Below are 72,089 nucleotides of genomic sequence, written 5' to 3'. Positions count from 1 at the left end.
CCCTTCTATGTAGTCTCAGCTCCATTTGTTTGCCATGGACCCAGGCACTCTGTAAATGCAGTGTCCAGAGTGCGATAAAAAGACTGTTGGATCTCCCTGTATGACCCCAGCAGCTGACAACACAAACCTTAAAATTGCGTCCACAGAGCCTCCACTGACTTTCCAAGGACAGGAGAAAAGCAATTACTCACATACATGGTGCACCCATTCAGTGTTGAAAACGCCTCCATCTCCTCAGTTTCTCTTCCTGGCTGAGAAAACCGTTACGTCTCTGTACAGTCCCAACGCAACAGTTCCTCTGTCCAAAGCAGTTGACAATGGAACATCGCGTTTCTCTGTATCTTAGCAACTATAAGGGCAGCACCAGTATTGCCAAAGGAGTAGATCATCACGCTCAGAGAAGAGAGAGAGTGTGAACATGACTCACTTTAAGCAGGCATCCTAAATAGATGTGATATTCATGAATTTCGGAAAAGGGGAAACGTTGGAATAACTTCCCATTCTATTTTCCTTTCAGTTCATCATCAGCAACACCTTTGCTCGCTTTTCTTTTTTCTCTCTTTTTCTGTCCATTTTTCCCTCTATTCAATTCAAACCTTGCCCCATCTCTCCCTCCAACTCAACCATCCCTGATACCAGTATAAATAATATTATTTTCCAATTGCTTTCCGTTGTGAAGCAGGGTCACTGGACTCGTAAGATTATCCGTGTTTCTCCTCACAGAGGCTGCCATACTGTTGAGATTCTTCAACAATTTCAGACGCTGGAGAATTTTATGTCAGATCTCCAGCATCCACAGTTCCTTGGTTTATTTCACCGTTCATGTTGTTGTTTCCCGGGATGTTAGCATCACTGGCAAGGGCAGCATTTGTTGTCCACCACTAATTGCCCTTAAACTGTGAGGTACTTTGTCAAGATAATGTGGAGCTAATCTCCTTGCTGTGAGTCTGAAGACAAACTTAATCCAGACTGGGCAATAATGTTAACTTTCTTTACAAAAGGCTATCAGTGAAAAATAAAAATAAATCCTGATGGTTTCTGCTTTCCATGAGTGAAATTAGGTTTCATTCCAACTTTTGTCATTCGAATTTAAGCTCTGTTATCGGCTGTGGTAGAATTTTAAACACTGCCTTTGGAGTCATAGCCTGTGCCTCTGAATTACCCGTCCAGTTGCATTATCACTCTGATATCGAGTCCTTATCCCATAGTCATCTTCCCTATTCCCTCGTCCCTGTCAGAGAGAGATGGCGGGGGAGTCAGTTTAAGTACCAACAAACAAAAGGATTTTGGGGAAAAAGAGAAAAGGAGATTGAGAAAAGAAATCATGTGAGATCACAGTTTTCAGAATGCTGAAATAAAGATATTTCAAAAGCATCCTGCAACATGAGGCAGTATTCCCAGGAATGATGGATGAACGGGATGCTGGCGTCTCTTCAAATGATGGAAAATATTGGGTGAGCATTTGTTCTACAGCTTTGTAACTGGGAGTGGGATCAGCAGAGTCTTCGACTCACTGGGCTAAATCTAACAATAATTTGTCTCAGTGCCATTTTCATTAAGTGTGACAGGGGGATTGTCTGCACGCGGCCGACCTAGTTTCCTGGTGCTATCTTATCTGACTCACCTCATTAACTACCCCATGGTGTCCCTCTCATTCAACGCCAGCCCGATTCTCCCATCCATCATGGCTGAAGGTACTTCCCAAGGCCCGCATACCCTGATACTGTTGCCATCTTTAAAAGGCCAATGGAAACACAGTTAAGCTTTCTCAGTGTGGAGCTGCCCTGCAGTTTACCCCGAGCAGGGCAGATAAGGGATAATTGCACCATGCTTTCTCAATAGGTGTATGGAAGTCCTGGTGAATGGGCTAGTATAGAGGGACACCATTCTCATTCCAGAGGAGGCTGCACCGCCAGACCCACCGAGTATGGTCTGAGCTCCCCGCCCAGCTCAGTGCAGTATCTCCTGGCTGAGGAAATGTCCGGCAATACACTACTAGGATCAATAACCTTCCCTCCTCTGCCAGGATAAGGGTCACCATTTTGTCTCCTCACCCTCACACTTACCGAACTGCCTGAACAACGATTATGCTCCACCTCTTTCACTACTGCATGCAACATCTTTCCACCCCTCATCCTCTCTCTCTCTCTCTCTCTCTCTCTCTCTCTCTGTCTCTCTCTCTGTTGCCTTTGCAATACTACAACATGGTGACAGAATATTCTGGAAGGGGCCAAATCTGGAATGCTCCAGGTAATGTTCCAAATAATTCGCATTTTCAAGAAAATGTCAATGCCCCAGGAGGTAACAGAGGCGAATGAGTAAAGATGCACTCTTCCCAAATCACATATAGTTCAAATCCACCATAAGGCCATTCATTGCTTCAAACGTGCTTTAGCATTTAATAAGATCGTGGCTGATCAGATGGCTTTCTCAGCTCTATGTGACAAGAAATTTCCGTCATTCAACGCCCTGGGTTCCTGTCACTGAGCAGACAACACTTGAGGCACTTTCCCCCCGATTTACTTGAAATGCCTGTTTGAGGGCAATTCCCATGGGAATGGACCCTCCTTACAATATATTCCATCAGCTTTATGCTTCTACGTAATGATAAGCACATTTTACACAGACGAATCAATATATATATACTTATTTTATGTTTAACAACATCCAATCACATTTCGTAATTCTAGTTCCTTCACTTGTCTCACCTTATGGTATTCAGCCAAAGACAACTTCTAAATACTTGTCTCCTTATAAAGTACATTTTCGAGCAGAGAACGTTTTTATCCTCAGCCGTTATCTTGACCATTATCTGAATTGTACCTTTATCTTTGCTATAAAGTTTTTCTTGCCCTTTGTCTGTTACTGTTTCTGTCTGGAACAGTTACACAGTCTCCCATTCAGTTGGCTGGCCTGCAGGTTTGTGATGCGGAGGGAGGCCAACAGCGCAGGTTCAATTCCCCACACTGACAGAGATTACCATGAAGGGGACGCTCTCTCAACCTCACCCTGTCACCGGGATGTGCAGATTCTCAGTTTAATCCACTACGAGTGGTCTCTCTCTCCCTAATGACAGAGCAGCCCCATGATCCTTTGGAGCTCTATTCTCTCACTGTTAGCATTTTAAAAATTACCTATGTTATCATTTCGGTATGCATTATATTCCTGGATGTTCTGGAGCAGTGTGATTTTGTACCACCGTCAGCATTTCCCCCACACTGCACATTCCTGCACATTCCCTGATAATCTCTCACTCTGTTGTTATTTATAAGCTTCTGTCTGTGCCTCAAAAAATATTCAATATCTCTGCCTCCAATGCTCTGCGGAGAAGTGAGTTCCAAGACTCACAACACTGAGAAAACAAAAATTAACCTCATCTCTGTATAAGATTTTTTTGTCACCTTACCGGAGAAAGGATATAATTATAATTAAATATAAAGGAAACAGTTCAGAGATGTTTCGATTCACGTATTCCACGGATGAAGGGCTTATATTATGGAGGCTTTAACAGGTTACTCTTGGAATGAGAGGTGATCTTATTGAAAGATACAAGACTATGAGGAGAGTGGAGCAGGTCGATAACCACTGTGTGTTTGCATAGTCCAACCTTGTTGCCATTGTCAGACAACCTCGACACTGTGGAAGCAGGACATTCTGCCCATCGAGTCGACACCGACCACCGAACAGCATCCCATCCAGACCTGCCCTTCCCTACCCAATCCATGTAATCCTGCAGTCCCATGACTAACCCACCTAACCCACACATCCCTGGGCAATTTGGGAGAATTAGCATGGCCAATCCACTCTAAGCTGCACATCTTTGGACAGCGGGAGGAAATTGGAGCAATGGGAGGAAAGCCACACAGACACATGGAATTGAACCTGGCTCCTTGGTGATGTGAAGCAGCAGTGCGAACCACAGATCCACCATGCTCCTTCGTTAGCTCTATTTGTTACTTGTTCTGACTAAAAAATATTGCCGGAATTGTTCCTATCACTGAACCTGACCCAGTCTGAGACCTTTATCATTGGCTATATCACCAACCTGGTTACATTTAAAATTTGTTGTGAGCAGTGGAGGAGTGCGACTAGAAAAGGAAACAGCAACATCCTCCAATCTCAGTCAGAACCGGAACGAGGAGAAATTCACAAAGTGGGATTTCATTCAAGTGGAAATACTCTTTCCCAGAAGTTTGGAAGGGCAGAATCTTTATATTATATCAAGGCTGGTTCGCTTGAATTTCTACAGACGAGTGAATCAGGGATAATATTGCATGGAGAGAAAAGTGCAAGTTGGACCACAATGAGATGGGTGGCACGGTGGTTAGCACTGCTGCCTCATAGCGCCAGAAACCCGGGTTCAATTCGCGCCTCAGGCGACTGACTGTGTGGAGTTTGCACATTATCCTCGTGTCTGCGTGGATTTCCTCCGGGAGCTCCGGTTTCCTCCCACACTCCAAAAATGTGCAGATTAGGTGAATTGGCCATGCTAAATTGCCTGTAGAGTTAGGTGCAGGGGTAAACGTATGGGAATGGGTCTGGGTGGGTTGCACTTCGGCGGGTCGGTGTGGACTTGTTGGGCCGAATGGCCTGTTTCCACATTATAAGTATTCTAAAGCAATGAGCCATGACCTTATTTAATTGTGGAGTAGAGTCAAAGGGCCGAATGGCCCTCTCGTGTCCTTCAGCCCTATGTTCCATGTTCCCTTCAGACCTGCTACACAGGGGAGGATTTAGGCCACTCCGATGGTTAGGTGTAGTTTGGGAAATGTCCTTAGAAAATCCAGGCTCAGGCTGGAGTTAACCCCCCACCCCCAATTCCTCTATTCAGGCTTCCCTTCTCTGTAACTTCTGGCTCGAGATGTGGGTCATGTTACAAATCCAGATTCACTGTGAATACAGCCCTCATACCCCACCCAGGGTTAACTTAAACAAATCCGCTGCTCTTCCTGAATGCAACATTGTACAACACAACTTCCAGGAAAATAACCAGTGACTTTCCAAAAGCAGACATGAGAACTTATGAAATAGGAACAGGAGCAGGCTGTTCAGCCTCTCAAGCCAGCACTGACATTCAATTGGTACATGGCTGATCTACTCCACGGCTCAACTCCACTTTCCTGCTAACACCTTGTATCCCTTAACTTGCTGATGTGGCAAAAAACAATCCGCCTCGTATGTAAATACAGTCAGTGATCCATCCTGCACAACTCTCTGGGTTAGGGAATTCCAGACAGTCACTACCTTCTGAAAGAATACTTCTTTTTTTGCATCTCAGAATGAAATCAATACCTCCTATTCTGTTTCCATGTCCCAGATTTCGAGACTCTGCACAGGTGTGAAAGCACATCTACCTTTCCAAGACCCCTCTGTATCTTGTACAGTTCAGTAATATCACCCTCATTCATTTCAACCACAATGAATAATCGCCTTACCATTTTAGATGTGCTCAATAATTCAACCCTTCCATCCCAGGAACCCGCCTAATGTACCAACCTAGTTACTTGCTGCATCAGCATGCTGACGTTATGTTTCATACACAGGAACACTCCAAACCCTTTTTACTGCTCCGCTTTGAGAGTCCTCTTAATTAAATAACAACCTGTCTTTTGGTTACTGGTGTCATCCACAAACTCGTATGTATATTGCACTCAGCTCGCCCCGTCAGGCTATCAGTATAGATTGTGAATAACTCTGGCCATCGGACTGATATTTGTATACTCCAGTTATTTTTTACTCCAGTACATTTTATCATAAACATCCATTAATCCTGACTCTCCGATTTCTATGTGTTAGCCAACCGTCATCCCATGCTAATACATTATTCATCATACTATGAGCAGCTGTCTTGTATAAGGACCTTAATTTTGTGATACCTTGTTGAAAATCTCTGGAAAGCCTCGTGTCTACTTATTCCCTTCATCGCATCCCCTTGTTACATTCTCAGAGATCTCTAGAAAAAAAAAACCTGACATGATTTTGCAAGGCAAACTATAGTTTCACTTTCACAAGACCATGCTGACTCTGCGTGAAGCTTTTCTAAATGCCCTGCAATTCTTTCCTTAATAACAGACTCTCGCAGATTCTCAGCAATAATGGATAGGCTAAATGGTTCCTGCTTTCTGTCTCAGTCCTTTCTTGAAGGCAGGCGCCACATTGGAGGGTCTCCAATTTCGATGGAAAACTCCTGTAATCCAGTGACGTATGGAATATTTCACACAGTACCACTCGTCACTCTGTAACCACTTCTTTTAAAACTAGGTATGAATTATTGCTGACCTGTCTACCCTAACTCTTATCTGTTTGTTAAAATCCTTGTTCATTGTTTGGAGACAGTTCAAGAGCTTCCCTCCTATTGCAATTTTGTTTATATCATTGCAATACTTACAGTCTCTGTGAGGAATGATGTAAAATGCTGGTGTAAATTATCTGTTCCCTGCAGCCAGTTCCCCAGACACGCCCTCCAAGTGTCCTCAACATACTCTTCTGACTTAATTTCTAACGAAGGTCAAACACCCATCTTGAAAGGTTTTATATATATATATATATATATATATATAATATATATATATATATATATATACACTGAAAAGCTTGTGAAGCTTGTTTTTATATTTGTTGCTAATTTACTTACATTATATCTTTACTTCATTTTTCTTCGCTTTCTAGATTCATACATAGAACATAGAACAGTACAGCACAGAACAGGCCCTTCAGCCTGTTGCGCCGACCATTGATCACCATGTATGCACCCTCAAATTTCTGTGACCATATGCATGTCCAGCAGTCTCTTAAATGTCCCCAATGACCTTGCTTCCACAACTGCTGCTGGCAACGCATTCCATGCTCTCACAACTCTCTGTGTAAAGAACCCGCCTCTGATATCCCCTCTATACTTTCATCCAACCAGCTTAAAACTATGACCCCTCGTGTTAGCCATTTCTGCCCTGAGAAACAGTCTCTCGCTATCGATTCTATCTATGCCACCCATTATCTTGTATACCTCAATTAGGTCCCCTCTCCTCCTCCTTTTCTCCAATGAAAAAAGTCCGAGCTCAGTCAACCTCACTTCATAAGATAAGCCCTCCAGTCCAGGCAGCATCCTGGTAAACCTCTTCTGAACCCTCTCCAAAGCATCCACATCTTTCCTATAATAGGGCGACCAGAACTGGACACAGTATTCCAAGTGCGGTCTAACCAATGTTTTATAGAGCTGCAACAAGATCTCACGACTCTTAAACTCAATCCCCCGTTAATGAAAACCAAAACACCACATGCTTTCTTAACAACACTGTCCACTTGGGTGGCCATTTTATGGGATCTATGTACCTACACACCAAGATCCCTCTGTTCCTCCACACTGCCAAGAATCCTATCCTTAATCCTGTACTCAGCTTTCAAATCCGACCTTCCAAAATGCATCACTTCACACTTATCCAGGTTGAACTCCATCTGCCACCTCTCAAGCCCCTCTCTGCATCCTGTCAATGTCCAGCTGCAGCCTACAACAGCCCTTTATACTGTCAACGACACCTTCAACCTTTGTGTCGTCTGCAAACTTGCTGACCCATCCTTCAATCCCCTCATCCAAGTCATTAACAAAAATTACAAGCAGTCGAGTCCCAAGGACAGAGCTCTGTGGAACACCACTCACCACTGACCTCCAGGCAGAATATTTTCCTTCTACTACCACTCGCTGTCTTCTGTTGGCCAGCCAATTCTGTAGCCAGACAGCTAAGTTCCCCTGTATCCCATTCCTCCTGACCTTCTGAATTAGCCAACATGGGGAACCTTATCAAATGCCTTGCTGAAGTCCATATACACCACCTCCACAGCTCGACCCTCATCAACATTTCTAGTCAAATCCTCAAAGAACTCGATAAGGTTTGTGAGGCATGACCTGCCCCTCACAAAGCCATGTTGCCTGCATTTAATCAAGCCATGCCCTTCCAGATTGTCATAAATCCTATCCCTCTGAATGCTTTCTGACACCTTGCAGACGACAGACGTGAGACTTACTGGTCCATAATTGCCGGGATTTCCCTATTTCCTTTCTTGAAGAGAGGAATTACATTTGCCTCTCTCCAGTCCTCAGGTACGACTCCAGTGGAGAGCGAGGATGAAAAAATCTGAAGCAAGTGGCGAAGCAATTGCATTTCTCGTTTCCCAAAGAAGCCGAGGATAAATCCGGTTCGGGCCTGGCGACTAGTCAATCTTAATTTTTGACAAAATTTTCAGCACATCAGCTTCCTCTATCCCTATCCATTCCAGCATGCACATCGGCTTTTCAAATGTTTCATTCACCACAAAGTTCGTTTGGCGTCAAATAGCGCAAATAGACCCTTTGATCCAACGTGCCCATGCTCGCCAGGTTTTTCAAACGAAGTTAGCCCCATCTGCTTGCACTTGTCCTATATGCCTCTAAATGTTTCCCATTCGTATGTTTGTTAAAATATCTTTGAAATTTTACAATTGTACTTGTATCTGCCATTCTCCCTCTGGAAGCTCATTCCATATACACACCAACTTCTGCATGAAAGCCCTGCCCTTTTGTCCATTTTAAATCTTCCCCCTTTCACCTTAAAGCTATGTCCTCCATGTATGAACTTCCCTTTCCTATGAAAAAATACCTTGTCTATTCACACTACCCATACCTCTCATGACTTTATAAGCTTCTATAATGTCACCCCTCAACCTCCGACACTCCATCTGATACTAACTTCAAGAACAAACATTTAAAGATAAGCACTGCAAATTCGAAATAATATTAAAAATGACAGGTAAACAACACTCAGCCCAAACCTCATACTGTGATTTGTTTTTCTCCATGTTATAATACTAAGGCAGCAGGAAACTCTTACTAGTTCGAAAAAGAAGTCAAACACATAAATTCCTTTGTCTAAAGGGGGTGATGGTTTCTACAGTGAAAACGTATCTCTGGCCAGATCTATGTAACAAAGGGAATTCTTATACCACACGGTCAGCATGCAGTTACCTTTAGCAGAGTGAAATGAAGGCTGAATATATTATTTTGGATTTTGGATCTCAATGTGAATTCAGGGCAAAGGAGGAGAGCTGTTTTCAATAAGGTTTACTCCAAGAAGGAAACTTTCCAGAATGAGATGTGAGTGGGAGATGTAAAACAGCATGAATGGAGAGGCCTAGCCACATTGAGACCAGAGGCAAAGTGGCAGCACAAAACGCAGCTTGAAGATAGTTCAGGGAAGGTAGACTGGATCAAAGAGCTTCAGGTGAAATGGGTAGGGACCATAATGTGAGAGAATGTGCTCTGCAATTGGAAGGGGAGAACCTGAAATCAGGAAGGGGAGACGAGCAGGGAAGAGGATGGAGCAACAATGGCAGGAGTTGCTGTGAGTAATTCAGGAAGCACAGTTGAAATTCATGCTTAGCATCTGCCAGTAGTCCCTGAAATAACCATCCTAAATCTGGCACGATATCAATGCTCATCAATTTGTGATTGAATGGTATCCTTGAGAGTTTAGTCAACCATGGGTGGTTCATCTCCTTATCAAGTACTTTTTGAACAGAAACAAAATAATTGCTGAACATATGGAATATCTGCTTGAATGTCTGCTCATGTATACCCACTGACCTTCCTCTGGGTCTCTATCCACATCACACTTCAGATCAGATGTGAGACAGAGCTTCTCCATTTAATGTCTGGTTCGTTTCAATCACTCAGCGGGAACTTCTGCATGTTGCTGAATACACGATCAGCGGAGGCTGACTCCTTTCTCGCAGTTTCTCCGTCTCTGATGTTTCTGCTTGATGATGCCACTTTCCAGTGGGCGGCCTCTGACGTGAGCACTTTTCCTTCAAACCAGGAATCGCCGAACTACGGTGGTAAACTTTAGATTAGATTACTTACAGTGTGGAAACAGGCCCTTCGGCCCAACAAGTCCACACCGACCCGCCGAAGCGTAACCCACCCATTCCCCTACATTTACCCCTTTACCTAACACTACAGGCAATTTAGCATGGCCAATTCACCTGACGTGCACATCTTTGGACTGTGGGAGGAATCCGGAGCACCCGGAGGAAACCCACGCAGACACGGGGAGAATGTGCAAACTCCACACAGTCGCCTGAATCGGGAATTGAACCCAGGTTTCTGGTGCTGTGAGGCAGCAGTGCTAACTACTGTGCCACCGTGACACCGTGGACAGGGCCTTATGCTGTGACTGACCTATCTCCCGTGCTGCCGCACCAACTGCACCCCCAGTCACTTGTCCTGTTTCAAAACAGTCTCCACACAGTTGGAGGCCGACATGGTGGGCTGAGTGCTTAGCACTGCTGCCTCACAGTGCCAGGGACGCGGGCTTATTTCCAGCCTCGGGCGACTGTGTGTGTGGAGTTTGCATGTTCTCCCCGTGTCTGCGTGGGTTTCCTCCGGGTGCTCCGGTTTCCTCCCACAGTCCAAAGATGTGCAGGGCAGGTGAATTGGCCCTGCTGAAGTGCCCATAGTGTTAGATCCATTGGTCAGAGGGAAATGGGTCTGGGTGGGTTACTTTTCAGAGGGTCGGTATGGACGTGTTGGGGATTAATCTAATCTAATCACCACTGCTAAAAGCCCATTTATCTTTTACCACCCGCTCGCCCACCTCTGTCAAGGGATTAAAATCCCATTTTCCAATCCTTTTCCGTTCTGAAGAAGTGTCACACTGGACTTGATAAACTAACTCGGTTTCTCTACCTCTGCAGATTCTGCCAGACATGCTGAGTTTCTCCAGGTTTGAATAGGCACAGCACAAAATTTTCAAATAAACGAACAATTATGGAGACTGGAAATAAAAACACAAATATTTCTGGAGAAACTGGGAGCTTTGTAGATGGGCCACTGGACCCGAAAGATGAACTCTGCTTTCATTCCACAAAACGCTGCCAGACCTGCTTACTTTCTTCAGTTACATCTGTTATTGAACAAGTTCCACAGATGTCTGTCAAAGGTGCTCAAAAGCCCAGTCCAATACCGAGCGCTGTGTACCAGGGAATTGAACAATAACACCAGGTGCACAGATTCATTGGCTCTGAAGGTGCATAAGGCTGCATCACAGGCACTGCAGAGCTCTTCATCATGGTCAGGGAGAGAAACAGAGGGATACACATCCATTTTAAATATAGAAGATATCATTGCGGGAATGGAAAAGATTTAGATGAATATGTTAAAGAGTTTAAGAAATGTAACAAATTGGAGGTGTGACACCATGGAGAAATCCTAACAGAATGAGAATATGAAAATGGAAATGTTACCACAGCAGACACCAGAGTAGATCACTGAGTACAGTGCTGATGGGTGAATGGGTCTCGGTGTGAATTGGGAAACAGTCAGTAGAATTGAATTACAGATATTGCAGCTCAAACTGGGCATTTATGCGATGATGTAAATCACAGCAGCAGCAGCAGAATTGTGTTTAATCACATTCTGTAACTTTTTCCCTGGGATAATCTCTCAATCTACCATCAAGCTGATCCAAGGTTCAGTAAGGAGCGTGGGTGAACATGCCAGAGTCAGAACCATGTGTACCTAAACCTGATGACAAACCATTAAAGCTGTGGTACTTGACCGGTTACATTCCAAATAGCAGGACTAACATCTGATGGAGAGGGCAAAATTATCTCAAGACCAACGGATCAGATCTAAGCTTTGCATTCCTGCAACATCCAATTATAAATGTCAATGGACTAATAAACCACTTACTGGAGGAGAGGACTCCACAAGTACCTCCATCCTAAATAATGGAACAATCCTATACATCAGTGTAAAAGATAAGGATGTCATGTCTGCACCATCCTCAGCCAGAAGTGTTGAGTGGATGATCCACCTCACCCTCATCATGATGCCCACAGAATCACAGATGCCAGTCTTTAATCGATTCGATTCGCTGCACGTGACATGAAGAAACAGCTGAACACCGTAGATACGACAAAGGCAATGGGTCCTGACCCCATTCCTGCAATAGGACCGAAGACTTGTGCTGCACAACAAGCCGTGTCCCTGGTGAAGCTGTTTCATTCCAGCTCCAACTCTGACATCTCCCTGTCAATGTGGAACATTACTCAACTATATCCAATCCCTGAAGAGGGGAATAACTACAATCTGTCCAATTACCAATAAAGGACAAATCTGACATTGAGGGAGAGCAGTGAAGGATGACCAGACTGATCTCTGGGAAGACAGGCTTGTTGTGGGAGCAGAGTTTGGGACGATTGTGCCTGTATTCCATGGGGTTTCGGAAAATGAGTGGTGATCTCAGTGAAATATTTAAAATTCTGACAGGGTGAGACAGATTGGAAGCAGGGATGATAATTCCCCTGACTGGGACATCAAAAAACAAGGGTCCACAACATTAGGTACAGACAGGCCAACTCTGCATTGAGATGAGAATAAATATCTTCACTCAGAGACTGGTGAACCTGTTGAATTCTTTCGCACATAAGGCTGTGGAATCCAAGACACTGAATGTAAATGAGGATTTCTGGAAATTAAAGGGATAGACCGAGAGCAGGATTATGGTGTGAAGATCGAGGATCAGATATCATTCCAGGTTTTTCTCCAATAACACTGCAGTTATATTCCAGTGGAACACCGTGTTGTAGAAAATCATGTTGTCAGATTTGTCCTTTATTGTCGGGGTTGTACTTTATTAGGTAAGGAGATCAAAACTGCACACAATAATGATCGAGATAGGGTCTCGCCGAGGGCCTGTACAGCTGCAGTAAGACACCCGTACTGCTGTACTCAAATACGCCTGAAGTGAAGGTCAACGCACCATTTTTCTTCCAAAATACTTTCTATTCCTGCAATATTGCTTTCAGTGACTGGTGTACAAGAAGATCCAAATCCTTTTCAATGTTACAGTTACCCATTTGGTGGGTCTATGCACACTGGTCAGTGTGTCAGTGCCATTCCCAGTATTGACTTCTGGTTTTAGAACTCACAGCCCTGCATGGTATTCACAGGTCTGCGCAGAAGGAAACAAAAATGCAGCTAAAGTTCCTTTATAGATCAACATTTTTCAATCAATCCATTTTGAATTGATAGGCTGGCATTCTATTGTTCCCAACAAAGTGCACAAAATCACATCTCCCCACCCACCCCCATTGCTCTCCATCGGCCACATAGTTGCCCAGTCACTCCAGTTGCAAAATGTGTTGCTGGAAAAGCGCAGCAGGTCAGGCAGTATCCAAGGAGCAGGAGAATCGTAGTTTTGGGAATAAGCCCTGAAGACGGGCTGATTCCTGAAACGTCGATTATCCTGCTCAATGGATGCTGCCTGACTTGCTGCGCTTTTCCAGCAAGACATTTTTCAGCTCTGATGTCCAGCATCGGCAGTCCTCACTTTTTCCCAGTCGCTCCAGTTGTCTCAATCGAGTTGGACCTTTTTTTACATCCTGTTCACCCACTCACAATACAACATCGTTTAATGCCATCAGCAGACCTAGGAATATTGCATTTGAGCCCCTCAACCAAAGATATTTTGTGTATTGGGAATAGCTGGGTCCCAAACCCTAATCCTTGCTATATCCTCCAAGCCTTCCATTAAAAAAAACTGTTTTATTCCTACTCACTGTTTACTGCCAGCTCTCCCATTCTAAATCTATGACCATATATTAGCCCGAGTCCCAGAGGATTCAAATTTGCACAATAGGCTTTATCAAAAATCTTTCTGAAAATCCAATCGTAATACATTGATAGCTTCTCCATAGTTTTGCTAAAATGCACTTTCTCAAATATGATTCCCATTTCATAAATCTATGTTGACTTTGTCTATGCCCATTATGTTCAGTTTCAATACTTTCTCTAGAACGGTTTAGTTGCCAATTTCATTCTATTCTCTTTTTCTCACCAGACTAACGTTTCATGGTATTGCTGGGATTTTTTTTTTTTTGCTTTGTAATCTTCTGTGAAGACAGAATGAAGTAGTTGCTACATAGTTCTGCCATTTCCCTGATCTCCATTCTCCGTTCTCTGGTTTCAGACTGTACGAGGCCACAATTGCTTTATCTTACCTTTCACATTGGCATATCTTTAGAAGCTATTACAGTTCACTGTACAACTCTCATTGATATACTCTGCAGAAAAGCATCAATTCCTGTCTTAAACAGTTTAATGATGAGCATTCCACAATCATACAATCACAGAAACACAGACTCTGTATTGTCCAAAAAGAGCACGATCTACATTAGTTCCACTTTCTGACATGAGGCCCAGTACCAGGCTTGTTACGACACTGCAAATACTCGTCCAAGTACTTTGTAATTGTCGTGGAGTTACCCGTAACAACCATTCTCTCTCTTCTGGACCCCAACATCCTCTGGGTGACAAAATATCTTTAAATTCTCTGTAAACCTCAAGCAGTTCACTTGTTCCCTTGTTCTTGACTAAAAGGAACAGCTGCTGTCTATCCACTCTGTCTATGCCCCTCGTAACCTTATCCTTCTGAATCACGTCGCCTCAGCCTCCTCCGCTCCAAAGTAAACAACCCGAGTTTACCCAGCGTATCTCCATAGCTGATATGGTCGTTCCCAGGGAACATCCTGGTGAATCCCCACCAAACCCCACCCTCTCAGTGTAATGACATCCTTTCATGATGTGGTATCCAGAACTGCACACTGCATACCATCTTGCGGGTAACAAGCCACTGTATAACTCTTATAATCTATGTCTACGACTTCTAAGCCTTTTTATCTCGACTATTAACCTGTCCAGTTACATTCAGGCATGTGAGGAAAAGCGCGGTCTGAGATTCCTAGTGTGCTGCCATTCATTTAGTCCTCCCCTGCCTGGTTCCTGTTTCCAAAGTGCATCAACTCATATTTATCAGGGTTGCATTTCATCTGCCATCGATCTGCACTTCTGACCATTCCATTTGTATCTTCCTGCAACAAAAGGCCTTCCTCCTCACTGCCAACCACCCGGCCAACTCTTTCCTCCACGCTCTCATCTCCATAATTTATGACAACAATAAACGATAAAGTTAAAAATCACACAAAACCAGCTTACAGTCCAAAAGGTTTATTCGCTCGTACTAAGTTTCGAAATGCTGCTTCTTCATCAGGTGGCTGTGCACTTTGAAAGCTTGTGCCTTCAATTAAACTTGTTGGACTATAACCTAGAGTTGTGTGATTTTTAACTTTGTCGACCCCAATCCAACAACAACTCCTCCGAATCACAAATATTTGCTTGGAACCCTTCCATTCATCTAATATGCTTGGAACATATATAATACTTATATTGGTGCCTTATTTCTGACATTTTGATGCAAAGTAAATCTGTTTTGTCAGACTTAGCAAAGCTCAATTTAGTTACATTGTCAAGTACTACCCTGTCACTGATATAAATTGACTTTATGTCTTTAGTTCCATAAGCTCCATCCGATCACTTGGTTTTCTGGGTGAATTTCTGGATCCTCCTCCATGAAGACAGATACAAAGTAACTGGTTATTTTCTTGGCCATTTCCTTGTTCTCCACAATAAACTCTACTCTCCCGATTACAAATTTCCACATTTGACATTGCTTCTATTTTGTTTCCTTTGAAATATAAATAGTAGATTGATGCAGTCTTTGTGTTCCTGTTTGTTAGCATGCATGTTCGCTTTTAGATTTCCTTTTCAGTTTCATGGCCCTCCTATTCTGGATCATCAATTTCTGAGAATTCTCAGGTTTCCACAATTTCTGGAATTCTTCTGCAGTCGCTTCCTATGATTAATATAATCGTTAATTTGTTACGTTTACCACCATTAAGTCACTTGCTCACTCTTTGGTGTTTTTAAGTTCAAGAAAATGATGCATTTTAAGACTTGGCAGTACTTCTATAAATCTCCTGATCCAGTCCAGGAACTCTGCAGGAGGACAGAGAAGAAATTACGGGAGCCCTGGTTGGTACTTTCCAACTTCGCTGCCCAACTGGTGAGGTCCCGGTGGACTGGAGGATAGCGAATGCTCTGCCCTTATTCAAAGAGGACTACAAAGATAAACCTGGGAGCTATAAACTTGTAGAATTAACATCTGTACTAGGTAATTATTTGAGAAGATTCTGAGATAAGATATACAGAGTAACCTCGATTATCCAATTGAGATGGACGGAGCACTATTTCATTCAGATAATTGATTATTTGGTTAATTGATCTACTTTGGGGCTTGGAGTTTTCTGTGAAGTCTGCTCCCCGTTCAGAAGACAAGGCAAAAGCAATCGGCGCGCGAGACCCCACGCCACGTCTGCTCCCACCCCGCCCTGGCCACTCCCACCTTGCCCCATATGTGCCCCGCCCACCCCGAACCCTGTCCACGCCCACCCCACGCCCCTGTCTGCCGCCACACACCCCCAAACCGCCTGATTCCACAGCCCCACCCGCCCGCCCACATCCTAATCCCCTCCCACTCCGTGCCACCGCCTGCCCACGCCCGCCCCAACCCTGACTGCTCCCACACCAATCCTGCTCCCCATCAGCCCATAACCCTGTCCAACGCCACACCCGTCTGCCCATGCCCGTTCCTAACCCTGCAACACGGTGGCGGCACGGTGGCACAGTGGTTAGCACTGCTGCCTCACAGCGCCGGAGACCCGGGTTCAATTCCCGCCTCAGGCGACTGACTGTGTGGAGTTTGCACGTTCTCCCCGTGTCTGCGTGGGTTTCCTCCGGGTGCTCCGGTTTCCTCCCACAGTCCAAAGATGTGCAGGTCAGGTGAATTGGCCATGCTAAATTGCCCGTAGTGTTAGGTAAGGGGTAAATGTCGGGTATGGGTGGGTTGCGCTTCGGCGGGGCGGTGTGGACTTGTTGGCCCGAAGGGCCTGTTTCCAGACTGTAAGTAATCTAATCTAATCTAATCTAAACACCAACATCTGTCCCCTAACCCCGCACACCCAACCATCCCCACCCATCGTCCAAACCCCATCCACATCCCCGCACACCTCTAACCCTGCGCCCCCAATCCTGCACTCCCAAACCCCACACCCCCAACCATCCCCACTCACCTTCGAACTCCCGTCCGCGCCCCCATCCGCCTCCCCCAGGGCAGGCGACTGTACATCAACAGGACTGCTGTTGCTGCTGTCTTTGTGGGGTAAGTCTTCAAATAGCACACACACACACACACGCGCGCGTGTTTTGAAAAGTTCCACCTTTGCTGTGTACAGGATGATGTTGGCCCAGTTATCTGGGGAAGGGGGTTTTCGGGTAAACCTCTGTGTAGAACTCCAGGGAAAGTGTGGGGTGGGAGAGAGAGAGAGAAGGTGGGAGATCAGTCTTTTGGAGACGGTGCCTGGACTGTACTTGGCAGCATTTTAGTAAGACAAGTTGTTTTAAAAAATCATTTTACCTGCAAACAAAAGAACCAATCAGGGTTGAAAGACACAATGTTTCTATCAAGACCTTGAGGTCCTCTTTGGATAATCCAAATTTCGGATAATTGATATTTGGACAATCGTGGTTCCTCTGTCCATGCACTTGAAAGACAGGGTTTGATTAGCAGCCGTCAGCAAGGCTTTTGTTCAAGAGAGATCATGGATCTCAACCTTGTTACAGTGCTTTGATAAAGTGACGAGGAACAGTGATGAGGGCAGAATGGTGTCCATAGCCTATATAGATTTAAGTAAAGCCTTTGATACGGTTGCAGAAGATCAGCTACTCTGGAATGTTTGATCGCCTGGAATCCGGGGGAACTGGTATATTAGATACACAATTGGCTTGGTGGTAGGAAGCAGAGGGTAATATAGGAAGGATGCTTGTCGGACTGGAGGCCTGTGAATAGTGGAATACCTCAGGGGTTGGTGCTGGGGACATTGTTTATTTCTATATATATGTGTGTATATGATATTTATATTCTCTCATCTAGGTCATAGATGTATGTAATATGTGTGTGTATGTATATATATATATATATATAAACATATTACATACATCTATGATCTAGATGAGAATGCACAGTCATGATTTGCAAGTTTGATGACGACACTAAAATAGGCAGCATTATGGAGAGTGGGGAAGGTTGTCAGGAATTTCAGAAATTTCAGCAGTCCCTTGATCAGCTGGAGAAGTGGACTGAGAAATGGAAAATGCAGTTTAATACAGATCGGTGTAAGTACTTGCTGTTTAGAAAGTCGAGTTAAGGTTGGAGTTTCATGGTGAATGGTGGGGCCTTCAGGAATGTAGTGGAGCAGAGGGACCTTGGAGTTCAGGTGCACGGTGCTCTGAAAGTTGATTCACAGGTAGACAGGGCAGTGAAGAAGGCTTTAATACACTGGCCTTCATCAGTCAGAGCACTGAGTATTGAAGTTAAGGAGTTACGTTGCAGTTATACAGGACGCTGGTATGGCATTATTTGAAGCGTCATGATCAGTTTTGTTCACTTTGCTATAGGAAGGATGTTAGTAAACTGGAAAGAGTGCAGAGGAAATTTACAAGGATGTTGCCAAGATCTTAATGGTCTGCGTTATGGGGAGAGGTTGGACAAGCTAGAACTGTTTACTTTAGAGTATATGAGACTGAGGGGGATCTTATGGACGCTTAAAAAGTCACAGGAGGCATGGATGGAGTAAATGCACCCAGTACTTTCTTCCCAGGGTTGGGCAGCAATCACGGACTAGAGGGCATCGGTTTAAGGTCAGGAGGTAAGAATAAAAGGGAAACTGACGAGCAATGATTTTTACACACATCTTGGTATGCATATGGAATGAGCTGCCAGGGAAAGTGGTTGAGGTGGATACATTAACAACACTTAAAAAGCATTTGTACAAATACATGGATAGGAAAGGATTAGAAGGATACAGGGCAATGGCAATGAAATGGGTTGGTGTGAGTGGACGTTTTGTTCAGAATGGACCACTTTGAGCTGAAGGACCTGTGTCCGTGCTCTAGTACTCTATGACTCGAACAACCATTGCTTGTCTCCCAGTGAATGTTATATTGTACTTTCCCAATTTACTGGAGCGAGCTTGACCCTCTAACCTCCAGACTTCCATGATATTTGACCAGAATGTTCACACATTCGATAGTGTGGCCTTTTTCTTACATGCGGACGCCATGTAAAATGCCCCTCATTAAAGTCACTATTCCTCAAAAGCTGCTTCAGAGTAAGATTAGTAATTAGTCTTTTGTACCACACAACATCAATTCCGAAATAACCTGCTCTCCAATTTGGTTCACAACATACATTTCAACCCACCTTATATACACTTATGGAATTTATTTTTCACAGCATGAGCAGTCATTTAGTTAACGCAGTTTAGATACAACTTGAGACCATCCAATAAGACTGCAGCATTCACAAGACTTGCATGTGTAATTTCCAGAGCACATGATGTTCAGATTTTCTGCTACTGTTTTGGTTTAGATACATAAAACATCAATGTTTGCTTCTCCTTGCTATTTGTAAGCTCTACCTAAACTGATTCCGTGAAAGCTGAGGGACATGGTCCGTGTCGTTATTGATCGACATGGACAAGACATTCGACGAGGCTCATCTCGACGCTGGGATGATCTGAATAAATGTTCAACAATAAAGCATAAGCATCAATAATCTACGCTGCTCTGCCAGAATAAGTGTCAATGTATTCTGTCTGCTTCCTCACACTCACTGTATATCTGTTATAGCACCTACCCCCGAACAAGGCTCAAGCTCTATCTCCAAATAAGCATCAGGCACTAACACTCTCACTATTGAATTCAGCACCTTTCTTCCCTCATTTTCTCCGTCACTTATGCAATAGCCTCCACACTAATAACACGACGTGGATATAACACTGTAAACTGACTCACTCAGGACTCCTCATCATGGCACCCACCTGTACAAGCACTAACAGCAGGGCCACCCTCACACCCTCCCTCACTTTCTCCCAATCCAGAAGAATAAGCCTGGAACAGGACAGAAAAAGGCCATCCCAGGTGGTGGGGTGCCTGACTTCTGTTCCCTCTCCCCTCCCCATGCCATGTGGGGAGGACCTTGGGAGGAGACAAAGAGGACCGGGATGACTTGTGTGGAGATTCTGAAATATCTACGTCCCACCAACCGAATAAGGAACAATGATCAGCAAAGGGCAATTCTCACTTTAAGCCCACTGGCAGTTCCAGTGTCAGTTTTCTAACTCTCAAAAAAAAGAGATACCTCACTGCACAGAGATGCAGGCATAGAATTACATAGAAATATTGGTAAATACCCCAATATACTAACATGTACAATGTGAACAAGGAGAAAAGCATACACACACATAGAAGCACACAAAAACATATAAAGTCACACACAATAGAAACAAACACAGGCAGATACACAGGCAGACGTAGGCAAACAAATACTCATATAACAAGCAGATGGACACACACAGACACTCGTCTCATTAAGGCACAAATAGATCAGTTTTTTTTTATTTATAAGGGGCAAAAGGCAAAAGAATGATGTTGAGGAACAAATAAGAAATTATTGAACGGCATATCAGACACTTTGGGTCGAATAGCCTAATTCTGCTCCTTTTCTAATTCTTGTGTGGTGTGATGCTATCAGGTATTCTCTTTCTGAGACAGCAGCAGAGGCTGGATTTGATAAGTATTTGATCGGAAAGAGACAGTGGGAATGTGGGACAGGTTTGGAGTGCGGAATGGTGTCTGTCTATTCTGAAAAATGGTGGTGAGTTGATGTTGGGTTAACACAGTTTAAAATAACGGGTCCCGCAATGAAATAGTAGTGTGCTCTCTGTGGTGTTTTCATCCTCAGGGAGCAGTAACGACTTGGTTATTGAAGATATTCAAGGTTCAGCTCGACTGATCTTAGCTGGACAGGAAAGTCAATGTTTATTGGGAATAGACAGGAGACGGATGGTCAGACACACTCGGATCAGCCATGAGCATTCTGACTGGAAGCGCCAAATGGCCAACTACTGCCCCTACCCCATCTGTTGTTCTCTCAATCCACCTTCGAGGTTGTTACAGAGGGAAACGGCTGCCCTACCCCATCTGCTGTTCTCTCAATCCACCTTCGACGCTATTACAGAGATATACCACTGTTCCTACTCCATTAGTTGTTCTCTCAATCCACCCTCGAGGCTGTTACAGAGATATATTGCTGCCCCTACCCCATGTGTTGTTCTCTGTCCACACCTTGATGCTGGTACAGGGTAGGGGACTACCCCATTGTGTCAGACAGAATTGTTAAATTGAGACGGGAGGAGACCATTCTGCACCTCGTAGGAGTTACACATGAATATAGAATGAAGTAATTCAGCTCGTTGAGTACATTACACAGCCCAGGAGGAGGCCATTCAACCCGCTTGACTGATGCATAGGAACAAGGAAGCTGTCGTGAACAGAAAATAGAGTAGAGATACATGTTCATTTTCAGGTTGCAAGACCGTAACTGATGGAGTGCCTCAGAGATCACTGTGGGGTCATCAATGAGCAATAATCTGTATCAAAGGTCTGGAAGAAGGGAACTACAGGGGTTCAAGCCCAATTAGCTCGTAAACCAAGATGGTCATTCAATATGTCGTCAAATGAAGTTAGTGAGTCTGCATTGTGATACAGACAGGGAAAGTTAATGAGCAAGACCTCAGCAGAAATAACATAATGTGAGTTGTCTATTTTGGAAGGAAAGTTAAAACGATGGTAGTCAGTTTAAATGGGGAAAGATTGCAGAACTCTGTGATATAGGCAGTTTCCATGTTCCTGATACATGAATCATATGACGTCATTCTGCAGATGCAGCAAGTTATTTAGAAGGTAAGTGGAATGATGCTGTTTCTGGCTTAGGGAATTGCTGAGACCACATCTAAAACATTATGTGCAATTTTGGTCCACTAAACTAAAAAAAGGATATAATTCTTTTAGAAGATTTTCAAAGCTGTTTCCCTTTACTCATTCCTGGAATGAAGGCCTTTCGTTCTGGGAATTATCAGTTTCGATCTTGGATGAGAAATTTTATTGAGCCATACATGACGTTCTGGAAAGTCTATCAGCTGGATGTACGTTTTCTCTTGTTAAGGAGACTAAATCTAGAGAATAGATTTTAGCATAAGATGTATTGATATTAACGCACGTATTATGAAGACACAGACCAATATTTACAAATTACGCAGATGTATATAAACATGTCAAGTTATAAAACGGGGACGTTTGTTTGCTAATGAAAGCCACTATGTACAATAACAGCGATGATGCACCTGCATATAGCCCATTATAATCTTTTCCAGAGAATGTTCATGGAGATTGTAAATGGCCCAGTTTGATGTTCGGTTGACATTATTGAACGGTTCAACACAGAGTGGAAGAAATAATGTTCGAAAGCTAAGAAGGAGCAGCCGATTGATCCCTCTCTCTTACTTTGTTCCGCCCGATAGCAAAGTGTGAGACCAGAAAATCCCCGATTTATGTTTACCACTTATGAAGGACTCCTGACAAGGATTCATTGAAATCTCTCCACAGCCCGAAGCAAAGGGAATTCAGCCTAATCCTACTGTTCCAGAAAGAAATTCCAATACCAACAGCTTGTGTGAGTAGAATAACTTCAAAGGCAGAATAAAATTTGGGACACTATTATTTTACCATTTGTTATGAGTTCAAATTCCTGTATCTCATATTTTTATCGAAAATGACCCAGTCTGAGACCAATGCCATTGGTCATATCCCTAAGCTGGTTCCATTTAAAATTTGTTGTAACCAGTGGAGGAATGGGATTGGAAAAGGAAACAGTGATCCTCCAACATTGTTTGGAGCACGAATGGGAAATTCTCAAAGTGCTGTTCGAGTGGAAATTCACTTTCTCAGACTTTTGTGGTGCTTGGATGTTTGCACTTATTCAAAGTTGTGTTGTATTCAAACATTCGACAGACAAGTGAATGTAGGAAATGGTTTACAGACAGAAAAGTGCTGCTGAGATCACAATCAGATCAGCTAAGATCTTACACCTGGAGTTGCAGTGACAAAGTGTCTAATGAACAACGCCTGCTCCTCAGTCCTATGTTCCTATGATCTACTCAGACCATCAAACCTCCTGCACTGGCGCAGATGAGGGCAACTTGCTCCAAATACATGCTCCTGCTACTTTGATGCTGCCTGACCTGCTGCGCTTTTCCAGCAACATATTTTTCAGCTCTGATCTCCAGCATCGGTAGTCCTCACTTTCTCCAAATACATGGTCCACAGTAACACAGGATCTCATTCAGTCCCTCAAGACTGTCACAGACAGTTTGGAGTGGTTTGGAAAATGTTCTTGGGAAATCGAGGATGGGTTCGAAAGATGCCTCTGGTCTCTTTACACAGTGCCTCCTCTCTGCAAATTGTGCTTCATTTGTTGGTTATGGTGTACACCCAGATTCACTGTGAATACAGCATCCATACCTCACTCAGAGATGACTCACAAAATACTTTTTCTCGCTGACTGCAAAATTCATTAACAGAACGTTCAGGAAAATTGCAATCATTAATGTTGTAATTACAGAATATGAGAACATAAGGAATAGGATCAGTCAATTTGGACGATCATGCTATTGTATGTGATCATGGCTGATCTACCGTTAGCATTAACACCTCTTTAATTCCCAATTCTTCACACTCCTCAGGTCTCTGACAGTCAAAAATCCATCTACCTCCTCTTTAAATACGTTCAGTGATGTAGCTCTCCTAGCTTTCTCGACCAGATAATTCCTCACGTTCATTACCCTCTGTGAGAGCAAATCTCTCCCCATACCTACACCGTCACCTATTGATATGAAACAGAACGGAACACAGGGGCCCAGAAAAGAGTGAATGGCCTTCATATCAAGGCAGTTTTTGACAGAGGATGTCATCGGGACCATCTACTTATTTGAGCTTAATGGGAATCATGTGTAACCTGCCCACTGCTTGGGGTCTTTCAGAGCACAAAGGCAGATGCTTGTGGTCGGTGGCCGACATCCTCTCAGTCCTGGGACATCTCTTCAGGATATCCTCAGGGTAGTTTCCTCAGCACAGACATTTTCAGCTGCTTCATCAATGTCTGCACCCCCACCCCAGCACCCCGACGCCATTTTGTCCCCTCCCCAGCTCCTGAACCTGTTTATGTCCATGTGCAGCAAGACCCGGACAGCATTCCGGTTTGTGCTGTTAAAGTAACATTCATGTAACAGCACGGCCAGGCACTACACATTTCAACAGTTAAAAGATTAGCTCATTCAGCATCTCAAGCTGGTTACACACGGATATGTGGAAGCCATTCAGCCCATCGCAACAACTGAACAGGACGAGTGACAACACATTCAATTCTCCTGGCTGTTCCATAGGAAGAGGAGGGGTCCAGTTAGTACATCGAACTGTGAAACAGGAACAGCAGAGCTCATTCAGTCGCTTGAACCTGTTGCATGGGACGAGGTGGAGGCTATTCAGCCCCTCGAGACACTTATACTGGAATAGGAGGGTGTCATTGATGCTCCAACATGACAAACCCAAGAATGCACGTAGAAGTCTCCACGATGTTCCTCGTGACTCCGTTGCCTGTGGTGCATATAATACTTTAACGTGGTTTACTGGCAGTGAGGAAGGAAGCCAGACGTTTTGTGCCAAGTCTCAAGGAGGCATTTTCCATCTCCGAGAACACAGGCCCATGTTCTCCATCAAGGTAAGAAGCTGGTAGGAATAGCTAACTGTTTTTGAATGAAGGTATTGTGGCTGCTGTCAGGATTAAGCATAACATGACGTTCAGTGGAGCATCACACACCAAATGAACTGTTTTAATATATGGATAGTTTATTCAAAGGCTGACCCTCAGTCTTTCTCAATCGGCATGGGGAGTAGTGTGGTGTGAGGGGAATATTCTCAGAGGCTCTTAAACTTTCGACTATCATGTAACCCGAGTTAAATGGAAGCCATGGAATTTAATGACCGGATCAGTGTCTGCTCAGAACATCATTAGTGACTGTCGCTTCCCATCAAGGTTCAATACAATCACTTCTCATTCTCTCACAGCGCTACAGATTAATCTTCACTCACTCCTCATTGGTAACATCAGACCAGGGATTAGTCTGGTGATACTTCGTTACACTGTATCTGCGGCAAGCGTTCATTCTTTATAAGGGAGAGAAAACCAGTTCATAATATCGCAAAGACTGCCTCAACAACACTCTCAGGGTTGATCACAATAACTAATTTTCCTCACTTAGACACCTCCGTTTCTTTTTTGTTCTATAAAAACCGTATTTCCTCTCTATGCACTGGGAATGATGTGGAATTTAGAAGTTCCTTACATCTGTATGTCAGCATCAATAAAGCCAGCACCAGAGATGCTAATGGAGATGAACATCATTCTCGGGGAGAGACAAAAAAAATTCCCTTGAAACAAGGAATGGTCACCTACCTGAATGGGAATGAGCTGTAGAAATATGGTAAACAGGCAGAGGCAGGGAGTTATCTTTCCTTTCGTTCTTCCCTCACAGGATGTGTGCAGCCCTGATCAGGCCAGCATGTTATGCTGATTTTGAACTGAGTGGCTGGTTCAGCTGTTCCACAGGATCATAAAGGATAAACGACATTGCTGTGGGTTTGCAGTCACACATACACCTGACGAGGGAGGATGATCATTGCCGCCTCAAGGACATGAGATAAGCAGATAGGCTTTTTATAAATAATGATGATGGTTTCATTTCAATGGCACCAATTACCTTCATGAGATATCAACTCTAGTTTGTGAGTGAATGACTTGAGAACCATGCACTATCTTCCCGTCTGACAGAGTCTGCGCAGAGAACAAGAGAAACATCTCAAATGCAATTATTTTGTAATTGATATGTAGTCAGAAGAGTCTTGAAACAGGTGAATCCGGTTTTAACAAAGTCACAAATGATGGTTTACTCAGAAATTGCAATGAGGCTGAGGAAGAGACTGGGGTACCGTGTTGGTGGTATCGGACAGGATTAGTGAATGGGAAGGTTATGGAAATGTGCATCTGTGCAGGGCTAGAAGGATTATGGAGTTTTAGAACAGTCTATTTCCTGCCCGCATATTGGTGATTAATTTGTAAATAGTAATTTACAAGTTATTATTTCTAACGAATGAAATGTTTGATTGGAACTGAAAATGTTGACTTTCAACTTTTCATATTTTAAATAATATGTACAGCAATTCAGTTTAATCTGCTAGAATGAACAGTTAGATTGACTTACTAGGAACATCAACTATCGTGAGGATGGGATAGTAACCACCTTGAATAATTCAAAGGATATCCTGGATCCCTGATGCTATTGATATCCAAGGCAGGGAAAGCTAGTAACGACCTGAGGATATACTCCTGTCCGTTGTTGGAACATTCCAGTCTAATGTTCTCAGATTCTGAACTCTTCTCCCCCTGTCTCTGGAGCTGCTGATCCCTGTTAGTGCTGTCAGTGATCCTCTCGCTCATACTTTGGGGTAACACATGGAATACAGTTCAATACTGTTTTATTAAAACACAACAAAGATTAAAATTTACATATTCTGGATGGGATATGTGAGGATGACTGAGGGAACAAATGTTGGGGTTGGTAGATCAATTGAGTGTTACCATTCAATCTGCCTTGTATATGGGAGCAATCCAGGAGGTTTATCGAAACATCAACATGCTTCTCTGTTTATAAATGGAAACATATATCCTACAACTACTGCTCAGATATTACAGTATCAGTATGAGGGAACTTTGATAGTCCATGATCTGAAGAAAAAAATGTTCCTAAGACAACGTGGGGTTAAAGCAGACAGACGGCATTATGTTAGCCGGGAATTGTACCTAAGAGACAATCGTGACTGCAGATGCTTGAGAATTTAGTGTTGATAAAATGTGGCCGTGGAAAATGCATTACAGGTCAGGCAGCATCCGAGGAGCAAGACAGTCAACATTTCAGACAGGACCCTTCCTCAGAAGTGTGAAGGGGGAAAGAGGCTGGTGGGGGTGAGGCTAGGGGAAAGGTAGGCGCTACGTGGACGAAGGTAGGAGGTGATAGTGATAGGTCGGTGGAGAGTGTGAAGTGGATAGGTGGGAAGGAAGATGGACGGGTAGGTTCCCTCGAGAGGGCGGATATGATTCAGAGGTTTGGATCTGGGATCTGGGTGGGTGAGGGGAGATTTGTAAATCAGTGAATCCAATGTTCATGCCGTGTGTTTGTAGGTTCCTGAGGCAGAAGATGAGGTGATGCTGGCAACATTCTGGGAAATCTCCTCTGAACACTCTTCAGCTTGATAATATCCTTCCTATAACAGCACTGCACACAGTACAACGGAAGAGGCTTTATCAATATCTGGCACAATCTCAGCAATCCCAACTTTTAAAGTCAATGACCTGAGCAATGAAGTAACCCAAAGCACCCTGTCTATATGTGCCCCAACCTTCAAAAACTTATACCTACATTCTTGGATCACTGTGTTCTATAACTCTAACAACACACTAAAATTAATTGTATAATCAAATCCCTTGGTTTGTTGAACAAAAATACAATACCTCAGATTTTTCCAAGTTAAACTCCATCTGCCATGCCTCAGCCCAGTGAGTGTTTTTAATGCTCCCTCAACCTCCCCCTTCAGATTTAAAAGGCCCTCCCCTCACCAGAAGTCCTACAGACACCAATCTTAGTTTCCCAAAGACCCAGAGCTTGGTTTGCCTCGTGCGGGCAGAGGGAAGAATGGGTAAGGAGAGGTTGGAAAGTAAACCGTTGCCTTGTATCACTTAATGAGTTTAGGACGACGGAAACCACATGCCTGAGGTTGGAAATAGTGACCAGTGTTTTTTGGCCAGAAATTTGAGGTGTAGTGGACAGCGAAGAGGGTTACCTCAGATTACAACAGGGTCTGTACCAGATGGGCCAATGGGCTGAGAAGTGGCAAATGGAGTTTAATTCACATAAATGTGAGGTGCTGAATTTTGGGAAAGCAAATCTTAGCAGGACTTATACACTCAATGGTAAGGTCCTAGGGAGTGTTGCTGAACTAAGAAACCTTGCAGTTCAGGTTCATAGCTCATTGAAAGTGGAGTCGCAGGTAGATAGGATAGTGAAGAAGACGTTTGCTATGCTTTCCTTTATTGGTCAGAGTATTGAGTACAGGAGTTGGGAGGTCATGTTGCGGCTGTACAGGACATTGTTAGGCCACTGTTGGAATATTGCTTGCAATTCTGGTCTCCTTCATAATGGAAAGATGTTGTGAAACTTGAAAGTGTTCAGAAAAGATTTACAAGGATGTTGCCAGGGTTGGAGGATCTGAGCTACAGAGATAGGCTGAACAGGCTGGGGCAGTTTTCCCTGGAGAGTCGGAGGCTGAGGGGAGATCTTGTACAGGCTTACAAATTATGAGGGGCATGGATAGGAAAAATAGACAAAGTCTTATCCCTGGGGTCGCAGGGTCCAGAACGAGAGGGCATAGGTTTATGGTGAGAGTGGAAAGATATAAAAGAGACCTAAGGGACAACCTTTTCACGCAGAGGGTGGTACGTGTATGGAATCAGCTGCCAGAGGAAGTGGTGGAGGCTGGTATAATTGCAACATTTAAGCGGAATTTGGATGGGTATATGTATAGAAAGTGCATGGAGGGGTATGGGCCGGCTGCTGGCAGTTGGGACTAGTTTGGGTTGGGATATCTGGTCGGCATGGACAGGTTGGATCAAAGTGTTTGTTTCCATGCTGTACATCTCTATGACTCTATGACTCTATGAAATTGGGCTCTTTCCTCATCTCTGGTGTTCGGTATTGATATCTATTTGAGGTACTTCAGACGTGCCTGTACGATTTCTTTCCATAATATTGCAGACTACAGATAATCACCATTTAAGCTGAAAATCATAGCCAAGCAATTCAAGATGTTCATAGTTTATGTCGATAGCAGAGAGCATGAATTATCATCCTGTAGTTGAGTCTAATACATTTTATTTGTTTAACAATGAGAACTGTTGCCTGTATCTTTCAGTCAAGTTAATCAGAACTTAATAAATGCATGCAGAGCTGAAAGCTGACACTTAAAATATGACGCAAATTCTGGGCATGGTTTAAGTCTTGTGTAATGGGAAACGCCCCTGGCCTTATATCAGAGTTCTGGATTTGATTTCAGTCCATGAACCTGTTTTAATGTCACAATTTCTGGATCAGATATTCTAGATACATGTCCTGCCTGTTGTGGAGGTGTGTCACAGCATGTCAGAACAGGCTGATGAACAAGCACGCAGGACAATCACGTTGCAGCTTTCGAGGCTCTTGTTGAGTAGTGGTAGTGCCCCTACCTCTGAGCCTAAAAGCTCTAGGTTCAAATCCGACAGAGATATTTCATCATATGTCTGAACAAGTTGGATTAAAATGATTTTTATATTGTGACTTGATGGATAAAGAAGATGTGTCACTATTGAATTTCAGAATTTAGGCCCAGGATGACTGAAAACAGAACCGTTCGTGTTGATTGGAGTCGCATTTATACCTTCTGGAGGTTTATACAATCATGGGAGGGGTAAATAGTCAAGGTCTATCTCCCAGAGATGGGAAGACCAAAACTAATGGGCATAGGTTTAAGGTGGGAAGAGAAAGATTGAAGAGAGACCTAGAGTGAACTCTTTCACGCAAAGCGTAGTGTCTGTATGAAATGAGTTGCCAGAGGAGGTTGTGGAGGATGGTGCAATTACAACATTTAAAAGGCATGGGTATATGAATAGGAATGGTTCAGAGGGATGTGGGACAAATGTTGGAAAATGGGACAAGATTAATCCAGAATATCTGGTCGACTTGGATGAGTCGAAAGGACTGCTTCCCTGCTGTAAAGGTCTACAATTCACATATTCAATTGATCAAGGTATCGTTATAATCACTGACTGTATATTGTTAAGTAAACGTTGTCCGTGATACAACCAATCTTGATGTCATCTGTAAATTTGCTAATCATGTCTTCCACAATTCTCATCCAAGTCATTGATATAAATGTCAAACAAAAGAGGATCCAACACTTTTTCTTGTGAATCACACCTGGTTCAAGGTTTCCAGTTTGAAAACAACCCACCACCTCCACCATGTCTCCTGCCATAAAACAGACATACACCGAAACACACACGCACAACCCTCCACCACCACCCTGTCACCTGCCATTAAACTGATTTGCACAATAAAACACACACAAACCCTCCACCACCAACCTGTCTCCTGCCGTTAAACAGTTATACACAGGAACACACACACATAACTCTCCATCACCACCCCGTGTCCTGCATTAAACATATATACACAAAACACGCACACATAACCCTCTTCCACCACCCTGTATCCTGCTATTAAACAGATAAACAGAGAAACAGACGCACACACAAACACATACCCATATTGAGACACAGGTACAGTCATGACTTTATTACAGAGATAGATATTTTTTGATTAAAACATGCATCCAGAGTTACATTGAGAATGTAGGGGAATTGTGTTAAGAAACATGTCAGGCAGGTCTGAACAGCAAAGTAGAGCTGATGGGCCTAATGATCTTATTTCAATTTCCTATGCTGTGTGGCCTTCAGATGAAAGGAATATTTTTGGAGTGTGCAATGGAGGCTGAGTTTGATAAATACTTTACTGAACAGTCAATGCGATTGTGGGATAGGTTTGAGGAGCTGATTGGTCTACGTCTGTTCACATTTGTTGTGCTGTTATTTCTCAGAATGGGGGCGACCTACTGTGAGATTAACACACTTTAAAATTAAAGGGTCTCCCATTCACATTTGAGATAACGTTGTTCTGTTCTCCTTCGGAATGTGCGATCTGTGGCGCTGTCATCCTCATGGAACAGTGAAGACTGGGTCATTGAATATACTCAAGGCTGATCTTGACTGATCTTTGATGGGACACAGAGTCAATGTTTACTGAGAACAGACAGGAAAGGGGTGTTCAGCTACAGTCAGGCCAGCCATGATGTTTCTAAACTGAGCAGCAGGCTGGAGGGGCCGAATGGCCAAGTGCTGCTCTTATCCCACATGTGGTCCTCCCCTCCCATTTTCCCATGGAAGCTGTTACAGAGAGCGAGAGCTAGGCCCCTTTCAGCCAGTCAGATGTGTTATAATGAGACAGGAGGATACCATTCTGCCTCTCAATGGAGTTACACAGGAATAGACTAAGTTACATCGCACAGGGTGAGGCCATACAACCTTTCTGGGCAGCTACACAGGAACAGGGAAGCCCTGACTAACTAGCTAGAAATACAGAGAAGAGATATGTTTCAGCTTGGAAAGCTGTAACTAGTGTAATTCCTCAGGGATCAGTGTGAGCTTATCAACAGTTTATAATCTAGGTTTATGCCTTGGATGAAGGGGCTGAATGGACTGGAGCTGAGTTTGTTCATACACCAGGACAAACAGTCAAAAGGTGTCAAGTGGAGGCAGAGCATCTGCCATGGGATACAGACAGGGGAGGGCAGTGAGTAAACCTGCAGCAAAAAAAAGCAGTACAATATGGGTGACTGGAACTTTGTGTTTTGGGGAAATAACAAAACAGCAGTAAATAATTTAAATGGAGAGAGAATGCAGAACTTGGTGGTATACAGGGATTTGTGTGTCTTAGTAGATGAATCACATCAAGTTACTGTGAAGATGCATCAATTGATTTGGAAGGGAAACGGAATGATGCTGTTTCATGCAATGGGTATCGGGTTTGAAATTAGGATGTTTCCCTGCATCGGAGAAGGCATTGCGGAGACCACATCTGACGTAAAGTTTGAAGTTATGATCCCCACAACATTAAAAAAAAGTGAAATTGTTTTCAAACATTACAAAGATGCTTATCTTTACTCGGCCTTGGGATGAAGGCATTATGTTATGAAGGATTACCAGTTTAGGCCTGAGATCGAGAGATGTTCTTATTGACCATATACGATCATGAGGTGTGTGCAGCTGGTGAATACCTGATGGACATTTCCTCTTGTGTGGGAGAATAAAACTGGGGATGTAATTTAAGAATAAGACAGATTCTGAGGCAGGGTCCCTGGACCAGAAATGTTAACTCTCGTTTCTCTTCAGACATGCTGCCTGACGTGCTAAGTATTTCCAGCAATTTCTGTATTTCTTTAAGAATGGAACATATTCATTTTAACGCAGATATTGTGAAAATATTAAACGTTTTATTTTTATATTACGCAGGCACATATAAACACATCTTCAGATCATTTAGGGTAACTTTATTTATTAATGAAATGATTCTGTGTATGACGGCACCATAGATGCACCTGCATGGAGCAGGGAATGTGATGGAGTCATATCATTCAAACAATGTTCAAGGAGAGCTCATATGGTCCAGTTTGGGTACTGACAACATCTCTGAATCAATTTAGAGATGGAAAAGTGTAACCCGTCTGAGAAGGAACAGCCTGTTGCTCCCTTTCTCTTTCCCTGTCCCTCATCACAGCAATGTGTGCGAGCGAAAACAAAAGCATAGTCGGTTTTATCACTCACGGAGAAGACCGGATGAGGATTCATTGGAATCTCCCCACGGCTTGATGGAAAGGGAATCCAGCCAATTTTTCATCTGCTCCGGGAAGGAATCACACTTTCAGAAGCTTGTGTGAGCAGAATAACTTCAGAAATAATTATTAAGACTCGATAGTTTGTTGGGGGGGGAGGGGGGAGGGGGGTGGTGGAGAGAGAGAGAGAGAGACAGACAAGCGATTCTGTGGCTGCAAACGGGAATCCAGGATTGTGTGCAGCCTCACAAATGCCACGGTTCAGAATGTCTGAGTGGCTGCAAATCGTTCTCAAGGGGGAGGGGCAGCAGCCAGAAGTCATTGTGCGCGTTGGTAAAAATGACAGAGGCAGAAATAGGGATGAGGTCCTGCAGAGTGAATGTGGAGAGCTAGGAAAAATAGATAAAAACCATGCCCATGACATTGGTATTTTCCGGTTTACTTCCAGTGCTACATGCTTGTGACGGTAAGAACAGGAGGACATAGCAGATGAATGTGGCTAAAGAATTGGTGCAGCAGGCAGAAATTCAGATTTTTAGATCATTGATGGGGCAGAGGTAACCTGTTCAAGAGGAACTGGTTATACCTGAACTTCAGGGGATCCAATATGTTGCCAGGCAAGTTTGCTGGTGCTACAAGGGAGAGTTTAAACTAGATTGACTGGGGCTGGGGAGGCTATTGAGCGTGGGATCCTCAACAGCAGGGAGAAAAGTTCGGGGATGGAAGGAGATACAGTAATCAGAAACAGTAAAGTGAAGAGACAGGTCAGGCTGGAATACGAAAAAGGGCAAAGAATGTCTTTTGGATTAAATTGCATCTGTTTAAATGCAAGATGGCTGATAGCTAAGTCTGATAAACTCAGGGCGTGGATAGGTACGTGGGACTGGCATATTGTAGCCATTACACAAACAGGGCTAAGGGAGCGACAGGACTAGCAGCTTAATGTACCAGGGTACAGTTACTTTAGGCGGGATATTGGTGGTGTAAGGAGCAGAGGGGGAGTTGCATTTTTAATTACGGTGAGTATCACAGCAGTGTTTAGATATAAAATAACTGAAGGATCATCCAGTGAAGCCTTGTGGGTGGAACTAAGAATTAAGAATGGAATGGTGACATTATTGGGGTTGTACTCTTGGCCCCCAAGTAGTCAATGGGAATTCGAGGAAGAAAAATATATGGAGAGATTGGGGAGACTCGCAGGGTAAATAGGATTGTCATTGCAGGAGATTTTAACTTTCCTAACATAAATTGGGACTGACACAGAATTAAGGTCTTCGATTTGGTGAACGTATTAAGTGTGTTCAGGGAAGGTTCCTCTAGCAGTATGTAGAGGAGCCTACATTATGTATAGGAGGGCCAAAACTCGACCTACTCTTGGGAAATAGAGCAGGAGAGGTGACTGAGGTGACAGTGGGGGAGCACTTTGAGAGCAGTCACCATTGTTTTATTAATTTTATTAAAGTTATGAAGAGGGACAAACTGGTCCACAGGTGCAAGATATAACTTGAGGCAAGGTGAATTTTGATAGAATTAGACAGAAACTTGCAGGGGCTGATTCGAGTAGTTTGTTTGCAGGCAAACAGACCTCCAGCAACTGGGAGGCATTTAAAAATGAGATAGCAAGAGTTCAAGGTCTATATGTTCCTGTGAGGGTGACGGGCAAAGTCGGCATGAAGAGGGAACACTGGATGACAAGAGATATTGAGGCTTTAACCAAAGGAAAATGAGGAGGTGTGGGTGAGGTCCAGGCAGATGGGATCAAAGGAATCCCTGGACATATACAGGAGGGTGAAGAAGGAACTCAGGAGGGTGAGAAGGGGACATGAGATAACCTTGGCTGAGAAGGTCAGGATGAATCCAAAGAGGTTGTTCACATATATTTAAGAAAAGAGAATAACTACGGTGAAAATACGACCCCTCAAGGATCAAAGTGGATATGTATATGCGGAAATGCAGGAAATTCTGAAGGTTCTTAATTAATATTTCTCCTCTATTTTCACCATAGATAAATACATGAAGACTTGATGTGGAAGCTTATGGAAGTTAGTGGTGATATCTTTGGGGACAGTCTATATCATAGTAGTGGAGGTGTTGGATGTACAGGTATTAGAATGTAGAAAGGTGGATAAATCTCCTGGTTCTGACCAGATGTCTGAAAAAAACACAGCATGAGGCTAGAGAAGAAACGACAGGGACCCTGGCTGGCATTTTTGCATTATCGTTAACTAAAGGTGGGGTCCCAGAAGACTGGAGGGTAGCGAATGTTGTTCCCTTATTCAAAATGGGAAGGAAAGAAATAACTGGGGACTATAGACCAGTAAGCCTAATAGAATTTGGTGATGACAGTGAGGGAAGTTTTCAGAAATTGCAGCAGGACCTTGATTAGCTGGGGAAGTGGGCCGAAAAATAGGAAAATGTAGTTTAATATAGATAAATGTGAGTTTTGCATTTTGTGAAGTAAAATCAAAGCAGAAATTTCGTGGTGAATAGCAGGGAGTTAAATGGTGTAGTGGAACAGAGGGACATTGGAGTACAGGTGCATGGTTCTCTGAAAGTAAAGTCACAGGCAGACAGGTGAGTGACATGGTTTTTTGCACACTGGCATTTATCAGTCAGGGCATTGAGTGTGGAAGTTGGGAAGTTCTGTTGCACGTTTCAGGATGTTGCTGAGGCCGCACTTGCATTGTTGTGTTCAGTTTTGGTCACATTGCTATCAGAAGGATGTTATTAAACTGGAAAGATTGCAGACGAAATTTACAAGGATGTTCACATGACCCAACAGTCTGATTTACAGGGAGAGGTTGAAGAAGCAATGACATTTTTCTTCAGAGCATAGGAGGCTGAGGGGGACTGATGGTGGGGACAGGTACAAGATAATGGGAGGCACGGATATGGTGAATGAACAGTTTGTTTTTTTTTCCCAGCGTTTTCGAATCGAGGACTAGAGTGCATCAGCTAAAGGTTAGAAAGAAAATAATAAAAGAGACCAAAAAGGGGATAGATCTCACAGAGGGTGATAAGCATATGGAATGAGCTGTCAGTGGTTGAGGCATTTACATTAACAATATTTAAAAGGCACTTGGACAAGAACATGGAGAGGAAAGGCTCAGCAACATATGGGCCAAGTGCAGGGAAATGGGTTTAGCGTGGATGGACATTAAGGTCAACATAGACTAATTTGGGCCAAAGCGCCTGTCTTCATGCTGTAGGACTCTCTGACTCTACAAGTAGAATAGCATTTGGGCCAAACTCTCATTTTTCCTCTTGTCATGAGTTCCAATAATATTTGTAAAACGTTCTTTCAAGTTAACATCGCAGAGATTTTGATTTCCAGGTTGTTTTTTTCATCAAACGTGTGTGTGTGTGTGTGTGTGTGTGTGTGTGTGTGTGTGTGTGTGTGTGTGTGTGTGTGTGTGTGTGTGTGTGTGTGTGTGTGTGTGTGTGTGTGTGTGTGTGTGTGTGTGTGTGTGTGTGTGTGTGTGTGTGTGTGTGTGTGTGTGTGTGTGTGTTCCTCTGTATTTTTCAAAGGGAAATATTAATGCACATGTTTTCAATACCCACTCATCATTCTTCTTTCCATCATAGTTTGAGTAACATTGTTTTAGTCATTAACGTGTTGTTTTATCAGATGAAAGAAATCTGCCTGACTTGTTCCTAACACTGACCCTGACACACTCTGAGATCTGTGTCATTGGCTATTTCATTAACCTAGTAATAATTGAAATTTTTGGGACCAGTGGAAGAGTGGGACTAGAAAAGGAAACAGTGATCTAAAAGCACAGTTAACTATCGACTCAGTGAGCCTAACGTCAGTGTAGTGTAGGTTGTTGGAGGCGGTTTTGAGGGATATGTTTTACATGCATTTAGAAAGACAAGGACTGGTTTGGGGTAGTCAACATGGCTGTGTGCCATGTAAAACAAGTATCATTAATGTGATTGAGTATTTTGAAGACGTGACAAAGAAGGTTGACGAAGGTAGTCTGATGTACATTGTTTACATAAGCTACAGCAAGGCATTTAATAAGGTTCCTCATCCTAACAGATTATTAAGGTTAGGTCACATGGAATTCAAGGAACGTTAACCAATTAGATACAAAATGGTCTTGAAGGTAACAGATTGTTTTCTAGACGGGAGGAATGTGGCCAGGGGTGTCCTGAAAGAATCACTGCTGAGCTCACTGCTTTTCATCATGCAGATAAATAACTTGGATGTGAATACCTGAGGCATGGTTAGTCAGTTTGCAGATAACATCAGCAGAGTGGTGTAGCGGACGGTGAAGAAGACTATCTTAGAGTACAGCGGCAACCTTGACCATAAAAGGGCCAACGACTGGCAGATAAGTTTAATTTAGATATTTGTGAGGTTTTGCATTTTGTTAAATTAAAGCAGGGTCGTGCCTTCGGGAATGTTACTGAAAACAGAGACCTACAGGTGCAGGTTGACAGTTCCATGAAAGTGGTGTCACAGGTAGACAGGGTGGTGAAGAACACGTTTGACATGCTTGCCTTAATCGGTCCAAACATTGAGCATAGGAGTTGATGTGGCATGTTACCCCTGTACAGGACGCAGGTGAGGCCACGTTAAGAATACTGCGCACCATGTTGGCTCTGCTGATAGGAGGATGATTTACAAGGATTTTTCGATACTGGGGGTGGGGGGTCGGTGGGGGTGGGGGGGCAGTTGAGATTCAGGGAGAAGATGAAAAGGTTGAGGCTTTTCCCCTGGACTGGAGGAGGGTGAACCGTAACATGTGGCTTATGAAATCTTGAGGGGCATGGATAGTCTGAATGGCTAAGGTCTTTTTCCCAGGTTAGAGGAGTGCAGTTATAGACGGTATAGGTTGAAGGTCTGCGGGAAAGGTTTAGAGCGGACCTTGGGAGTTACATTTTCATGCCAAAGGTGATGCGTGAATGGAAAGTGCTGTCAGAGAAAATGTTGACAGCGGGTACAATTACACATTTAAAATATATCGGGATAGGTACATAAATAGGAATGGTTCAGAGGGATATGGGGCATATGATGGCAGATGAGACAAGACCAGATTGGGATATCTGGCCGATGTGGGCAAACTGGAATAAAGGATCTTTTTCTCTTGTGGGAATTCTCTTCCCCAGAAGTTTGACATTCCTCTTTGTTTACATTCATTCAAAGCTATGTTAGTTAAATATTTGGCAGAGCAGTGAGTCGCGGAGAATGGGATACAGACAGGAAAGTGGGGCTGCGACCACAACCTGATCAACCACAATAGGTGCCTGGTGGAGAATGGTCAAAGTGTCTAATGACCCAGTACTGCTCCTCAGTCCCATGTTTCTGTGTTCCTTTCAGCCCCTTAACCCTGCTAGACAGGAGCAGTTGGAAGCTGGTTACTGCTATAACATGGTGCACAGAAACAGAGGAAACTGTTCAGCCCCTCAAGTCTGTCCCAAACGGTTTAGGAGGTTTGGATAATATAATTGGAAAATCCAGGTTGCGTATGAAAGAGTCACCGCATCTCTCTATATAGAGCTTCCTCCCTCTGCAACTTGTGCACCATTTGTTGTTCATGTTGTAGACCCAGATTCACTGTGAATACAGACCGCAGAACTCACTTCGCGATTGCTCACAGAGTCCTCTGGTGCTCCTAACTGCAATATTCAATAACAGACTTTCCAGGAAAATCACGCCCACTAACTTTTCAATAACAGAATGTGAGAACATCAGAAACAGGAACAAATCGTTCAAACCCCAATCCTGCCTTGCTCTTCACTAAGATCATTGTTGATCTGATCTCGGTCTCAAATCCTCTTTAATGCTCGGTTCTTCAAGGCCCTCACCTCTCTGAGGGGTCACAATACATCTACCCCCCTTTAAATAGTTTCATAGAAGATAGAACATAGAACAGTACAGCACAGTACAGGCCCATTGGCCCTTGATGTTCCACCGACCTTTTTTCCTACTCATAGATCAGACTAGCCTCCATACACTACATTGTGCTATCCTCCCATGTGCCTATCTAAGAGTCACTCACATGTCCCTGATATACCTGACAAAATACCACTGCTGGCAGTGCATTTCACGCACCCACTACTCTCTGTGTAAGGATCTGACCTCTGAGATCTCCTCGAAACCTCACTTGAAATGATGCCTCATCGTGATAGCCATTTCTGACTTGGAAAAGGCCTCTGGCTATCCAATGTATATATTTTATATATATATGCCTCTCACCATCTTGTTTATCTCAATCAAGTCATCTCTCATCCTTCTTCACACCAATGATAAAAGCCCTAGCTCTGTCAACCTTTCTTCATAAAACCTGCCCTCCGGTCCAGGCAGCATTCTGGTAAATTTCCTCTACACCCTTTCTAAATTTTCCGTAACTTTCCTTTAATTGGGTGACCAACAGTGGACCCAATATGTCAAGTGTGGTCTAACCAGGGGTATATAGAGCTGCAGCATAACCTCACTGCTCTTAAAATCAATCCCCCTGTTAATGAAAGCTAACACCATTCGTCTCCTTAACAACCTGGTCAATTTAGGCCCCAACTTTGAAGGATGTAAGGATATGGACTCCAAGATCCCTCTATTACTCCACACTGGAAAGAATCCTGCCTATAACCATGCATTCAAATTCAAATTCAAACTTACAAAAATAATCACTTCACACTTTTCCAATTTGAAACCCATCTGCCGCTTCTTATCCCAGCTCGGCATTATGTCAATATCCAGTTGCAACTTACAACAGCCCCCCACACTATATATCAATCTACAAACCTTCGTGTTATCAGCAAACTTACTAACCTACCCTTCCACTTCCTCATCCAAGTCATTTATAAAAGTCACAACGACCAGAACTGATCCGAGAAGAACACCATTGGTCCCTTTCAGTGATCTCGCTCCCTTAACTCTCCGTGCAAGATAATTCCTGACATTCACTACCCACTGTTTGAAGAAAACATTCTCTGCTTCTACACTATGACATTTTGATATGAACAAAAGACTTAACACGGGGGCTCAGGTAAATAAGAGTATGGCCCTGAACTCAAGGCAGTATTAGACTGAGGATGACATCAAGGAGTCTGAGCAAAATCGCACTTAATGAGAATCGATTGTGACCTCTCCACTGTTTGGAGTCATTCACAGCACAAGGGAAGATGGTTATCACCAGCGGACATCAATCATCTCAGCCATGGGACACATTTGTCGGAGATCCCCAGAGTAGCTCCCTCAGCCCAGGCATCTCCAGTTGGTCATTATAGAATCCCAACAGTGTCGGAGGAGGCCATTCAGCCCATTGAGTCCAAACTGAGAAAGACTGGGGATATTCACAGAAGTTAACATCATGTTCAAAACAAGTTCTCACTACTCAGATCTTGAAGTAGAGAGTGTCCATGTGCAACTCGAACTGGACGCCATTCAAGATCATGCTGTTAAAGCCTGGGTAACATTTATGTAACAGCAATGGCAGACACTGCACATTTCCACAGTAAACGGAGGTTCTCATTCTGCACCACAATCTGGATTCACAAGAATATGGGGAAGTTATGTAGCCCATCAAACTATTGCACAGGACGTGTGGTAGCTCATTCAGTCCCTCCTGCCTATTACACAGGAAAAGAAGGAATCTGCTGACTCCCAACTGTCACTTACATGGGATAAGAAAGAGACCATTTCACACCCGGAGTCACTTACATAAGGAACAGGAAGACGTCATTCAGCTTCACAAGTCACTAATACAGGAACAGGAAGGTGTCAGACATGCTGCAAAATCACAAACAAATGGAGCAGTGACTGAACAGGTGGACTGTTCCAACCTGGTCCACATGGCTAATTACTCATGCAACCTATGTGCTACTTTCACATGGTTTTCTGGTCGCAGGAATGAAGCAAACTTTATTAACCATTTTCCAAAATGTCTTCCATCTTCAAGAAAGCAGACCCATGGTCTCTGTGGAGGTCAGAAGCTGGTGCAGAATTGTTAACTCATTCAAAATGAAGGTATTGTGACTGCTGACAGGATTGTGTACAAAGTGACATTTAGTACAGTGTCATACAGTAACTGTGCATTCAAGTGTCCAGAGTTCATTCAGAGCCTGTACCTTTCTGTCAATCGACATGGAGGTTCTGCAGAGGCATGTAAACTTTTGGGAATCAAACTTCCAATGAATAGTGTGCAATTTTGACTCTATTCAGCTGTTTGGGATGTAATGAGTGTCTGTCCGTAACCATCAAGTATCAACTGCTTATTCTCTCACAGAGCTACAGGTTAAACCCATATTTCCTGCACTCTGTCCTCGTGATAACATCATGCCAGGGTTTAGTCTGGTAAAACTCCTTTGGACTCTCTCAGTGACAAAGAGATCATTATTTATAAAACAGACCAAATCTATACACAATGCACCAAATACTCGCTCAAAAAAACACTACCATTGGGAAAGATGTACCAACTCTGGGACTGCAATCATTTTGCATGAAGAACCACATATTACTTACTTCCTGCAACGTAATAATTCTGTTTCTGACTTATGACCAAGGTCATCCAAGTCCTTTTAAACAACAACACTTCCCAATCTCTCACCATTGAAAACAAAAATCATAAATGTGAATGAAGATATTTGTTCACATCTGATTCAGTTCTTTAAACTTGTGAACAGCTATTGCCCAAACACTGATTATTCTGATACCCAACAAGCCTTCAGTCCAGAGAAAAATCCCACTCCCTTCATTGTCTCCAACATCCAATTTTTATACCATGTGGTATATTTTTCACATCTACATATCCATGGAATTTAACTTTCTCCACTCAACTGTATTCAACAATGTCAAACGTCAGCTGAACAAATAAATACTCCATTCCTATTGGTTCTCAATTTTCGATGTCACAGCGGACAATCTCCATAATTTCCAGCAAGTTTATCAAAGATCATTTCCCTTTCCAGAATCTAAGCCAACGCTACCAAATCAGATCATTATTCTCCAAATGTCGAGTTCTCAAATCCATTATAAAAGGTTACAATGTCTTTTTCTCACAGCTGATACCGAGCTATTTAGTTTTCTGTTTTCCCTCTCCGTTCTGTTGTAAATATTTACGTTTACAATAGCTGCTTTCCAGTCTGCAGGATCCTTTCCAGAATCTAACCAGCTTTGAAGAATAATCAGTAGTTCTTTCATGAGCTTTAACAATATATTTTAATGATGTAGAAGATGGTATTAGTAATAACATTAGCAAATTTGCTGATGATACTAAGCTGGGTGGCAGGGTGAAAGGTGAGGAGGATGTTAGGAGATTACAGTGAGACCTGGAAAGGTTAGGTGAGTGGTCAGATGCATGGCAGATGCAGTTTAATGTGGATAAATGTATGGTTATCCACTTTGATGGCAAGAACAGGAAGGCAGATTACTAACTAAATGGAGTAAATTTAGGTAAAGGGGCAGCACAAAGAGATCTGGGTGTTCATTTACACCAGTCAATGAAGGTAAGCATGCAGGTACAGCAGGAAGTGAAGAAGGATACTAGCATGCTGGCTGCATTTCACAGGGACCATTCACTATGTGACACCCTCCATCACCCCGAATACTTCTCAACTCCCCCATTAGCAACTTCTTATGCAATTGCAGAAGTTGAAACACTTGCTCATTCAACTCTTCCTCCCTCACTGTCCAAGGCCTCAATCACACCTCCCAGGTGAAGCAACATTTCTCTTGTACTCTTTCAATCCAGTCTCCTCTCATTCTTGCTCACAATGCAGTCTCCTTAACATTGGGGAGACCAAACAGAGACTGCTTTGAGGAACACTTCCACTCTGTCTGTAAGAATAACCATGACACCCTCATTGCTTCCCATTTCAATAACCTACATTTCTCTCATGCTAACATTTCGGTCCTGGGCTGCTGCAATCTTCCAGTGAAGCACAACCCAAGCTTGAATTATACCTCACTTTGCAGTTTGGTACGTTTCCTCCTTTAGGAATTAATCTTCAATTTCAGAACTTCACAGCCTGACCCCATTATGGCTGTCCTCCACTCTTCATACAGTCTGATTCCTGGTCTCCCTATCTTCATGGTCTCCCTATGACTTAGTCTGTGTCTTCTTTATCTTGCACTGAATAGAGACAACCAATTTCTCCAATTCACAATTTAATTTACACCCATTTTAAATCGGTTCTTCTTTCACCCCAATTTAAATTCCAATCCTCTCTGCCATTGCACCTCCACATGCCCTGTTTCCCATCATCCCTTGTCCAATTTTGCCAAAGAATTAGGAAGTCATTTTCAGTTCTGTACAGGAGTCATGCTGGACTTGAAACATTATCTCTGTTTCTCTGTCTCGCCAGATGCAACCAGACCTGATGACTTTCTCCAGCAAGTTTTATTTTTGAACAAGTTTCAAAGACGTGTGTCAAAACCAGAGACCAGGAAGTGAACAATAATGCAAGCTGCACAAATTCAGTATAGATTGAGGAAGACATCAAGGAACCAGAGGAAAAACGCTCTTAATGAGAATCGATCGTGATCTCTCCACTGTTTGGATTCATTTACAGCACAAGGGAAGATGTCTATTATCAGAGGCATCAATCATATCAGCCGTGGGACATCACTGCAAGAGATCCTCAGGGTAGCTCCCTCAGCCCATGCATGTCCAATTTATCAGCACAGTATCCATATCGTGTGGAAGTAGGCCATTCAGCCTATTGAGTCCAAACTGAGCAGAAATGGGGATATTCACTGAAGTTTCCATAATGTTCAGAACATGTTGTCCCCCTTCAGCTCCTGAAGCAATCGGTGTTCATGTGCAACTTGACCTGAACAACATTCAATATCGTGCTGTTAAAGTCTCGGTAGCATTCATATAACAGCACTGTACATTTCCACTGTAAAAGGAGGAACTCGTTCAGCACCTCAATCTGGATTCACAGGAATATAGAGAAGTCTTTCTGCCCATCAAAACTACTCGGCAAGACGTAGGATATCTCATTCAGTCCCTATTACCTGTTACAAAGGAAGAGGATGAATTCGCTCACACCCACGCGTCACTTACACAGGATCACAAAGAGACCATTACATACCAGGAGTCATTAAAAGGGAACAGGAAGCTGTGACTCAGCTTCTCAAGTCACTGACACAGCATCAGGAAGGTGTCAGAGATGCTCCAACATCACAAACAAATGAAGCAGGGACTGACCAGAGAGACTACTTCAAAGTAAACCACATGGCCTAATTACCCATCGTACGTACATGTTACTTTAACATGGTTTTCTGGCAGTCAGAATGATGTCAACATTTTTAGCCATTCTCCAAGTTGTCTTCCATCTCCAAGAAAGCATACCCTTGGTCTGCATAAATGTTCGGAATCTTGGCTAACTGTTTCAGAATGAAGGTATTGTGGGTGCTGACAGAATTGTGTACAAAGTGACATTCAATGCAGTGTCACTCAGTAACTGTGTATTAAAGTGTTCAGAGTTCATTCAGAGCCTGTACCTCTCTGTCAATCGACATGGGGGCTCTGCAGATGCATGTAAAGTGTTGGGAATCAAGCATCCAATTAAAAGTAAAGAATTTCAGCCTATTCAGCTTATTGAGACATAATGAGTGTCCTCCCATAACCATCAAGTTTCATTTTTTTTTCTCTCTCAGTGCAACAGATTCAACACATAGTTACTGCAATCTCTCTTGGTGGTACCATCATGCCAAGATTTAGTCTGGTCAAAACGTCTTTGCACTGTCTCGGTGACAAAGAGACCATTATTTATAAAGCAGACCAAGGACATCCAGGTCGTTTTCAACAACAACCCTTCCCAAACTCTCACAATGTAATGAATATAAATGTTTGTGATGGGTTTTGTTGTTCACATCTGAATCGTTTTTATACTTTGTGAACAGCTATTGCCCAAACACTGATCCTGCTGCCACCCAACAAGCCTTCAGTCCAGGGAAAAACACGACTCTTCTCGTATCTCCATTACCCAATTTTTAATCCATGGGGTATATACCCCACCCATAACTCCGCATGGACACTAACATTCCCTACTCACACGTATTCAACCATGTCAAACGTCTGCTGAAAATTCAAATACTCCACTCCCATTGGTTCTCAATTGTCGATGTTACAACGGGCAATGTCCACAAACCCCAGCAGGTTTATCAAAGATCATTGCCCTTTCCTGAATCTAGGCAAACTCTACCAAATCACATCATTATTCTCCATTACCTTTCTTCGTGGAGACAGGACCAACGTATTCCTCTCAGCAAGCAGATGGCTTCTGTCAGCTTGTGATACATCAGAGGACTGCACTCTGGAGATGGTGGATATGTCACCCACGCCTGCCTGTAATGCTCCCGAATCCCTGGGAAATCCCAGGGAGGATAGTGCAATGCCTTGCTTCTCCCTGTTAATAGTGGTTCCCTTCTATGTAGTCTCAGCTCCATTTGTTTGCCATGGACCCAGGCACTCTGTAAATGCAGTGTCCAGAGTGCGATAAAAAGACTGTTGGATCTCCCTGTATGACCCCAGCAGCTGACAACACAAACCTTAAAATTGCGTCCACAGAGCCTCCACTGACTTTCCAAGGACAGGAGAAAAGCAATTACTCACATACATGGTGCACCCATTCAGTGTTGAAAACGCCTCCATCTCCTCAGTTTCTCTTCCTGGCTGAGAAAACCGTTACGTCTCTGTACAGTCCCAACGCAACAGTTCCTCTGTCCAAAGCAGTTGACAATGGAACATCGCGTTTCTCTGTATCTTAGCAACTCTAAGGGCAGCACCAGTATTGCCAAAGGAGTAGATCATCACGCTCAGAGAAGAGAGAGAGTGTGAACATGACTCACTTTAAGCAGGCATCCTAAATAGATGTGATATTCATGAATTTCGGAAAAGGGGAAACGTTGGAATAACTTCCCATTCTATTTTCCTTTCAGTTCATCATCAGCAACACCTTTGCTCGCTTTTCTTTTTTCTCTCTTTTTCTGTCCATTTTTCCCTCTATTCAATTCAAACCTTGCCCCACCTCTCCCTCCAACTCAACCATCCCTGATACCAGTATAAATAATATTATTTTCCAATTGCTTTCCGTTGTGAAGCAGGGTCACTGGACTCGTAAGATTATCCGTGTTTCTCCTCACAGAGGCTGCCATACTGTTGAGATTCTTCAACAATTTCAGACGCTGGAGAATTTTAAAACAGATCTCCAGCATCCACAGTTCCTTGGTTTATTTCACCGTTAATGTTGTTGTTTCCCGGGATGTTAGCATCACTGGCAAGGGCAGCATTTGTTGTCCACCACTAATTGCCCTTAAACTGTGAGGTACTTTGTCAAGATAATATGGAGCTAATCTCCTTGCTGTGAGTATGAAGACAAACTTAATCCAGACTGGGCAATAATGTTAACTTTCTTTACAAAAGGCTATCAGTGAAAAATAAAAATAAATCCTGATGGTTTCTGCTTTCCATGAGTGAAATTAGGTTTCATTCCAACTTTTGTCATTCGAATTTAAGCTCTGTTATCGGCTGTGGTAGAATTTTAAACACTGCCTTTGGAGTCATAGCCTGTGCCTCTGAATTACCCGTCCAGTTGCATTATCACTCTGATATCGAGTCCTTATCCCATAGTCATCTTCCCTATTCCCTCGTCCCTGTCAGAGAGAGATGGCGGGGGAGTCAGTTTAAGTACCAACAAACAAAAGGATTTTGGGGAAAAAGAGAAAAGGAGATTGAGAAAAGAAATCATGTGAGATCACAGTTTTCAGAATGCTGAAATAAAGATATTTCAAAAGCATCCTGCAACATGAGGCAGTATTCCCAGGAATGATGGATGAACGGGATGCTGGCGTCTCTTCAAATGATGGAAAATATTGGGTGAGCATTTGTTCTACAGCTTTGTAACTGGGAGTGGGATCAGCAGAGTCTTCGACTCACTGGGCTAAATCTAACAATAATTTGTCTCAGTGCCATTTTCATTAAGTGTGACAGGGGGATTGTCTGCACGCGGCCGACCTAGTTTCCTGGTGCTATCTTATCTGACTCACCTCATTAACTACCCCATGGTGTCCCTCTCATTCAACGCCAGCCCGATTCTCCCATCCATCATGGCTGAAGGTACTTCCCAAGGCCCGCATACCCTGATACTGTTGCCATCTTTAAAAGGCCAATGGAAACACAGTTAAGCTTTCTCAGTGTGGAGCTGCCCTGCAGTTTACCCCGAGCAGGGCAGATAAGGGATAATTGCACCATGCTTTCTCAATAGGTGTATGGAAGTCCTGGTGAATGGGCTAGTATAGAGGGACACCATTCTCATTCCAGAGGAGGCTGCACCACCAGACCCACCGAGTATGGTCTGAGCTCCCCGCCCAGCTCAGTGCAGTATCTCCTGGCTGAGGAAATGTCCGGCAATACACTACTAGGATCATTAACCTTCCCTCCTCTGCCAGGATAAGGGTCACCATTTTGTCTCCTCACCCTCACACTTACCGAACTGCCTGAACAACGATTATGCTCCACCTCTTTCACTACTGCATGCAACATCTTTCCACCCCTCATCCTCTCTCTCTCTCTCTCTCTCTCTCTCTCTCTCTCTCTCTCTGTTTCCTTTGCAATACTACAACATGGTGACAGAATATTCTGGAAGGGGCCAAATCTGGAATGCTCCAGGTAATGTTCCAAATAATTCGCATTTTCAAGAAAATGTCAATGCCCCAGGAGGTAACAGAGGCGAATGAGTAAAGATGCACTCTTCCCAAATCACATATAGTTCAAATCCACCATAAGGCCATTCATTGCTTCAAACGTGCTTTAGCATTTAATAAGATCGTGGCTGATCAGATGGCTTTCTCAGCTCTATGTGACAAGAAATTTCCATCATTCAACGCCCTGGGTTCCTGTCACTGAGCAGACAACACTTGAGGCACTTTCCCCCCGATTTACTTGAAATGCCTGTTTGAGGGCAATTCCCATGGGAATGGACCCTCCTTACAATATATTCCATCAGCTTTATGCTTCTACGTAATGATAAGCACATTTTACACAGACGAATCAATATATATGTACTTATTTTATGTTTATCAACATCCAATCACATTTCGTAATTCTAGTTCCTTCACTTGTCTCACCTTATGGTATTCAGCCAAAGACAACTTCTAAATACTTGTCTCCTTATAAAGTACATTTTCGAGCAGAGAACGTTTTTATCCTCAGCCGTTATCTTGACCGTTATCTGAATTGTACCTTTATCTTTGCTATAAAGTTTTTCTTGTCCTTTGTCTGTTACTGTTTCTGTCTGGAACAGTTACACAGTCTCCCATTCAGTTGGCTGGCCTGCAGGTTTGTGATGCGGAGGGAGGCCAACAGCGCAGGTTCAATTCCCCACACTGACAGAGATTACCATGAAGGGGACGCTCTCTCAACCTCACCCTGTCACCGGGATGTGCAGATTCTCAGTTTAATCCACTACGAGTGGTCTCTCTCTCCCTAATGACAGAGCAGCCCCATGATCCTTTGGAGCTCTATTCTCTCACTGTTAGCATTTTAAAAATTACCTATGTTATCATTTCGGTATGCATTATATTCCTGGATGTTCTGGAGCAGTGTGATTTTGTACCACCGTCAGCATTTCCCCCACACTGCACATTCCTGCACATTCCCTGATAATCTCTCACTCTGTTGTTATTTATAAGCTTCTGTCTGTGCCTCAAAAAATATTCAATATCTCTGCCTCCAATGCTCTGCGGAGAAGTCAGTTCCAAGACTCACAACACTGAGAAAACAAAAATTAACCTCATCTCTGTATAAGATTTTTTTGTCACCTTACCGGAGAAAGGATATAATTATAATTAAATATAAAGGAAACAGTTCAGAGATGTTTCGATTCACGTATTCCACGGATGAAGGGCTTATATTATGGAGGCTTTAACAGGTTACTCTTGGAATGAGAGGTGATCTTATTGAAAGATACAAGACTATGAGGAGAGTGGAGCAGGTCGATAACCACTGTGTGTTTGCATAGTCCAACCTTGTTGCCATTGTCAGACAACCTCGACACTGTGGAAGCAGGACATTCTGCCCATCGAGTCGACACCGACCACCGAACAGCATCCCATCCAGACCTGCCCTTCCCTACCCAATCCATGTAATCCTGCAGTCCCATGACTAACCCACCTAACCCACACATCCCTGGGCAATTTGGGAGAATTAGCATGGCCAATCCACTCTAAGCTGCACATCTTTGGACAGCGGGAGGAAATTGGAGCAATGGGAGGAAAGCCACACAGACACATGGAATTGAACCTGGCTCCTTGGTGATGTGAAGCAGCAGTGCGAACCACAGATCCACCATGCTCCTTCGTTAGCTCTATTTGTTACTTGTTCTGACTAAAAAATATTGCCGGAATTGTTCCTATCACTGAACCTGACCCAGTCTGAGACCTTTATCATTGGCTATATCACCAACCTGGTTACATTTAAAATTTGTTGTGAGCAGTGGAGGAGTGCGACTAGAAAAGGAAACAGCAACATCCTCCAATCTCAGTCAGAACCGGAACGAGGAGAAATTCACAAAGTGGGATTTCATTCAAGTGGAAATACTCTTTCCCAGAAGTTTGGAAGGGCAGAATCTTTATATTATATCAAGGCTGGTTCGCTTGAATTTCTACAGACGAGTGAATCAGGGATAATATTGCATGGAGAGAAAAGTGCAAGTTGGACCACAATGAGATGGGTGGCACGGTGGTTAGCACTGCTGCCTCATAGCGCCAGAAACCCGGGTTCAATTCGCGCCTCAGGCGACTGACTGTGTGGAGTTTGCACATTATCCTCGTGTCTGCGTGGATTTCCTCCGGGAGCTCCGGTTTCCTCCCACACTCCAAAAATGTGCAGATTAGGTGAATTGGCCATGCTAAATTGCCTGTAGAGTTAGGTGCAGGGGTAAACGTATGGGAATGGGTCTGGGTGGGTTGCACTTCGGCGGGTCGGTGTGGACTTGTTGGGCCGAATGGCCTGTTTCCACATTATAAGTATTCTAAAGCAATGAGCCATGACCTTATTTAATTGTGGAGTAGAGTCAAAGGGCCGAATGGCCCTCTCGTGTCCTTCAGCCCTATGTTCCATGTTCCCTTCAGACCTGCTACACAGGGGAGGATTTAGGCCACTCCGATGGTTAGGTGTAGTTTGGGAAATGTCCTTAGAAAATCCAGGCTCAGGCTGGAGTTAACCCCCCACCCCCAATTCCTCTATTCAGGCTTCCCTTCTCTGTAACTTCTGGCTCGAGATGTGGGTCATGTTACAAATCCAGATTCACTGTGAATACAGCCCTCATACCCCACCCAGGGTTAACTTAAACAAATCCGCTGCTCTTCCTGAATGCAACATTGTACAACACAACTTCCAGGAAAATAACCAGTGACTTTCCAAAAGCAGACATGAGAACTTATGAAATAGGAACAGGAGCAGGCTGTTCAGCCTCTCAAGCCAGCACTGACATTCAATTGGTACATGGCTGATCTACTCCACGGCTCAACTCCACTTTCCTGCTAACACCTTGTATCCCTTAACTTGCTGATGTGGCAAAAAACAATCCGCCTCGTATGTAAATACAGTCAGTGATCCATCCTGCACAACTCTCTGGGTTAGGGAATTCCAGACAGTCACTACCTTCTGAAAGAATACTTCTTTTTTTGCATCTCAGAATGAAATCAATACCTCCTATTCTGTTTCCATGTCCCAGAGTTCGAGACTCTGCACAGGTGTGAAAGCACATCTACCTTTCCAAGACCCCTCTGTATCTTGTACATTTCAGTAATATCACCCTCATTCATTTCAACCACAATGAATAATCGCCTTACCATTTTAGATGTGCTCAATAATTCAACCCTTCCATCCCAGGAACCCGCCTAATGTACCAACCTAGTTACTTGCTGCATCAGCATGCTGACGTTATGTTTCATACACAGGAACACTCCAAACCCTTTTTACTGCTCCGCTTTGAGAGTCCTCTTAATTAAATAACAACCTGTCTTTTGGTTACTGGTGTCATCCACAAACTCGTATGTATATTGCACTCAGCTCGCCCCGTCAGGCTATCAGTATAGATTGTGAATAACTCTGGCCATCGGACTGATATTTGTATACTCCAGTTATTTTTTACTCCAGTACATTTTATCATAAACATCCATTAATCCTGACTCTCCGATTTCTATGTGTTAGCCAACCGTCATCCCATGCTAATACATTATTCATCATACTATGAGCAGCTGTCTTGTATAAGGACCTTAATTTTGTGATACCTTGTTGAAAATCTCTGGAAAGCCTCGTGTCTACTTATTCCCTTCATCGCATCCCCTTGTTACATTCTCAGAGATCTCTAGAAAAAAAAACCTGACATGATTTTGCAAGGCAAACTATAGTTTCACTTTCACAAGACCATGCTGACTCTGCGTGAAGCTTTTCTAAATGCCCTGCAATTCTTTCCTTAATAACAGACTCTCGCAGATTCTCAGCAATAATGGATAGGCTAAATGGTTCCTGCTTTCTGTCTCAGTCCTTTCTTGAAGGCAGGCGCCACATTGGAGGGTCTCCAATTTCGATGGAAAACTCCTGTAATCCAGTGACGTATGGAATATTTCACACAGTACCACTCGTCACTCTGTAACCACTTCTTTTAAAACTAGGTATGAATTATTGCTGACCTGTCTACCCTAACTCTTATCTGTTTGTTAAAATCCTTGTTCATTGTTTGGAGACAGTTCAAGAGCTTCCCTCCTATTGCAATTTTGTTTATATCATTGCAATACTTACAGTCTCTGTGAGGAATGATGTAAAATGCTGGTGTAAATTATCTGTTCCCTGCAGCCAGTTCCCCAGACACGCCCTCCAAGTGTCCTCAACATACTCTTCTGACTTAATTTCTAACTAAGGTCAAACACCCATCTTGAAAGGTTTTATATATATATATATATATATATATATATACACGGAAAAGCTTGTGAAGCTTGTTTTTATATTTGTTGCTAATTTACTTACATTATATCTTTACTTCATTTTTCTTCGCTTTCTAGATTCATACATAGAACATAGAACAGTACAGCACAGAACAGGCCCTTCAGCCTGTTGCGCCGACCATTGATCACCATGTATGCACCCTCAAATTTCTGTGACCATATGCATGTCCAGCAGTCTCTTAAATGTCCCCAATGACCTTGCTTCCACAACTGCTGCTGGCAACGCATTCCATGCTCTCACAACTCTCTGTGTAAAGAACCCGCCTCTGATATCCCCTCTATACTTTCATCCAACCAGCTTAAAACTATGACCCCTCGTGTTAGCCATTTCTGCCCTGAGAAACAGTCTCTCGCTATCGATTCTATCTATGCCACCCATTATCTTGTATACCTCAATTAGGTCCCCTCTCCTCCTCCTTTTCTCCAATGAAAAAAGTCCGAGCTCAGTCAACCTCACTTCATAAGATAAGCCCTCCAGTCCAGGCAGCATCCTGGTAAACCTCTTCTGAACCCTCTCCAAAGCATCCACATCTTTCCTATAATAGGGCGACCAGAACTGGACACAGTATTCCAAGTGCGGTCTAACCAATGTTTTATAGAGCTGCAACAAGATCTCACGACTCTTAAACTCAATCCCCCGTTAATGAAAACCAAAACACCACATGCTTTCTTAACAACACTGTCCACTTGGGTGGCCATTTTATGGGATCTATGTACCTACACACCAAGATCCCTCTGTTCCTCCACACTGCCAAGAATCCTATCCTTAATCCTGTACTCAGCTTTCAAATCCGACCTTCCAAAATGCATCACTTCGCACTTATCCAGGTTGAACTCCATCTGCCACCTCTCAAGCCCCTCTCTGCATCCTGTCAATGTCCAGCTGCAGCCTACAACAGCCCTTTATACTGTCAACGACACCTTCAACCTTTGTGTCGTCTGCAAACTTGCTGACCCATCCTTCAATCCCCTCATCCAAGTCATTAACAAAAATTACAAGCAGTCGAGTCCCAAGGACAGAGCTCTGTGGAACACCACTCACCACTGACCTCCAGGCAGAATATTTTCCTTCTACTACCACTCGCTGTCTTCTGTTGGCCAGCCAATTCTGTAGCCAGACAGCTAAGTTCCCCTGTATCCCATTCCTCCTGACCTTCTGAATTAGCCAACATGGGGAACCTTATCAAATGCCTTGCTGAAGTCCATATACACCACCTCCACAGCTCGACCCTCATCAACATTTCTAGTCAAATCCTCAAAGAACTCGATAAGGTTTGTGAGGCATGACCTGCCCCTCACAAAGCCATGTTGCCTGCATTTAATCAAGCCATGCCCTTCCAGATTGTCATAAATCCTATCCCTCTGAATGCTTTCTGACACCTTGCAGACGACAGACGTGAGACTTACTGGTCCATAATTGCCGGGATTTCCCTATTTCCTTTCTTGAAGAGAGGAATTACATTTGCCTCTCTCCAGTCCTCAGGTACGACTCCAGTGGAGAGCGAGGATGAAAAAATCTGAAGCAAGTGGCGAAGCAATTGCATTTCTCGTTTCCCAAAGAAGCCGAGGATAAATCCGGTTCGGGCCTGGCGACTAGTCAATCTTAATTTTTGACAAAATTTTCAGCACATCAGCTTCCTCTATCCCTATCCATTCCAGCATGCACATCGGCTTTTCAAATGTTTCATTCACCACAAAGTTCGTTTGGCGTCAAATAGCGCAAATAGACCCTTTGATCCAACGTGCCCATGCTCGCCAGGTTTTTCAAACGAAGTTAGCCCCATCTGCTTGCACTTGTCCTATATGCCTCTAAATGTTTCCCATTCGTATGTTTGTTAAAATATCTTTGAAATTTTACAATTGTACTTGTATCTGCCATTCTCCCTCTGGAAGCTCATTCCATATACACACCAACTTCTGCATGAAAGCCCTGCCCTTTGGTCCATTTTAAATCTTCCCCCTTTCACCTTAAAGCTATGTCCTCCATGTATGAACTTCCCTTTCCTATGAAAAAATACCTTGTCTATTCACACTACCCATACCTCTCATGACTTTATAAGCTTCTATAATGTCACCCCTCAACCTCCGACACTCCATCTGATACTAACTTCAAGAACAAACATTTAAAGATAAGCACTGCAAATTCGAAATAATATTAAAAATGACAGGTAAACAACACTCAGCCCAAACCTCATACTGTGATTTGTTTTTCTCCATGTTATAATACTAAGGCAGCAGGAAACTCTTACTAGTTCGAAAAAGAAGTCAAACACATAAATTCCTTTGTCTAAAGGGGGTGATGGTTTCTACAGTGAAAACGTATCTCTGGCCAGATCTATGTAACAAAGGGAATTCTTATACCACACGGTCAGCATGCAGTTACCTTTAGCAGAGTGAAATGAAGGCTGAATATATTATTTTGGATTTTGGATCTCAATGTGAATTCAGGGCAAAGGAGGAGAGCTGTTTTCAATAAGGTTTACTCCAAGAAGGAAACTTTCCAGAATGAGATGTGAGTGGGAGATGTAAAACAGCATGAATGGAGAGGCCTAGCCACATTGAGACCAGAGGCAAAGTGGCAGCACAAAACGCAGCTTGAAGATAGTTCAGGGAAGGTAGACTGGATCAAAGAGCTTCAGGTGAAATGGGTAGGGACCATAATGTGAGAGAATGTGCTCTGCAATTGGAAGGGGAGAACCTGAAATCAGGAAGGGGAGACGAGCAGGGAAGAGGATGGAGCAACAATGGCAGGAGTTGCTGTGAGTAATTCAGGAAGCACAGTTGAAATTCATGCTTAGCATCTGCCAGTAGTCCCTGAAATAACCATCCTAAATCTGGCACGATATCAATGCTCATCAATTTGTGATTGAATGGTATCCTTGAGAGTTTAGTCAACCATGGGTGGTTCATCTCCTTTTCAAGTACTTTTTGAACAGAAACAAAATAATTGCTGAACATATGGAATATCTGCTTGAATGTCTGCTCATGTATACCCACTGACCTTCCTCTGGGTCTCTATCCACATCACACTTCAGATCAGATGTGAGACAGAGCTTCTCCATTTAATGTCTGGTTCGTTTCAATCACTCAGCGGGAACTTCTGCATGTTGCTGAATACACGATCAGCGGAGGCTGACTCCTTTCTCGCAGTTTCTCCGTCTCTGATGTTTCTGCTTGATGATGCCACTTTCCAGTGGGCGGCCTCTGACGTGAGCACTTTTCCTTCAAACCAGGAATCGCCGAACTACGGTGGTAAACTTTAGATTAGATTACTTACAGTGTGGAAACAGGCCCTTCGGCCCAACAAGTCCACACCGACCCGCCGAAGCGTAACCCACCCATTCCCCTACATTTACCCCTTTACCTAACACTACAGGCAATTTAGCATGGCCAATTCACCTGACGTGCACATCTTTGGACTGTGGGAGGAAACCGGAGCACCCGGAGGAAACCCACGCAGACACGGGGAGAATGTGCAAACTCCACACAGTCGCCTGAGTCGGGAATTGAACCCAGGTTTCTGGTGCTGTGAGGCAGCAGTGCTAACTACTGTGCCACCGTGACACCGTGGACAGGGCCTTATGCTGTGACTGACCTATCTCCCGTGCTGCCGCACCAACTGCACCCCCAGTCACTTGTCCTGTTTCAAAACAGTCTCCACACAGTTGGAGGCCGACATGGTGGGCTGAGTGGTTAGCACTGCTGCCTCACAGTGCCAGGGACGCGGGCTTATTTCCAGCCTCGGGCGACTGTGTGTGTGGAGTTTGCATGTTCTCCCCGTGTCTGCGTGGGTTTCCTCCGGGTGCTCCGGTTTCCTCCCACAGTCCAAAGATGTGCAGGGCAGGTGAATTGGCCCTGCTGAAGTGCCCATAGTGTTAGATCCATTGGTCAGAGGGAAATGGGTCTGGGTGGGTTACTTTTCAGAGGGTCGGTATGGACTTGTTGGGGATTAATCTAATCTAATCACCACTGCTAAAAGCCCATTTATCTTTTACCACCCGCTCGCCCACCTCTGTCAAGGGATTAAAATCCCATTTTCCAATCCTTTTCCGTTCTGAAGAAGTGTCACACTGGACTTGATAAACTAACTCGGTTTCTCTACCTCTGCAGATTCTGCCAGACATGCTGAGTTTCTCCAGGTTTGAATAGGCACAGCACAAAATTTTCAAATAAACGAACAATTATGGAGACTGGAAATAAAAACACAAATATTTCTGGAGAAACTGGGAGCTTTGTAGATGGGCCACTGGACCCGAAAGATGAACTCTGCTTTCATTCCACAAAACGCTGCCAGACCTGCTTACTTTCTTCAGTTACATCTGTTATTGAACAGGTTCCACAGATGTCTGTCAAAGGTGCTCAAAAGCCCAGTCCAATACCGAGCGCTGTGTACCAGGGAATTGAACAATAACACCAGGTGCACAGATTCATTGGCTCTGAAGGTGCATAAGGCTGCATCACAGGCACTGCAGAGCTCTTCATCATGGTCAGGGAGAGAAACAGAGGGATACACATCCATTTTAAATATAGAAGATATCATTGCGGGAATGGAAAAGATTTAGATGAATATGTTAAAGAGTTTAAGAAATGTAACAAATTGGAGGTGTGACACCATGGAGAAATCCTAACAGAATGAGAATATGAAAATGGAAATGTTACCACAGCAGACACCAGAGTAGATCACTGAGTACAGTGCTGATGGGTGAATGGGTCTCGGTGTGAATTGGGAAACAGTCAGTAGAATTGAATTACAGATATTGCAGCTCAAACTGGGCATTTATGCGATGATGTAAATCACAGCAGCAGCAGCAGAATTGTGTTTAATCACATTCTGTAACTTTTTCCCTGGGATAATCTCTCAATCTACCATCAAGCTGATCCAAGGTTCAGTAAGGAGCGTGGGTGAACATGCCAGAGTCAGAACCATGTGTACCTAAACCTGATGACAAACCATTAAAGCTGTGGTACTTGACCGGTTACATTCCAAATAGCAGGACTAACATCTGATGGAGAGGGCAAAATTATCTCAAGACCAACGGATCAGATCTAAGCTTTGCATTCCTGCAACATCCAATTATAAATGTCAATGGACTAATAAACCACTTACTGGAGGAGAGGACTCCACAAGTACCTCCATCCTAAATAATGGAACAATCCTATACATCAGTGTAAAAGATAAGGATGTCATGTCTGCACCATCCTCAGCCAGAAGTGTTGAGTGGATGATCCACCTCACCCTCATCATGATGCCCACAGAATCACAGATGCCAGTCTTTAATCGATTCGATTCGCTGCACGTGACATGAAGAAACAGCTGAACACCGTAGATACGACAAAGGCAATGGGTCCTGACCCCATTCCTGCAATAGGACCGAAGACTTGTGCTGCACAACAAGCCGTGTCCCTGGTGAAGCTGTTTCATTCCAGCTCCAACTCTGACATCTCCCTGTCAATGTGGAACATTACTCAACTATATCCAATCCCTGAAGAGGGGAATAACTACAATCTGTCCAATTACCAATAAAGGACAAATCTGACATTGAGGGAGAGCAGTGAAGGATGACCAGGCTGATCTCTGGGAAGACAGGCTTGTTGTGGGAGCAGAGTTTGGGACGATTGTGCCTGTATTCCATGGGGTTTCGGAAAATGAGTGGTGATCTCAGTGAAATATTTAAAATTCTGACAGGGTGAGACAGATTGGAAGCAGGGATGATAATTCCCCTGACTGGGACATCAAAAAACAAGGGTCCACAACATTAGGTACAGACAGGCCAACTCTGCATTGAGATGAGAATAAATATCTTCACTCAGAGACTGGTGAACCTGTTGAATTCTTTCGCACATAAGGCTGTGGAATCCAAGACACTGAATGTAAATGAGGATTTCTGGAATTTAAAGGGATAGACAGAGAGCAGGATTATGGTGTGAAGATCGAGGATCAGATATCATTCCAGGTTTTTCTCCAATAACACTGCAGTTATATTCCAGTGGAACACCGTGTTGTAGAAAATCATGTTGTCAGATTTGTCCTTTATTGTCGGGGTTGTACTTTATTAGGTAAGGAGATCAAAACTGCACACAATAATGATCGAGATAGGGTCTCGCCGAGGGCCTGTACAGCTGCAGTAAGACACCCGTACTGCTGTACTCAAATACGCCTGAAGTGAAGGTCAACGCACCATTTTTCTTCCAAAATACTTTCTATTCCTGCAATATTGCTTTCAGTGACTGGTGTACAAGAAGATCCAAATCCTTTTCAATGTTACAGTTACCCATTTGGTGGGTCTATGCACACTGGTCAGTGTGTCAGTGCCATTCCCAGTATTGACTTCTGGTTTTAGAACTCACAGCCCTGCATGATATTCACAGGTCTGCGCAGAAGGAAACAAAAATGCAGCTAAAGTTCCTTTATAGATCAACATTTTTCAATCAATCCATTTTGAATTGATAGGCTGGCATTCTATTGTTCCCAACAAAGTGCACAAAATCACATCTCCCCACCCACCCCCATTGCTCTCCATCGGTCACATAGTTGCCCAGTCACTCCAGTTGCAAAATGTGTTGCTGGAAAAGCGCAGCAGGTCAGGCAGTATCCAAGGAGCAGGAGAATCGTAGTTTTGGGAATAAGCCCTGAAGACGGGCTGATTCCTGAAACGTCGATTATCCTGCTCAATGGATGCTGCCTGACTTGCTGCGCTTTTCCAGCAAGACATTTTTCAGCTCTGATGTCCAGCATCGGCAGTCCTCACTTTTTCCCAGTCGCTCCAGTTGTCTCAATCGAGTTGGACTTTTTTTTACATCCTGTTCACCCACTCACAATACAACATCGTTTAATGCCATCAGCAGACCTAGGAATATTGCTTTTGAGCCCCTCAACCAAAGATATTTTGTGTATTGGGAATAGCTGGGTCCCAAACCCTAATCCTTGCTATATCCTCCAAGCCTTCCATTAAAAAAAAAACTGTTTTATTCCTACTCACTGTTTACTGCCAGCTCTCCCATTCTAAATCTATGACCATATATTAGCCCGAGTCCCAGAGGATTCAAATTTGCACAATAGGCTTTATCAAAAATCTTTCTGAAAATCCAATCGTAATACATTGATAGCTTCTCCATAGTTTTGCTAAAATGCACTTTCTCAAATATGATTCCCATTTCATAAATCTATGTTGACTTTGTCTATGCCCATTATGTTCAGTTTCAATACTTTCTCTAGAACGGTTTAGTTGCCAATTTCATTCTATTCTCTTTTTCTCACCAGACTAACGTTTCATGGTATTGCTGGGATTTTTTTTTTTTTGCTTTGTAATCTTCTGTGAAGACAGAATGAAGTAGTTGCTACATAGTTCTGCCATTTCCCTGATCTCCATTCTCCGTTCTCTAGTTTCAGACTGTACGAGGCCACAATTGCTTTATCTTACCTTTCACATTGGCATATATTTAGAAGCTATTACAGTTCACTGTACAACTCTCATTGATATACTCTGCAGAAAAGCATCAATTCCTGTCTTAAACAGTTTAATGATGAGCATTCCACAATCATACAATCACAGAAACACAGACTCTGTATTGTCCAAAAAGAGCACGATCTACATTAGTTCCACTTTCTGACATGAGGCCCAGTACCAGGCTTGTTACGACACTGCAAATACTCGTCCAAGTACTTTGTAATTGTCGTGGAGTTACCCGTAACAACCATTCTCTCTCTTCTGGACCCCAACATCCTCTGGGTGACAAAATATCTTTAAATTCTCTGTAAACCTCAAGCAGTTCACTTGTTCCCTTGTTCTTGACTAAAAGGAACAGCTGCTGTCTATCCACTCTGTCTATGCCCCTCGTAACCTTATCCTTCTGAATCACGTCGCCTCAGCCTCCTCCGCTCCAAAGTAAACAACCCGAGTTTACCCAGCGTATCTCCATAGCTGATATGGTCGTTCCCAGGGAACATCCTGGTGAATCCCCACCAAACCCCACCCTCTCAGTGTAATGACATCCTTTCATGATGTGGTATCCAGAACTGCACACTGCATACCATCTTGCGGGTAACAAGCCACTGTATAACTCTTATAATCTATGTCTACGACTTCTAAGCCTTTTTATCTCGACTATTAACCTGTCCAGTTACATTCAGGCATGTGAGGAAAAGCGCGGTCTGAGATTCCTAGTGTGCTGCCATTCATTTAGTCCTCCCCTGCCTGGTTCCTGTTTCCAAAGTGCATCAACTCATATTTATCAGGGTTGCATTTCATCTGCCATCGATCTGCACTTCTGACCATTCCATTTGTATCTTCCTGCAACAAAAGGCCTTCCTCCTCACTGCCAACCACCCGGCCAACTCTTTCCTCCACGCTCTCATCTCCATAATTTATGACAACAATAAACGATAAAGTTAAAAATCACACAAAACCAGCTTACAGTCCAAAAGGTTTATTCGCTCGTACTAAGTTTCGAAGTGCTGCTTCTTCATCAGGTGGCTGTGCACTTTGAAAGCTTGTGCCTTCAATTAAACTTGTTGGACTATAACCTAGAGTTGTGTGATTTTTAACTTTGTCGACCCCAATCCAACAACAACTCCTCCGAATCACAAATATTTGCTTGGAACCCTTCCATTCATCTAATATGCTTGGAACATATATAATACTTATATTGGTGCCTTATTTCTGACATTTTGATGCAAAGTAAATCTGTTTTGTCAGACTTAGCAAAGCTCAATTTAGTTACATTGTCAAGTACTACCCTGTCACTGATATAAATTGACTTTATGTCTTTAGTTCCATAAGCTCCATCCGATCACTTGGTTTTCTGGGTGAATTTCTGGATCCTCCTCCATGAAGACAGATACAAAGTAACTGGTTATTTTCTTGGCCATTTCCTTGTTCTCCACAATAAACTCTACTCTCCCGATTACAAATTTCCACATTTGACATTGCTTCTATTTTGTTTCCTTTGAAATATAAATAGTAGATTGATGCAGTCTTTGTGTTCCTGTTTGTTAGCATGCATGTTCGCTTTTAGATTTCCTTTTCAGTTTCATGGCCCTCCTATTCTGGATCATCAATTTCTGAGAATTCTCAGGTTTCCACAATTTCTGGAATTCTTCTGCAGTCGCTTCCTATGATTAATATAATCGTTAATTTGTTACGTTTACCACCATTAAGTCACTTGCTCACTCTTTGGTGTTTTTAAGTTCAAGAAAATGATGCATTTTAAGACTTGGCAGTACTTCTATAAATCTCCTGATCCAGTCCAGGAACTCTGCAGGAGGACAGAGAAGAAATTACGGGAGCCCTGGTTGGTACTTTCCAACTTCGCTGCCCAACTGGTGAGGTCCCGGTGGACTGGAGGATAGCGAATGCTCTGCCCTTATTCAAAGAGGACTACAAAGATAAACCTGGGAGCTATAAACTTGTAGAATTAACATCTGTACTAGGTAATTATTTGAGAAGATTCTGAGATAAGATATACAGAGTAACCTCGATTATCCAATTGAGATGGACGGAGCACTATTTCATTCAGATAATTGATTATTTGGTTAATTGATCTACTTTGGGGCTTGGAGTTTTCTGTGAAGTCTGCTCCCCGTTCAGAAGACAAGGCAAAAGCAATCGGCGCGCGAGACCCCACGCCACGTCTGCTCCCACCCCGCCCTGGCCACTCCCACCTTGCCCCATATGTGCCCCGCCCACCCCGAACCCTGTCCACGCCCACCCCACGCCCCTGTCTGCCGCCACACACCCCCAAACCGCCTGATTCCACAGCCCCACCCGCCCGCCCACATCCTAATCCCCTCCCACTCCGTGCCACCGCCTGCCCACGCCCGCCCCAACCCTGACTGCTCCCACACCAATCCTGCTCCCCATCAGCCCATAACCCTGTCCAACGCCACACCCGTCTGCCCATGCCCGTTCCTAACCCTGCAACACGGTGGCGGCACGGTGGCACAGTGGTTAGCACTGCTGCCTCACAGCGCCGGAGACCCGGGTTCAATTCCCGCCTCAGGCGACTGACTGTGTGGAGTTTGCACGTTCTCCCCGTGTCTGCGTGGGTTTCCTCCGGGTGCTCCGGTTTCCTCCCACAGTCCAAAGATGTGCAGGTCAGGTGAATTGGCCATGCTAAATTGCCCGTAGTGTTAGGTAAGGGGTAAATGTCGGGTATGGGTGGGTTGCGCTTCGGCGGGGCGGTGTGGACTTGTTGGCCCGAAGGGCCTGTTTCCAGACTGTAAGTAATCTAATCTAATCTAATCTAAACACCAACATCTGTCCGCTAACCCCGCACACCCAACCATCCCCACCCATCGTCCAAACCCCATCCACATCCCCGCACACCTCTAACCCTGCGCCCCCAATCCTGCACTCCCAAACCCCACACCCCCAACCATCCCCACTCACCTTCGAACTCCCGTCCGCGCCCCCATCCGCCTCCCCCAGGGCAGGCGACTGTACATCAACAGGACTGCTGTTGCTGCTGTCTTTGTGGGGTAAGTCTTCAAATAGCACACACACACACACACGCGCGCGTGTTTTGAAAAGTTCCACCTTTGCTGTGTACAGGATGATGTTGGCCCAGTTATCTGGGGAAGGGGGTTTTCGGGTAAACCTCTGTGTAGAACTCCAGGGAAAGTGTGGGGTGGGAGAGAGAGAGAGAAGGTGGGAGATCAGTCTTTTGGACTGTACTTGGCAGCATTTTAGTAAGACAAGTTGTTTTAAAAAATCATTTTACCTGCAAACAAAAGAACCAATCAGGGTTGAAAGACACAATGTTTCTATCAAGACCTTGAGGTCCTCTTTGGATAATCCAAATTTCGGATAATTGATATTTGGACAATCGTGGTTCCTCTGTCCATGCACTTGAAAGACAGGGTTTGATTAGCAGCCGTCAGCAAGGCTTTTGTTCAAGAGAGATCATGGATCTCAACCTTGTTACAGTGCTTTGATAAAGTGACGAGGAACAGTGATGAGGGCAGAATGGTGTCCATAGCCTATATAGATTTAAGTAAAGCCTTTGATACGGTTGCAGAAGATCAGCTACTCTGGAATGTTTGATCGCCTGGAATCCGGGGGAACTGGTATATTAGATACACAATTGGCTTGGTGGTAGGAAGCAGAGGGTAATATAGGAAGGATGCTTGTCGGACTGGAGGCCTGTGAATAGTGGAATACCTCAGGGGTTGGTGCTGGGGACATTGTTTATTTCTATATATATGTGTGTATATGATATTTATATTCTCTCATCTAGGTCATAGATGTATGTAATATGTGTGTGTATGTATATATATATATATATATATATATATATATATATATAAACATATTACATACATCTATGATCTAGATGAGAATGCACAGTCATGATTTGCAAGTTTGATGACGACACTAAAATAGGCAGCATTATGGAGAGTGGGGAAGGTTGTCAGGAATTTCAGAAATTTCAGCAGTCCCTTGATCAGCTGGAGAAGTGGACTGAGAAATGGAAAATGCAGTTTAATACAGATCGGTGTAAGTACTTGCTGTTTAGAAAGTCGAGTTAAGGTTGGAGTTTCATGGTGAATGGTGGGGCCTTCAGGAATGTAGTGGAGCAGAGGGACCTTGGAGTTCAGGTGCACGGTGCTCTGAAAGTTGATTCACAGGTAGACAGGGCAGTGAAGAAGGCTTTAATACACTGGCCTTCATCAGTCAGAGCACTGAGTATTGAAGTTAAGGAGTTACGTTGCAGTTATACAGGACGCTGGTATGGCATTATTTGAAGCGTCATGATCAGTTTTGTTCACTTTGCTATAGGAAGGATGTTAGTAAACTGGAAAGAGTGCAGAGGAAATTTACAAGGATGTTGCCAAGATCTTAATGGTCTGCGTTATGGGGAGAGGTTGGACAAGCTAGAACTTTTTACTTTAGAGTATATGAGACTGAGGGGGATCTTATGGACGCTTAAAAAGTCACAGGAGGCATGGATGGAGTAAATGCACCCAGTACTTTCTTCCCAGGGTTGGGCAGCAATCACGGACTAGAGGGCATCGGTTTAAGGTCAGGAGGTAAGAATAAAAGGGAAACTGACGAGCAATGATTTTTACACACATCTTGGTATGCATATGGAATGAGCTGCCAGGGGAAGTGGTTGAGGTGGATACATTAACAACACTTAAAAAGCATTTGTACAAATACATGGATAGGAAAGGATTAGAAGGATACAGGGCAATGGCAATGAAATGGGTTGGTGTGAGTGGACGTTTTGTTCAGAATGGACCACTTTGAGCTGAAGGACCTGTGTCCGTGCTCTAGTACTCTATGACTCGAACAACCATTGCTTGTCTCCCAGTGAATGTTATATTGTACTTTCCCAATTTACTGGAGCGAGCTTGACCCTCTAACCTCCAGACTTCCATGATATTTGACCAGAATGTTCACACATTCGATAGTGTGGCCTTTTTCTTACATGCGGACGCCATGTAAAATGCCCCTCATTAAAGTCACTATTCCTCAAAAGCTGCTTCAGAGTAAGATTAGTAATTAGTCTTTTGTACCACACAACATCAATTCCGAAATAACCTGCTCTCCAATTTGGTTCACAACATACATTTCAACCCACCTTATATACACTTATGGAATTTATTTTTCACAGCATGAGCAGTCATTTAGTTAACGCAGTTTAGATACAACTTGAGACCATCCAATAAGACTGCAGCATTCACAAGACTTGCATGTGTAATTTCCAGAGCACATGATGTTCAGATTTTCTGCTACTGTTTTGGTTTAGATACATAAAACATCAATGTTTGCTTCTCCTTGCTATTTGTAAGCTCTACCTAAACTGATTCCGTGAAAGCTGAGGGACATGGTCCGTGTCGTTATTGATCGACATGGACAAGACATTCGACGAGGCTCATCTCGACGCTGGGATGATCTGAATAAATGTTCAACAATAAAGCATAAGCATCAATAATCTACGCTGCTCTGCCAGAATAAGTGTCAATGTATTCTGTCTGCTTCCTCACACTCACTGTATATCTGTTATAGCACCTACCCCCGAACAAGGCTCAAGCTCTATCTCCAAATAAGCATCAGGCACTAACACTCTCACTATTGAATTCAGCACCTTTCTTCCCTCATTTTCTCCGTCACTTATGCAATAGCCTCCACACTAATAACACGACGTGGATATAACACTGTAAACTGACTCACTCAGGACTCCTCATCATGGCACCCACCTGTACAAGCACTAACAGCAGGGCCACCCTCACACCCTCCCTCACTTTCTCCCAATCCAGAAGAATAAGCCTGGAACAGGACAGAAAAAGGCCATCCCAGGTGGTGGGGTGCCTGACTTCTGTTCCCTCTCCCCTCCCCATGCCATGTGGGGAGGACCTTGGGAGGAGACAAAGAGGACCGGGATGACTTGTGTGGAGATTCTGAAATATCTACGTCCCACCAACCGAATAAGGAACAATGATCAGCAAAGGGCAATTCTCACTTTAAGCCCACTGGCAGTTCCAGTGTCAGTTTTCTCACTCTCAAAAAAAAGAGATACCTCACTGCACAGAGATGCAGGCATAGAATTACATAGAAATATTGGTAAATACCCCAATATACTAACATGTACAATGTGAACAAGGAGAAAAGCATACACACACATAGAAGCACACAAAAACATATAAAGTCACACACAATAGAAACAAACACAGGCAGATACACAGGCAGACGTAGGCAAACAAATACTCATATAACAAGCAGATGGACACACACAGACACTCGTCTCATTAAGGCACAAATAGATCAGTTTTTTTTTATTTATAAGGGGCAAAAGGCAAAAGAATGATGTTGAGGAACAAATAAGAAATTATTGAACGGCATATCAGACACTTTGGGTCGAATAGCCTAATTCTGCTCCTTTTCTAATTCTTGTGTGGTGTGATGCTATCAGGTATTCTCTTTCTGAGACAGCAGCAGAGGCTGGATTTGATAAGTATTTGATCGGAAAGAGACAGTGGGAATGTGGGACAGGTTTGGAGTGCGGAATGGTGTCTGTCTATTCTGAAAAATGGTGGTGAGTTGATGTTGGGTTAACACAGTTTAAAATAACGGGTCCCGCAATGAAATAGTAGTGTGCTCTCTGTGATGTTTTCATCCTCAGGGAGCAGTAACGACTTGGTTATTGAAGATATTCAAGGTTCAGCTCGACTGATCTTTGCTGGACAGGAAAGTCAATGTTTATTGGGAATAGACAGGAGACGGATGGTCAGACACACTCGGATCAGCCATGAGCATTCTGACTGGAAGCGCCAAATGGCCAACTACTGCCCCTACCCCATCTGTTGTTCTCTCAATCCACCTTCGAGGTTGTTACAGAGGGAAACGGCTGCCCGACCCCATCTGCTGTTCTCTCAATCCACCTTCGACGCTATTACAGAGATATACCACTGTTCCTACTCCATTAGTTGTTCTCTCAATCCACCCTCGAGGCTGTTACAGAGATATATTGCTGCCCCTACCCCATGTGTTGTTCTCTGTCCACACCTTGATGCTGGTACAGGGTAGGGGACTACCCCATTGTGTCAGACAGAATTGTTAAATTGAGACGGGAGGAGACCATTCTGCACCTCGTAGGAGTTACACATGAATATAGAATGAAGTAATTCAGCTCGTTGAGTACATTACACAGCCCAGGAGGAGGCCATTCAACCCGCTTGACTGATGCATAGGAACAAGGAAGCTGTCGTGAACAGAAAATAGAGTAGAGATACATGTTCATTTTCAGGTTGCAAGACCGTAACTGATGGAGTGCCTCAGAGATCACTGTGGGGTCATCAATGAGCAATAATCTGTATCAAATGTCTGGAAGAAGGGAACTACAGGGGTTCAAGCCCAATTAGCTCGTAACCCAAGATGGTCATTCAATATGTCGTCAAATGAAGTTAGTGAGTCTGCATTGTGATACAGACAGGGAAAGTTAATGAACAAGACCTCAGCAGAAATAACATAATGTGAGTTGTCTATTTTGGAAGGAAAGTTAAAACGATGGTAGTCAGTTTAAATGGGGAAAGATTGCAGAACTCTGTGATATAGGCAGTTTCCATGTTCCTGATACATGAATCATATGACGTCATTCTGCAGATGCAGCAAGTTATTTAGAAGGTAAGTGGAATGATGCTGTTTCTGGCTTAGGGAATTGCTGAGACCACATCTAAAACATTATGTGCAATTTTGGTCCACTAAACTAAAAAAAGGATATAATTCTTTTAGAAGATTTTCAAAGCTGTTTCCCTTTACTCATTCCTGGAATGAAGGCCTTTCGTTCTGGGAATTATCAGTTTCGATCTTGGATGAGAAATTTTATTGAGCCATACATGACGTTCTGGAAAGTCTATCAGCTGGATGTACGTTTTCTCTTGTTAAGGAGACTAAATCTAGAGAATAGATTTTAGCATAAGATGTATTGATATTAACGCACGTATTATGAAGACACAGACCAATATTTACAAATTACGCAGATGTATATAAACATGTCAAGTTATAAAACGGGGACGTTTGTTTGCTAATGAAAGCCACTATGTACAATAACAGCGATGATGCACCTGCATATAGCCCATTATAATCTTTTCCAGAGAATGTTCATGGAGATTGTAAATGGCCCAGTTTGATGTTCGGTTGACATTATTGAACGGTTCAACACAGAGTGGAAGAAATAATGTTCGAAAGCTAAGAAGGAGCAGCCGATTGATCCCTCTCTCTTACTTTGTTCCGCCCGATAGCAAAGTGTGAGACCAGAAAATCCCCGATTTATGTTTACCACTTATGAAGGACTCCTGACAAGGATTCATTGAAATCTCTCCACAGCCCGAAGCAAAGGGAATTCAGCCTAATCCTACTGTTCCAGAAAGAAATTCCAATACCAACAGCTTGTGTGAGTAGAATAACTTCAAAGGCAGAATAAAATTTGGGACACTATTATTTTACCATTTGTTATGAGTTCAAATTCCTGTATCTCATATTTTTATCGAAAATGACCCAGTCTGAGACCAATGCCATTGGTCATATCCCTAAGCTGGTTCCATTTAAAATTTGTTGTAACCAGTGGAGGAATGGGATTGGAAAAGGAAACAGTGATCCTCCAACATTGTTTGGAGCACGAATGGGAAATTCTCAAAGTGCTGTTCGAGTGGAAATTCACTTTCTCAGACTTTTGTGGTGCTTGGATGTTTGCACTTATTCAAAGTTGTGTTGTATTCAAACATTCGACAGACAAGTGAATGTAGGAAATGGTTTACAGACAGAAAAGTGCTGCTGAGATCACAATCAGATCAGCTAAGATCTTACACCTGGAGTTGCAGTGACAAAGTGTCTAATGAACAACGCCTGCTCCTCAGTCCTATGTTCCTATGATCTACTCAGACCATCAAACCTCCTGCACTGGCGCAGATGAGGGCAACTTGCTCCAAATACATGCTCCTGCTACTTTGATGCTGCCTGACCTGCTGCGCTTTTCCAGCAACATATTTTTCAGCTCTGATCTCCAGCATCGGTAGTCCTCACTTTCTCCAAATACATGGTCCACAGTAACACAGGATCTCATTCAGTCCCTCAAGACTGTCACAGACAGTTTGGAGTGGTTTGGAAAATGTTCTTGGGAAATCGAGGATGGGTTCGAAAGATGCCTCTGGTCTCTTTACACAGTGCCTCCTCTCTGCAAATTGTGCTTCATTTGTTGGTTATGGTGTACACCCAGATTCACTGTGAATACAGCATCCATACCTCACTCAGAGATGACTCACAAAATACTTTTTCTCGCTGACTGCAAAATTCATTAACAGAACGTTCAGGAAAATTGCAATCATTAATGTTGTAATTACAGAATATGAGAACATAAGGAATAGGATCAGTCAATTTGGACGATCATGCTATTGTATGTGATCATGGCTGATCTACCGTTAGCATTAACACCTCTTTAATTCCCAATTCTTCACACTCCTCAGGTCTCTGACAGTCAAAAATCCATCTACCTCCTCTTTAAATACGTTCAGTGATGTAGCTCTCCTAGCTTTCTCGACCAGATAATTCCTCACGTTCATTACCCTCTGTGAGAGCAAATCTCTCCCCATACCTACACCGTCACCTATTGATATGAAACAGAACGGAACACAGGGGCCCAGAAAAGAGTGAATGGCCTTCATATCAAGGCAGTTTTTGACAGAGGATGTCATCGGGACCATCTACTTATTTGAGCTTAATGGGAATCATGTGTAACCTGCCCACTGCTTGGGGTCTTTCAGAGCACAAAGGCAGATGCTTGTGGTCGGTGGCCGACATCCTCTCAGTCCTGGGACATCTCTTCAGGATATCCTCAGGGTAGTTTCCTCAGCACAGACATTTTCAGCTGCTTCATCAATGTCTGCACCCCCACCCCAGCACCCCGACGCCATTTTGTCCCCTCCCCAGCTCCTGAACCTGTTTATGTCCATGTGCAGCAAGACCCGGACAGCATTCCGGTTTGTGCTGTTAAAGTAACATTCATGTAACAGCACGGCCAGGCACTACACATTTCAACAGTTAAAAGATTAGCTCATTCAGCATCTCAAGCTGGTTACACACGGATATGTGGAAGCCATTCAGCCCATCGCAACAACTGAACAGGACGAGTGACAACACATTCAATTCTCCTGGCTGTTCCATAGGAAGAGGAGGGGTCCAGTTAGTACATCGAACTGTGAAACAGGAACAGCAGAGCTCATTCAGTCGCTTGAACCTGTTTCATGGGACGAGGTGGAGGCTATTCAGCCCCTCGAGACACTTATACTGGAATAGGAGGGTGTCATTGATGCTCCAACATGACAAACCCAAGAATGCACGTAGAAGTCTCCACGATGTTCCTCGTGACTCCGTTGCCTGTGGTGCATATAATACTTTAACGTGGTTTACTGGCAGTGAGGAAGGAAGCCAGACGTTTTGTGCCAAGTCTCAAGGAGGCATTTTCCATCTCCGAGAACACAGGCCCATGTTCTCCATCAAGGTAAGAAGCTGGTAGGAATAGCTAACTGTTTTTGAATGAAGGTATTGTGGCTGCTGTCAGGATTAAGCATTACATGACGTTCAGTGGAGCATCACACACCAAATGAACTGTTTTAATATATGGATAGTTTATTCAAAGGCTGACCCTCAGTCTTTCTCAATCGGCATGGGGAGTAGTGTGGTGTGAGGGGAATATTCTCAGAGGCTCTTAAACTTTCGACTATCATGTAACCCGAGTTAAATGGAAGCCATGGAATTTAATGACCGGATCAGTGTCTGCTCAGAACATCATTAGTGACTGTCGCTTCCCATCAAGGTTCAATACAATCACTTCTCATTCTCTCACAGCGCTACAGATTAATCTTCACTCACTCCTCATTGGTAACATCAGACCAGGGATTAGTCTGGTGATACTTCGTTACACTGTATCTGCGGCAAGCGTTCATTCTTTATAAGGGAGAGAAAACCAGTTCATAATATCGCAAAGACTGCCTCAACAACACTCTCAGGGTTGATCACAATAACTAATTTTCCTCACTTAGACACCTCCGTTTCTTTTTTGTTCTATAAAAACCGTATTTCCTCTCTATGCACTGGGAATGATGTGGAATTTAGAAGTTCCTTACATCTGTATGTCAGCATCAATAAAGCCAGCACCAGAGATGCTAATGGAGATGAACATCATTCTCGGGGAGAGACAAAAAAAAATTCCCTTGAAACAAGGAATGGTCACCTACCTGAATGGGAATGAGCTGTAGAAATATGGTAAACAGGCAGAGGTAGGGAGTTATCTTTCCTTTCGTTCTTCCCTCACAGGATGTGTGCAGCCATGATCAGGCCAGCATGTTATGCTGATTTTGAACTGAGTGGCTGGTTCAGCTGTTCCACAGGATCATAAAGGATAAACGACATTGCTGTGGGTTTGCAGTCACACATACACCTGACGAGGGAGGATGATCATTGCCGCCTCAAGGACATGAGATAAGCAGATAGGCTTTTTATAAATAATGATGATGGTTTCATTTCAATGGCACCAATTACCTTCATGAGATATCAACTCTAGTTTGTGAGTGAATGACTTGAGAACCATGCACTATCTTCCCGTCTGACAGAGTCTGCGCAGAGAACAAGAGAAACATCTCAAATGCAATTATTTTGTAATTGATATGTAGTCAGAAGAGTCTTGAAACAGGTGAATCCGGTTTTAACAAAGTCACAAATGATGGTTTACTCAGAAATTGCAATGAGGCTGAGGAAGAGACTGGGGTACCGTGTTGGTGGTATCGGACAGGATTAGTGAATGGGAAGGTTATGGAAATGTGCATCTGTGCAGGGCTAGAAGGATTATGGAGTTTTAGAACAGTCTATTTCCTGCCCGCATATTGGTGAGTAATTTGTAAATAGTAATTTACAAGTTATTATTTCTAACGAATGAAATGTTTGATTGGAACTGAAAATGTTGACTTTCAACTTTTCATATTTTAAATAATATGTACAGCAATTCAGTTTAATCTGCTAGAATGAACAGTTAGATTGACTTACTAGGAACATCAACTATCGTGAGGATGGGATAGTAACCACCTTGAATAATTCAAAGGATATCCTGGATCCCTGATGCTATTGATATCCAAGGCAGGGAAAGCTAGTAACGACCTGAGGATATACTCCTGTCCGTTGTTGGAACATTCCAGTCTAATGTTCTCAGATTCTGAACTCTTCTCCCCCTGTCTCTGGAGCTGCTGATCCCTGTTAGTGCTGTCAGTGATCCTCTCGCTCATACTTTGGGGTAACACATGGAATACAGTTCAATACTGTTTTATTAAAACACAACAAAGATTAAAATTTACATATTCTGGATGGGATATGTGAGGATGACTGAGGGAACAAATGTTGGGGTTGGTAGATCAATTGAGTGTTACCATTCAATCTGCCTTGTATATGGGAGCAATCCAGGAGGTTTATCGAAACATCAACATGCTTCTCTGTTTATAAATGGAAACATATATCCTACAACTACTGCTCAGATATTACAGTATCAGTATGAGGGAACTTTGATAGTCCATGATCTGAAGAAAAAAATGTTCCTAAGACAACGTGGGGTTAAAGCAGACAGACGGCATTATGTTAGCCGGGAATTGTACCTAAGAGACAATCGTGACTGCAGATGCTTGAGAATTTAGTGTTGATAAAATGTGGCCGTGGAAAATGCATTACAGGTCAGGCAGCATCCGAGGAGCAAGACAGTCAACATTTCAGACAGGACCCTTCCTCAGAAGTGTGAAGGGGGAAAGAGGCTGGTGGGGGTGAGGCTAGGGGAAAGGTAGGCGCTACGTGGACGAAGGTAGGAGGTGATAGTGATAGGTCGGTGGAGAGTGTGAAGTGGATAGGTGGGAAGGAAGATGGACGGGTAGGTTCCCTCGAGAGGGCGGATATGATTCAGAGGTTTGGATCTGGGATCTGGGTGGGTGAGGGGAGATTTGTAAATCAGTGAATCCAATGTTCATGCCGTGTGTTTGTAGGCTCCTGAGGCAGAAGATGAGGTGATGCTGGCAACATTCTGGGAAATCTCCTCTGAACACTCTTCAGCTTGATAATATCCTTCCTATAACAGCACTGCACACAGTACAACGGAAGAGGCTTTATCAATATCTGGCACAATCTCAGCAATCCCAACTTTTAAAGTCAATGACCTGAGCAATGAAGTAACCCAAAG

This window comes from Chiloscyllium plagiosum, unplaced genomic scaffold (genome assembly GCF_037043375.1).
Source record: "Chiloscyllium plagiosum isolate Xiang-an unplaced genomic scaffold, Cpla_swu_hap1 HiC_scaffold_29, whole genome shotgun sequence".
Lineage (NCBI taxonomy): Eukaryota > Metazoa > Chordata > Chondrichthyes > Orectolobiformes > Hemiscylliidae > Chiloscyllium > Chiloscyllium plagiosum.
This window is presented reverse-complemented; position numbering follows the sequence as displayed.